We start from the raw sequence: 71,459 nt of genomic DNA, 5'->3' as shown, positions 1-71,459 counted from the left end.
GTCTGTACTTAAATGTGAAGAACTAAGAACAACATACAAAGCACTTACCCTGCAGGAAGCCAAGATGTGTCGGGGACTTGCCCCGGCGTTCCCATGCGTCCCTCTTGTCTCCTCAATCTATATCCAGAGGGAGTCGCGTCAGTTGATGATTTGTCTCAACTGTTTTTAAAAGCACAGCTAGGTAAAAAGTTGCACAGTTTGAGTTGGAGATCAGACACTCAACCTTACAGTTTTTTAAAAGCCTATTATATTAGTATAGATCGCATCTATCCTTCCTTTCCTGTATGATGTATCTGTGTATTGCCACTGATACATGTTTTGTCTTTGAACATTTCAGTTTTATGGCCATGATAAAAATGTGGATAGTAGTTTGCCCATCAAAACTGACAAAGATACACTGAGAAAATGATACAGGTAAGAATGATGCTAGTAACAAACCTTTAAAATGGAAGTCTATAATTTTAAAGGGTATTTAAAGAAATTGTATCAAACTATCAATGTACAGGTTTTCTCATATATTATTATTATACCCCGAGAGATCAGAAATATATATTCTTGCAAACAGGAACTGCTATTTGTTGATCAATATCAATAATATTCAGTAATAACCAGAATATGCTCTTATGCAGGACAATAACCAGAATAACACTAATCTGCACTAATTGAAAGATTGATTGGCATGGCTTTCCATTTGAGACTCAAATAGTCAAATATCAAAACCACAGGGAGCCTCAGGAAACTAATACACTCAACCTAAGAAGCTTAAAAGATCCTAAACATGGCTTAATTTGAATTACATTTAGCTGGCACATGCAAATTACAAGCGTGCATCAATTCAATTGATCAGTTACATATAAGAATAGACAAAGTTAATTTCCATAATATGGAAGTTATTCAGTAAGATTCAACGAAAAGATAAAAGGCAAATAATTACTCCCCTCCAAGTAGTGACTGCAGGCTGAGTTAGCATTTACTACTAGTATATCAGGAGACACCTGATTTTCACACTGTATGAAACATGGTTGCACATATCGATTCTAGTACAGATAACAGCGACACTTGCACATATCGAGGAAGACTGGTAATAAACTAGTACTAGCAGTAAAGTAGTAGTACTTCTTCCTTTGTTACTCGTTTGCTCAGAATATTTGCAGAGTTTGGAAAGGGTAGGGGCAAAAGAACCTAGACAACAGATTTGGGAAAGAAAAGGTGGAAGCGTATGCATACCAGTCTGACAGGAACTGCAGGGTCTTCAATAGAGAGCGTGAGTTCTTCGTTCCATTCCGGATTGGTACTCTTCTTCACCACCCGTGTCTTCAGTTTCTGTGGGTTGTTGAAAAAATAATCACGATTCTGCGCACGCATGTGTGAAAAAAAGGACAGACAACTTCATAGGGGAACGAACTCCAAACAGGGAAAATAAAATCCGAATAGCTGGAGTAGCGTATTAGTCGTCGTCTCTGCTGTAGACCGGGCGGGGATCGATTCGAACGAAGTTCGACAGATCTCTTGACGGACAAAATCCACCAGTAAATCAAGGCAAACTTCAATCACCTGTAGAAAAGAAAAGGAGGGGAGGAGAGGAGGAGGCACGGCGTCGCGGGGCGGGTCCGGCATCGCGTCGGTAGAGTCGGAGGCGGGGCGTCGCGTCGGGCGATGTCAGAGGCGGGCGTCGCTTCGCGTCGTGGGTTCAGGCGAGGCTCACCAAGCCTAGGATCTAGGGTTCTAGCTCGAGAAGATTTGGGATGAGGGAGTAGACCACTTGTGGTCTCTGTTTTCATTGTCAGGAAGAGGGCAAAATTGGTACAACACTTACGTAGAGATAGTCTTCTAACGCCGTTCCGCTACCTCAGTGGCAATGGAATGAACAAAATATCTGTATGAATGGCAATCAAAGGAACGAAGTCTATGTGTTGGACTACAATGGGAGTGAAGGGATTTAAAATTTAGAATGGATGGCAGTGAAGGGAACATATAATTTTCAATGGCAGTGAAGGGAGTGTTATATGTTTCAGTGGCAATGAAGGAATTTGCTCTAGTTCTAGTGCTAGTTACTGAAAGGTCAAAATTTTGTTCGTATAATAATTAAAAGTCAACACGGTTCAGATCACATGAAAATCGCACTGAGAAAATCCGTGGAAATTACGACCAAATTTAGGCCGCAGGAGTCAAAAAGCGTTGCCCCGGTCTTCAGTGGGAGAGGTGGTCCATGAGACTAATGTAGGGTGACCCTATTTAAAGTTAGTTCAATTAGTTGTGGTTGGCTACACAGTTAGCTAAGAACTAGTTGAATACCTGACAAAAAAATATCCGCCTACTTATTAGTCCTCCTATTTAGATGCACTAGAACTAATTTGAGTTAAAATTAGGCAGCTAACAATTAGCCCATGGTATCAAACATCCCTTAGGCCCGTTCGTTTACTCGAGAACATAACGACAAGTTTATTTATAGTAGCAATGATCAGCCGGATTATTTTTCTACCCTCAATTCACCCTAAGCTAACGAGGCCTTAAGTATTGCAAAGTGTCACTAAGAAAACAACCAATCTGGTACTGTATAAGTAAACAATCAGCAACTCATTTAATGAAACAAACAACCGCAGTGATGCTACTTTGCTACTAGCACTTAATGAATGTTCGATCGTTACCCCTTTTTAAAACTGAGCAGGTGGCTCATGTCCATGACCATAAGCAAACAAATTAAATGCTCATTTGCCTAACTAAATTATGTAGGGTTAGGGCAACATGAAAAGTGGTAGTTCATCTGCAGCACATGACACCAACCTTTGAGCTTTCAAGGCCAGCATCGGTGGTAGTGGTCCGCCTAGCAGAGGTAGCATACGGTGGTACCACATGCATGCAGTGGTACCACTGTACCAGCACTCAGTACCATCTCCCTCTCACGTACTAGTAGGGGAGTACTACTAGGGATGCGGTTAGATCGCCACCTAGACTAGTCGTCAGCTAACTATTTTTTTTTTACTAATCCTGTGTACTAATCCGGTGAATGGTGATGCATGCTGCTGGGTGGGTGGGAGGACGTCGCCATCGGAGCAGAAGTGTAAGAAGAAACCAGGCAGGCGACGGATGGATTAGTGGAGTCATCACGTCGCAATCAGTCCATCCATCCTCCCTAAAGAAATGAGGCAATCAAATCAAATCGAATCAACCCCATGCTCCTCCCAACCAACCAAGCCCATGTTTAGTTGGCCGAATTTTGAAATTTGGTCTACTGTAGCATTTCCGTTTTTATTTGACAATTGGTGTTCAATTATGGACCAATTAGGCTTAAAACGTTCGTCTCGCGATTTCAAACCAAACTGTGCAATTAGTTTTTTTCGTCTATATTTAATGCTCCATTCACGTATCGTAAAATTTGATGTAGCATTTTTGGAGAATTTGGGTTTGAACTAAACGCGGCCCAACCCAGCAGCGGGTATCTCACCGGCGCCACGGCTCGTGCGGCTCCGTTTCTCGTGTCGTGTCGCGCGCGCGGCCGAGGACGGGGAGATCACGTACTCGTGGCGTCCCAAAGGCAAAAGACCCCCGCGATGTCGCGAGCCGCGCAGGCGGGAGACGATATGGCCAGATGGGGACCGATAAATCGGCTCGGCTCGCCCCGTCGCTGTCGTGAAATCTCCTTCTCGCGCTCGCGTTGCGTAATTGCGTCTGCAACTTGCACGGAGGGAGGCCAATAAATTTTACTGTTGGGGGATGGGAACGGGAGTCTGTCGTTGCTGGGTGAAAAGGACTGGTGGGGTTGAAGGTCAGGTGGTGGACCACCGCATCCATCCGTCTCTCTCGTGGTCGTGGACATCTTCCCTCCCAGTATCTCCCACTACCACTCGTCCAACCTCCCCACCATTCCATGCTTTTCTTTTATATTCTACTAGGTACCATGTTCGTACGTTGCTATAGAATAACTAATAATTTATATTAAAAATATACGGATAGCACGATAAGATAACAATACTATTAAATTAAATACCAACGTTAAAGTAACATTTAATCCAAAAAGCAAAGTTTATGAATTTAACACGGTCACGGAGTGCGCGGCGTCGCAGGCTCACAAACTCTAGAGCTTCCAGAGATTGGGTCGAATCCAACCTCGAAACCCTGCATCTTTTCTTGGACAGGCTTCACTTTGGATGCGCCGGTAGCAATATCAACGATCTCCAGTCGATGGACCAAGTCGTATGGATCCCCATACAATGGCTCAGACATGTAGATTTTATTCTCCTTTTACTTGGATACACTTGTTCCACTGAAGCTTTCATTGAAATGTTTAGACACGAACAGTGTCTGATCACCGATGTCCCTCACCCTGGATCAATCCGGCGTACGGTCGTAGAGGTTACACTTGTAGATCGCGCTGCTGTAGGTGAAGCTCTGTATCTCGTGGAACGTGCTCACCATGGCACCCACAATGTGCAGCTCATCGTTTGATTCCAGGTAGCTGCGGTGGTAGAGCCCCGCAGGTGGCGACAGCGATGGCAGTAGCATCGCGGTTGGAGTAGCGCCGGCGGCGTTGCTACTGCAGACGGAGATTTCTCCAGTGCAGTCGATCGCCAAGAACTTGTCTTGGCAGTAGACGATGGACCCCATGGAGAACTCCAATTTGGTGTCGAGCAGCGTCCACGCGCTGTCGACTCCAACCCGGCAGAACGCGACCTCCGTGGAGCACCCAAGCATGGCCATGGCCACGCACTCACGACCGGCGACGTCAGGCGGCGCCGAGAGCACGATCTCACGGAAGAACACATTCTTCATGTTTTCTAGCTTGATGGCCCTGCCTGCGGCATTCACGTCCCCGTAGCCGTTGGTGGGATGGAGGACCCACCAACCGTGGACCCTAGACACGCGTTCCAATAAGGACACCGCCGCGACGTGTTCGCCTACTGGCGGGAGCTCAACGCGGGGGGCACGGGCACCGGCGATCGGCGAATGGATTCAGCAGCGTCACGGACGCCGCCTCGTCCATGAGCGCCAGCCACCCACACGAGGAGCCGCACGCCACCTTGCCGCGCACGTCGGGCAGCGTCTTAGACAAGACCTTCTTCTCTGGGACGTAGTAGAAGCCGACGTGGTCTGAGTCGGGGTCGAACGGGAGCAGCAGGAGCAGCCCGAAGGTCGCGAATGGGACGGCGGCGCGCCATGGGGAGCAAGCGGATCGGAAGGACGCCGCGTCGTGGCCTAACGCGAGACGCTGCCTAATGGACTCGAGAAGATCCTCTGGCAGGCCGGATCTCCAGTCAGAGAGAGGTAGGGACCTTCTCTTAGGATTGGAAGGCTGAACCATGGAAGACAGATGACATCAACTATGGTTCACGCAAGAAACAACAAGCGATGGCGATGGAACACGTGAGCGTGAAACCAAATGAAAGGAGGAAAAAGTTGTCCCTTTTTTTGCAAATGCAAAGAGGGGAAGTAATTAAATGTAAGCAAAATTTGGCAAGGTTCTTAGAAATACAAAGAGGTTCCTTTTGTCTTAATTATCTTTCCTTCTGTGTTAATTCTCTTTCCTTTTGCTCGTTGCCATGTATGCTGGTGCATGCAAACATGCGATGTGTATATGGATAGCACAATAATTTTCTACTTCCTATTTTGCCGTGATTCCTCTATCACATGACAGGCAATATTCAATCAAGGAGAATTGCACGATCAATCAGCAATTAAGATGTCGTGGGATCGCAGGCGTGGACGGACGGATGAACCAAAACAAATGTCGCACCAAAACAAATGTCGCACCAAAAAATGTCGCATCAAGCATTAGTGTATCAATGCCAACCATTGACTCATCCTCTAGAGTTTACAAATGTAAGCCATGGTGTCGGGTACCATAAAACGGGGTACCCCAAGCGTATACCAAAAGAATCACTTAAACCCCATCAAAAAAACAAAGCCAAAGGGTAAGCCATTTGTTAAACCCCGGCCTCGTCAGAGCCCACCGGCTCTCCGCCTCGCTCCTGGCCTCGCGCGGGAGGTCTCGGCGGCCTACCAAACCTCCGCCTCGCGCGAGGCCTTGCGCAGGGGGCCTCGACGGGGAACCGATTTTCCGTCTCGCCCGAGGCCCCGCGCGTAAAGCCTCGGACGAGATGCCGATTCTTCATCTCACTCAAAGTCAGCTCGGCAATGATCCGTCGCTTCTACCTCGACCGGGCTCCCCGACAGAGCGTCACATCCCTTTAATGCATCAACCACTCCCGCAATCTCAGCCGGACGACGGCTCGACACCGCAGAGTGGCCGACGGGACAAGGAGTCGCGTCGACGCCATACCGACTAGGACAGGGCGCAGCTAGGATTACCGGCCACTGTGTTCTGGTGCTGTGCCCACGATCAGCGCCTGCACTACACTGTGCCACGTAACCCCCGCCCCGGAGACAACGCGGCATGGGGTGTCTAGTCCGGGTCACCATAGCCTCGGAATCAGCGTACGAGATCAATTGTTCCCTCCAAGCCTCGGCAATCTACTTCAGAGGCTCGGCAACCCTAGGATTCACGTCTGCCGAGCCTCCCACGATGGTTCGGCCTTGGCACCAACTGAGCCTCGGCTTCTCGCACAGTCAACACACAGTGACCCGCACGCCGACCACCACGCCCGCTGCGAGGTAACCCTAGAGCTCCCGCGACGCACAGGATCGAATGTGACCGGCGCGTCGCACCAGTACTTCAAGGACGGGACCACTCCGTCGCCCACGCCGCCACAGTAATAGGCTACAGGGCTCGGACATGCCGCCTCCGTCCGCACGACGCCGTGTAGCTAGCAAATGTATCACCCTGATCCCCCCTTCAACTATAAAAGGGAGGGACCTGGGCCGTTTCTAGGGGGAGACGGACGATTAGGTCTAGGCCCACGCAACGAACTCACGCACAAACGCACAGATGAACGCTCGAACTTCCCCGCGGCCTGAGATCAACATCTCAAGCAATCTACGTCGCCCCATGTAGAGACCTGGGATTAGCTCCCTCTCTCGCCCTGCTTGTAACCCCCTACTACGAGCACTTCGGTGCAAGGAATACAAGATCGATCTCTCAAACTGGACGTAGGGTGCTTATTACCCGAACCAGTATAAACCTTGTGTCTCTTTGCATCACCATCCGGGATTGGGAACACACAGTACAAATTTACTAGTTGGTTGAGGGCCCGCCGGTCCGAAACACCGACACATGGCAATAAATTGCAACAATTCAGGGTAAGTTCAATGAGAAATCCCTCCTTTTCAAGGTTTAACTTCAGTGAGAAATCATCATTCTTTTTCTTGCCTGCCATGCGGCCGAGCCTAACCAAGCAGGGTGACGACGCAGTACTGGTTGACCGGCGGCGCACTCCTCCACCTCACCCCCCCCCCCGCACCCACCCCCCCGCGCAGCACGGGCGGGGTGACGGTGAGCGCCGCCGGGTGTCGCGTCGGCGCAGCGGGCCCCGATGGTGGACGCCTTCAGCTATGGCGGCGCATCCGCGCGCGCGAGCTCCACGGCGGAGTGGTTGTGATGCAGGAGGCTGGTTCCATGGCTGAGTTCCCCAACGTCGCTGACCTGAGTCCTACCAAGAAGACGCGTTCGATCGTGCAGCGACGAGCGACGATGGTCTTCCGTGTTTGTAGCGCATGCAAATCAGGATCAAGAATGTCATATTTGTGGCACGAGGGCGGTATGATCGAGCGTGAGACGTGGGTGATCACTTTGCTTGTTTGAGGCAATTAGGGTAAGACTTTCCGTGTTTGTAGCGCATGCAAATCAGGGTCAAGATTTTCCGTATTTGTAGCGCATGCAAATCAGGGTCAAGACTTTCCGTGTTTTCTTCGCACCAAAGGATGCAGCATGCGGAAGATGTCGTGGGATCGTAGGCGTGGGCAGACGGACGAACCAAAATAAATGTCGCACAAAAAATGTCCACGCTTTGTTCTTTTTAGTTGTAGGAGATATATTCTATTCTAGTATTTGTTTGTTTTTTCTACGCAAGTACCACAAAAAAATACAGTTCTAGCTCTATCCTTAGTCAACCCATCTGAAATTGTTTGATCAAATCTACTGAAACGATTATCGATATTTATATTACACCAAATAGATATGCTATAAAAATATATTCCACAACAAATCTTAGTTAAGAGTAAAATTCATCATCTTGATGTTATCTATAGGTGTCATATAGATTCCCAAAGTCTCCAAATGTATTTTAGGGTCTCTGACCCACATGTGAGTGGCAAATATTGACAAGAGTTTTTTTTGTCAGATTCATATAAGCACTGAGTCCGCATGCCACGTCAGCTACCGAGTCAGGTAAACGCCTGTTTAGACCTGGACGAGACCCGAACTAATTCCAGGGACCTACGGTGCATTTCACTCCTTATTTAATCTGCTACAAATATCGATGTTTATTTTTTATTTCCAAATCATAGTACAGACGCAACACTCTTACATACATGCACACCCACACCTACGAAAACGCATACACCATATCCCGATGAGCAGCTTCGAAAAACCGAGCCAACTTATAGACTTACTCATACAAACATACGCATACACCATACCGCTATAAGCACCTTTAAAAGACTGAACCGAGACTCATATGCGTCTCATTGCCGATGGATACATCACCTACTACTAAAAGAACGCCATTAAATCTAGAGAAATACAAAAACCTACGTCAAATCGAGAATTTGAACCTGAATAGACAAGTTGAATTACAAGAAACTTACTCTATCCGTCCCTAAAAACATGGAAATCTCATTTTTCATGGCCTGTTTAGTGAGGACGCCCTCGTTTGTCCTTCACCGCGCCACAGCAAGTGTCCGCCGAAACTTCGAGATGAAACATCTGACGACGGTGTGAACGCTCCTCTGGATTCTCCGCATCCGCTATTTTTATTCTGGGTGCGGAAGGCCGGAAGGCTGCCTTCCTGCCAGTGCTTGAGAGAATCACGGATGGATGGATGCATGGATAGATCGTGCGGTTGCATGCGGTTCTTTTTTTTATTATTGGTAGGTCCTACAAAAAAACAGATCCTCACCACATTTACATAAATTTTGAGACAACATTTAAATACCAGGATCACAACTTTTCTAGGACGGAGGTAGTAACTAGTTTGTAAATATTAATGATTTCCATATGAATTTGATATAAACTTAAAACGGTTGGATTCGGTACTATACTATGGCATTGTTCTTTTGTCTTATAATCCGTACTTTTTAGCTTGTTTTTTTAGCTGGAACGGTGTTTTTCTTCCATAACAAATCAATCGAAATAGTATTTCGACTTTTTTTTCAGCGAAGCGAACGGGGCCTGTACTATACTGGAACTGTCTTTTTTTCCCCTCAGGCGGAAGAGTATTTAACATTTGATGGTAGAGAAAGTTTACGGAACTGGCTTTCGGCGAAAGATAACAACAGCCCAGCGGTAGGTTTACGTTTCAAAGTCCTTGTACGACACGACCACTACTAGAGAACAGACTTTAGAACGATGTCCCAATTTGACATTAGCCTCGGCAATTTTTACCCCCGGGACTAAAGGTTCCTGCCCAACGGTCGTCCGCAGGGCAGGGATCTTTAGTCCCGGCTAGTATTACCAACCGGGACTAAATGTAAACCTTTAGTCCCGGTTGGTAATACCAGCCGGGACTAAAGCTTTTAGTCCCGGTTTGGGTAATGCCCCGGGAATAAAGATTAATCTCCAACCGGGACTAAAGCTTGAAACTGTAACAGGCAGTCTTTTGAGCCGGGACTAACAGCGTGCTGTCCCGGTTACATTTATTGTCGTGCTCTAAGCTCTAAAGCTCTAAGTTTTAGTGCTGGTTGCATTTATTGCCGTGCTTTACGAGCTGATGACCAGCATTGAACTCTTAGTCCCAGTGCTTTACTTGTACCTGCTTGCATTTACGAGCTGATGACCAGCACTGAACTTTTAGTCCCGGTGCTTTACTTGTACCTGTTTGCATTTACGAGCTTTAGTCCCGGCTTGCATTTACCTGCTTGTATTTACGAGCTTTAGTCTCGGCTTGCATTTACCTGCTTGCATTTTGTAACACACCGGTGTTATGCCAGCATTTAGGCACTGCAAATCATGCATATCATGCATCATCAAACATCCTAATCATACATGCCTAATCATGTAAATAATAACTGAAACCCTGCTTCGAAACATACGAAACATGCTCGTGAAACATGAATGTTGCATACACTTGTTTAGAGTTGTTTTTGCCCTGATTATGCTTGCTAGGTTAGTAAAACATGTTTGGCTATCATTGTAAATTATCTAGAATTATTTAGCATAATTTTTGGAGCAAAGTTTGTATTCAAATTATTGCCAAATTTTGCTTTAAAAATAATTCTCCAAAATTAGGGTTTTGAGTTAAAATTGACTTTAATTTTATAATTCAAAATCTATCAAGAATTGGACTTTGGTCATAAAATCAAAGTTGTAGAGAATTAAATTCTAAGCAACTTTCATTTTTAGGACATTTTCAAAAGATGTCATTTTCTTGCTCAAAATGATATTTGAAAACTGGTATTTTAAAATTTCTTAAAAATGGAAATTTAGAAAAATATTTTCTCCTTTTGCGGGCCGCCGCCTCCCTTCTCGGCCCACGGCCGAAGCCGGCCTGGCCTGTAGCAGCGCCCGCCTCCCGCGCGCCCCGCATTCGGCCCAGCCCAGCGCCGCGTCCGGCCTGCCCAGCGCTGCGCCGCGCCCGTTCCCGCGCGTCGCGTCCCGACCACGCCAGGGCGCGACCGCCGCGTGGCGGCCATGCGCCGTCGACGCTCGCCGCGCGGCAGCCACGGCCTGCGTCCGCTCCCATGCGCCCGCCTTCATCTGCCGAAGCCGCTGCGCTCGCCACTCCATTCTCCCGCGCTGCCTCGCTGCTCCGCCCGTACGCGCTCTGCTCTCTCGCCAGCGAGCGCCACCGCAGCCCCGCCGGTCGAATTCGCCGTCGGTGCTCCACCATGGCCAGCAATCAAGTGTACCCAGCTCCGCCTCGCTCTCCGGCACCTAGTACTCGCGGTTGTGACGCCTTTGAGCCAAGGTTGAGCCTTCTTCGCGCTTCGCCGCCGTCAGCCATGGCGCCGCCGTGCTCGGCCGCCGTGGAATGCATCCTTCTTCCCCTCCTCCACCCTTCCTAGTTGCCTGCTCGCATTCGCCACCTCCTTGCGAACCCCGTGCGCTCGCCCGCTTGCCTTGACCCGGCCGGCAACGACCGCCGGCCCGCTGGCAGAGCCGCGCCGCCGTGGCGTCTCGACGCCGACGAGGCGCGACCCCTTCGCCTCGGCCGAGCTAGGCCAAGTGGCCGTGGGCCGAAGCCCCGAGCCAGGCCGCCCTTCCCCTTCGCTCGGACTGCACAGGCCGAAAGTGGCCATGGGCCAGTTCGTTCCCACGGGCCGGCCCAGTAGTAATAGGAAGTTTTTATTTTCAGTTTTTCTTTTTATTATTTGGAAAGAGAAATGATTTGGAAAATGTTTGTATACTCAAATTTGCTCCAAATCTGTTGAAACAAATTTTTCTAGGTTCCTTGTCACCAGATCTACATGAGAAAAATATTGCATGTCATTTTTAAGATACTTTTCTGTAGAGCTTTATTTAATCCTTGATATTGCTGATAACTTAAAAAATGTGTAGAAAAACCTATAGGCTTCAGTAAAATATGATTTCCAAGTTTGTTAATCTTCTTATGTAATGTACTTCCTAGAAAAAATATGTGTCATGCATGTACTGTAGAAAAATTATGAGGTGTAGTTCAAGTGCCTTTGATGGCTGATTTTTGTTAATTTTGCTAGAGAGCAAAATTTGTATAAAATATGCATGTGATGATTTTTGTACAGTGATTATTTGCTGTGTAGAACATAGGAAAAATATTTCCTCTGTTCTTTGACATTTTTCACAGTACAAAGTATTTTCATGTTCATAATCATGCCTTAGCTTGTTATTTTTATGTAGGCTAATCCACTCATTCAAATACCATGAAAATCTGATGGTAGACTACTTAGGGTAGTACTGTGCTATGGTAATTTTCTAAGATTTTTTTAAGCAATAAAAATAGTTGTTGCTATTCAAACCTATTATTATTAATTAGGATTTAATCAAGTGTTGCTTTATATGTGATTAAGAAATTAGTGAAGCTTTGGTGTATCTTTGAAGCATTTAATAAGATGTGTTGACTTAGCATATTAATAGTAGAAGAGAATGCAGTACATGACATGTGCTTGTAGTATATGTTCTTGGATGATGTTGACTACCTTGCATTCAAGCATACCCATTGTATTCATCTCATCCGATGCATCGATGGCATAAGCACTTATGCACATTGCATCATTCAGGATCGCAAACCGAGAATCCAGTCGTCATACCCGAGGAGCCCAAGGAGCAGCTCGAGGTGCACCCGCAGGAAGTGCCCGAAGCCGACGAGGAGGACGTTGAGGAACTTCCGGAGTGCCCCGATCATCGCCCGAGCTCCTTCGAGAGAGGCAAGCCCCGGAGCATTTTCTCCCGGTTTGCAATTATTAATTAAATGCTTTACTTTAATTGATGCATTACGTTCAGGAGTTGTTTGCAACCGTTGCTGCATTATACCTTGTCTACCTTTGTTATACTATATCCTTATTACCCTGGTATCCGCAGTCGAGTCAATGCTTAGCTGGCTTAGACCGGTAGAAGTCGGGTGATTTCCTGTCACCTGCGAGCTATAGGTGGTTACCTGGATCTGCTTGGATAACTATGTAGTCATGGTATAACTAAGTGTTAAATGAAGTTGAGACCGGACGGAGACTTATAGAGTTTTGAGCTGTAGTGCTTTCCGTCTGTGTCGATTAAGGACCGACCGTTGTTGGGCCTCGAGTCATGTTGAACGCATGCCTTACATTTAGCTAGCCGGATAAAGTACCTTCCGACCGCGAAGCTGGGAGGTTATTCAGGCCGAGTAGATTGCCCGCAGCGCACTATGCCAGAGCAGGTGTGGTAGGACACGGGGGCGAGATGATAAGACCAAAGTGCAGTCGGTCGGCCCCCGAGTACATGTGGTTCCTGGCAAACTCGTGATACCTGGATAGTTGACTCAGTGATCAATACCTTACTTTAGCGGGTGAGTGAGGTTTGTGTAAAGAATAAATCACCAGCTGGTTAGGAATCGATTCGAATCGCCATCGCTCCTGGATAGTGAGCACTTGACTTGAGTGACTTCATCGTAGTAATGTTGATGGAACACTTGGACAGTTATAATGAATATAACATTATGGAAGTTGTTTAATGATCATTAGTTATCATTACCTGCTTAATCACATGTTTGCTCTAGTATAGGTGCAAATCTAGTCGACAGGTTATAAATAATTAACTTGGTAATAATGCTTTTAGAAAGGTTCTGGAAATGCTAAAAATGCTTCTTTTTGCAAATGAGTCAGCTACCCTACTATAAAGCCCTTCATAATCCTTGGTGTCACTTATTTTCGGTTATGTCGGGTAAGTCTAGCTAAGTATCTTCTCGTACTCAGGGTTTTATTCCCACTTGTTGTAGATGGGCAGATGTATTACGGCTACTGTATCAACTGCCTTTATCCTACGATGGGTGATGCTTAGGACCATGGGCATGGTCATTCCTTATGTCTCGTCTGATGCTTTTGTTGGAGATGATCATTAGCTGGCACTGTATTTGAACTCCGTGTGAGTGTGTGTGTGGTTTATATGATGCTGGAGTAATTACATGTTCTACGCATGTTTTACAAAGGTACCTCATGTGTGGGTCTTCCGTCTGTGGAGGCGATGCCGTCAATAGGGCGATGGTTCGGGTAGTTACTACCGTTGTACACGTATCTGGGGATTCATGTAGAGCGTGTAGATAAAAAAAATTTACTGCTTTTACGCATTCATTGGGAATTGGGCTGAAATGAATCTTCTGCAGGTACATAACAACGCTATCGTGTAGAACATATTAGCTACATATTTGAGAGATCGTTTGTATGCCACCGAATTCGTCGCTAGAAATTAATTATTTCATAAGTTTGTGAGAACGTATGGTACGTACATACATCATATTACTTGTGCCTTTCATTCATGTCATGCGTTCCTCCCCTTATAAATTGATTATCTCATTTTGATAAAAGTTGTATCACCTAAAATATGTTTCCATGGGGTAATAAAAGAACTTTTGCTACAGATGGCCCGCACGAAGCAAACCGCCCGTAAGTCCACCGGAGGAAGAGCACCTCGACGTCCGTTGGCCCTGAGGGAGCACCGCACCACGGACACCTTCTTGAGCGAGTTTGGCATGCCGACCTTGCTTTGGAGAGTGCTCCATGATGTGGGGTACCCAGAGGGTCAAGAGCCGGTGTACTCTTGGAATGAGAGCCAGTTAGCAGAGGATGGACTTGCAGTGGTAGAGATCACGATTCCTGCTCTCGGTGATGCTCTAGATTGGGATGGTTGGCACTTGGAGTTTGAGGGTCGCACTCCTGCTGAGGGTGCAGAGGGAGCAACTTTCCGTGTCATCAGGGATATCATGAGCAGATTTCCTAGTGAGCTTGCAGCAGCTCTAGCTGTCACTTTTCCTAGGGATGATCCTCGTGATGCTATTTGGGTTTAGCCTCAGGGAAGTGCCTTGGTCAGAGGTCCAGCTGAGGGACAGGCTAGCGACAATCAGGCTATGAGTGCTATGTTCGCCGCCATCAGAGCGTATGAGGGTCTTAAGAGTACCTATTGGACTTTGACTGGCTTACGTGGTTAGGATAAGCTCAAGGGGAGAAAGCAGAAGAAGAGACAGGCATGTGCTATAGCTAGTTTGCAGGAGCAGTTGGCTGATATGAACTTACAGCGAGACCAGGCGGTTGAGAGAGGTGATAGAGCTATGCAGCGGGTGCATACGTTGACTCAAGCCAATAACAATGCAGACCGCATGATTGGACAGTTGGTTTAGGAAAGGAATGAAGCCTGGGACGAGAGGGACCTTCTGCTGCAGAGGGTCGATGAGCTAGAGGAGTACAACGGCAACCTGCACGAGGAGTTTCACGCGCTCTACAATGGGGTTGGTCCATATGCTCCACCAGACGCCGCTGGCATGGACATCGACGACGACAACGAGGACGAGCCTATAGTTTCACCTAGGGGCGATGGTGACGTCTCCGATCCCAACGATGGCCCCGAGGAGTAGGCTAGTTGCCTTGCGCTAGTATCTAGGTCCTGTCGCTATGACCTTTCTTTTGTTGGCATGTAACCTAATGTGTTTTGCTTCGAACTTATGAGACTTGGCATGTGGTTGGAACTTGATTAAGAATGCGATATCTGAATGCATAAAAGTCCAGTGTATGTATGCTGGCAATTTGGTTGTATGGACGCAATGTTTGTTGTTGAAGTAATTTGATTAAGTGATGTTGTTTTAATTGGGATGTGATTGTTGTGCCTCTTTTTTATTGTATGAATTTATTCTCTCCAGTAAATTCAGTACGGCATAATTTTTCCTTCACTCGCAATTATTACAGCTTCACTCAATCATTACTTGTTGCTGAAATATACAGATGACAAACACTCGCCGTACCACGTATGAGGCCGCTAAGACCGGTGCTAACGGTGCGGGGACCGGTGGTGGTGGTGGAAACCACGGCAACAACAATGAGCCTCCCCATGAACCACATTTGCCACCTCCTCCCCCGTTTACCCCCGAGATGTTCCTCGCATAGTTGCTCGGGAGTCAGCGCAAAGCGGAACAATCCCAGAAGAACATGGAGGATTTTCTGCATACCATCGCCAACAACGTTCAGCGCGGTAACAATCAGGGTGGTGGCATTGGGGTGAACCAATATAGCAGCTTCAAAGATTTTATGGACACCAGGCCGCCAATATTCAAGGAAGCAACAGAGCCACTTGATGCTGAAGAATGGATCAACACTATGGAAGATAAATTCCGTGTGTTGAGGATGACTGAGGTATTGAAAACGGAGTATGCTGCACATCAGTTGCAAGGACCAACGGGAATGTGGTGGAAGCACCATCGCACCACCTTCCCACCAAATGCTTAGATTTCGTGGAGAGAGTTCGCTGAGGCCTTCCATGGAGTTTATATTCCATCTGGGCTGACCGAGATGAAGTTGGGAGAGTTTTTGGCATTGAATCAGGGCACCAAGACCGTGACGCAATATTTGCATGCCTTCAACAACTTGTGTCGTTATGCTCCCGACATGGTTGACATCGATGCTAAGAGAATAGCCAATTTCAAGAGGGGACTCAATCCAAAAATGATGAAGCATGTGGGTACCAACAACTGCGTCAGATTCAATGACTTCATCAACGACTGTCTGAAGCAGGAAAAGAACAACAACGCCAGCACCGCAGCCAAGACTCGCAAGAGAGCCCTAGAAGGTGGTCCGTCCCAAGCAAGAGCACCTGCGGGAGGTCGTCCTCCCTATCGTCCATCTGCACCTGGCGCTAGGTTCAGGCCACCACAGTAGAGAAGTCAGAATTTCCATGGACCCCAGAAGCCTTACAAAATGGCAGTACAGCCTAGCAAGGCAGCCGCAACTGCAGTACAAGGTAGTTCCAAGGGAGTTGTGGGATCTGCTGGGACAGTGAGGGGACCTTGCTACAATTGTGACCAACCCGGCCACTTCTCAAGATTCTGTCCTTATCCGCCCAATAAGAAGCAGACCTATAATGCTCGGGTACATAGTACGACTATGGATGAGGTTCCTGAGGGAGAGCCCGTCACTGCTGGTAAGTTTCCTATCAACCAAAACCCTGCAATTGTTCTCTTTGATTCTGGATCATCGCATTCTTTTATGAGTCAAGCATTTGCATAGAAACATGAACAACTATGCACAGAATTGGGTTATGGTTACCGTATAAGTTTAGCAGGGGCTGATGTTTTGACCAATCAGATGGTTCAAGGGGCAACCCTTGAATTAGGTAGCAGGAAGTTTCGAGTGAACTTGATAGTTATGCCTGGACAAGTTTTGGATGTCATTATAGGGATGAATTGGATGAAGGATTGGGGAGCAGTCATAGATATCGGAAGTCGAGTACTTACCCTTAAGGATCCCCTGGGTGAGGGTACTTTCCAAGTACCATTGCCTCAGAGAGCAGACCTTGTAAGTGTTACATGTGCTACTGAAGTTATTCCTATTCAGCAGATTCTGGTAGTGTGTGAGTTTCCGGATGTATTCCTGGATGAGCTACCTGGTCTTCCGCCAGATAGGGATATTGAGTTTGGAATTGAGTTAACCCCCGAAACAACTCTGATTTCAAGGCGACCCTATCGGATGCCTCCAAATGAATTAGTTGAGCTGAAGAAGCAACTAGAAGAGTTATCAAAAAAGGGGTTTATCCAGCCAAGCAAGTTTGAATGGGGATGTCCCGCCTTGTTTGTGAAGAAGAAGAAAGAGGGCACGTTGAGAATGTGCGTAGATTACAAGCCACTTAACGCTGTAACCATCAAGAATAAGTATCCCTTGCCTCATATTGATGTTCTGTTTGACCAGTTAGCCAAGGCTAAGGTGTTCTCAAAAATAGATTTGAGATCCGGTTATTATCAGATCAAGATTAGGCCACAAGATATACCGAAAACTGCATTTTCCACTAGATACGGGTTGTATGAGTATCTTGTCATGTCCTTTGGCTTGACAAATGCTCCTTCATACTTTATGTTTTTGATGAATACAGTTTTCATGCCAGAATTGGATAAGTTCGTGGTGGTGTTCATCGATGACATTCTGGTGTACTCCGAGAACGAGAAGGGTCATGAAGAGCATCTGAGAACTGTCTTGACTAGACTTAGAGATCATAAGCTGTATGCTAAGTTTAGCAAATGTGAATTCTTGTTGAAGAAAGTTCCTTTCCTTGGTCATATTATGTCAGAAAATGGAGTTTCAGTCGATCCAAGTAAGGTGCAAGAGGTTATGGATTGGAAAGCACCGACCATAGTTCCTGAGATTAGAAGTTTCTTAGGACTAGCCGGTCATTACCGTCGCTTTATACCAGACTTCTCAAAGATTGCCAAACCGATGACAAGTCTGCTACAGAAGGATCACAAGTTTGTGTGGATAGAGGAGTGTGAAGCAGCTTTCCACACTTTGCGGAAACTGTTGACCACTGCTCCTGTTCTAGCACAACCAGATATCGAGAAACCATTTGATGTGTTTTGCGACGCATCGAAAACTGGATTGGGCTGTGTTCTTATGCAAGAAAGGAGAGTCATTGCTTATGCCTCACGTCAATTGAGAAAGCATGAGGTCAACTATCCAACACATGATCTTGAACTTGCTGTAGTTGTGCATGCCCTAAAAATTTAGAGACATTATCTACTTGGTAATGTGTGCAACATTTTCACGGATCATAAGAGTCTCAAGTACATCTTCACCCAACCTGAGCTAAACATGAGACAGCGTAGATGGTTGGAATTGATCAAAGATTACAACTTGAATGTGCAATATCATCCTAGAAAAGCCAATGTAGTGGTAGATGCTTTGAGCAGAAAGTCACATTACTTGAATGTGCAGCCATTACTTGAAGATGGGTTTGATCTGATGCATCCTGCTGTGTTATATAGTATTCAGATTAGTTGCTCTTTGGAGAGTAAGATAATAGAAGGCCAGAAAATCGATAAGGGAATATTCCACATCAAAGAGAAAATAAAAGAAAAGCCATCTCAGTACTTTAAAGTGGATGAACAGGGCGTGTTGTGGTTTGACGACCGTCTTGTGGTTCCCAAGGATCGAGAGCTTAGGAATAAACTCATGGATGAAGCTCACCTTTCTAAGCTATCTATCCATCCGGGAAGTAGTAAGATGTATCAAGAACTAAGATCTCATTATTGGTGGACCAAAATGAAGAAAGAAATTACAGCATATGTTGCCAGATGTGACACATGTTGTAGAGTGAAAGCCATTCATATGAAACCTGCCGGTATGTTGCAACCATTGTCAGTCCCTAGTTGGAAGTGGGATGATATAAGTGTGGATTTTATCTTGGGTTTGCCCACTACTCAAAAGGGACATGATTCGATTTGGGTGATTGTGGATCGTCTTACTAAGACCGCTCATTTCCTACCTGTCAAGACAACTTATCGACCACCTCAATATGCCGAGAAGTATATCACAGAAATTGTGAGGTTGCATGGTATACCAAGGACTATAGTATCTGATAGAGGGTCATAGTCCATGGCTCACTTTTGGGAACATTTACACAAAGGCTTACGAACTAGTTTGATTCATAGTACCGCTTATCATCCTCAGACAGATGGTCAGACTGAACGAGTGAATACTGTTTTGGAGGATATGTTAAGAGCCTGTGTATTGTCTTCTAAGGGATCATGGGAGTCATGGTTACCATTAGCTGAGTTTTTTTATAATAATAGTTATCAAGAAAGCATCAAGATGACTCCATTCGAAGCTTTATATGGCAGAAAATGTAGAACACCATTGAATGGGGTCGAGCCTGGAGATAGAAGGTATTATGGCATTGACTTTGTAGAAGAAGCCGAGAAGAAAGTTCATATTATTCAGCAAAATATGAAGGCGGCCCAATCACGTCAGAAAAGTTATGCAGACAGAAGAAGGAGACCCCTTATGTTTGAAGTTGGTGACTATATTTATCTGAAGGTCATGCCAATGAAGAAGAAAAGGTTTGGAGTCCGAAGAAAGCTTACCGCGAGATTCGTAGGACCATACAAGATCTTGGAAAAAAGAGGTCCAGTAGCTTATAAGTTAGAGTTACCTGAGACAATGAGTACCGTCTTCCCAGTTTTCTATGTATCACATCTCAAGAAGTGTTTGCGTGTTCCGGAGGAAAGAATAGAACCTCGAGGCATCCAACTCAAATCAGATTTGGTGTACCGTGAACAACCGGTCCGTGTGTTAGACACTAAAGAACGTGCTACTCAGAATAGTGTGGTGAAAACATACAAGATACAGTGGAATCATCATGATGAGGGAGATGTAACTTGGGAAACGGAAGAATATCTACAAAAAGCTTATGAAGATTTTTATAACAAATGGTTCGTAACCCAAATCTCGGGACGAGATTTTTATAAGGGGGGAGGGCTGTAACACCCCGGTGTTATGCCAACATTTAGGCACTACAAATCATGCATATCATGCATCATCAAACATCCTAATCATACATGCCTAATCATGTAAATAATAACTGAAACCCTGCTTCGAAACATACGAAACATGCTCGTGAAACATGAATGTTGCATACACTTGTTTAGAGTTGTTTTTGCCCCGATTATGCTTGCTAGGTTAGTAAAACATGTTTGGCTATCATTGTAAATCATCTAGAATTATTTAGCACAATTTTTGGAGCAAAGTTTGTATTCAAATTATTGCCAAATTTTGCTTTAAAAATAATTCTCCAAAATTAGGGTTTTGAGTTAAAATTGACTTTAATTTTATAATTCAAAATCTATCAAGAAATGGACTTTGGTCATAAAAGCAAAGTTGTAGAGAATTAAATTCTAAGCAACTTTCATTTTTGGGATATTTTCAAAAGATGTCATTTTCTTGCTCAAAATGATATTTGAAAACTGGTATTTGAAAATTTCTTAAAAATGGAAATTTAGAAAAATGTTTTCTCCTTTCGTGGGCCGCCGCCTCCCTTCTCGGCCCACGGCCGAAGCTGGCCCGGCCTGCAGCAGCGCCCGCCTCCCGCGCGCCCCGCGTTCGGCCCAGCCCAGCGCCGCGTCTGGCCTGCCTAGCGCTGCGCCGCGCCCGTTCCCGCGCGTCGCATCCCGACCACGCCAGGGCGCGACCGCCGCGTGGCGGCCATGCGCCGTCGACGCTCGCCGCGCGGCAGCCACGGCCTGCGTCTGCTCCCACGTGCCCGCCTTCATCTGCCAAAGCCGCTGCGCTCGCCACTCCATTCTCCCGCGCTGCCTCGCTGCTTCGCCCGCACGCGCTCTGCTCTCTCGCCAGCGAGCGCCACCGCAGCCCCGCCGGTCGAATTCGCCGTCAGTGCTCCACCACGGCCAGCAATCAAGCGTACCTAGCTCCGCCTCGCTCTCCGGCACCTGGTGCTCGTGGTTGTGACGCCTTTGAGCCAAGGTAGAGCCTTCTTCGTGCTTCGCCACCGTCAGCCATGGCGCCGCCGTGGAATGCATCCTTCTTCCCCTCCTCCACCCTTCCTAGTTGCCTGCTCGCATTCGCCACCTCCTTGCGAACCCCGTGCGCTCGCCCGCTTGCCCTGACCCAGCCGGCAACGACCGCTGGCCTGCTGGAGAGCCGCGCCGCCGTGGCGTCTCGACGCCGGCGGGGCGCGACCCCTTCGCCTCGGCCGAGCTAGGCCAAGTGGCCGTGGGCCGAAGCCCCGGGCCAGGCCGCCATTCCCCTTCGCTCGGACTGCACAGGCCAAAAGTGGCCATGGGCCAATTGGTTCCCACGGGCCGGCCCAGTAGTAATAGGAAGTTTTTGTTTTCAGTTTTTCTTTTTATTATTTGGAAAGAGAAATGATTTGGAAAATGTTTGTATACTCAAATTTGCTCCAAATCTGTTGAAACAAATTTTTCTAGGTTCCTTGTCACCAGATCTACATGAGAAAAATATTGCATGTCATTTTTAAGATACTTTTCTGTAGAGCTTTGTTTAATCCTTGATATTGCTGATAACTTGAAAAATGTGTAGAAAAACCTATAGGCTTCAGAAAAATATGATTTCCAAGTTTGTTAATCTTCTTATGTAATGTACTTCCTAGGAAAAATATGTGTCATGCATGTACTATAGAAAAATTATGAGGTGTACTTCAAGTGCCTTTGATGGCTGATTTTTGTTAATTTTGCTAGAGAGCAAAATTTGTATAAAACATGCATGTGATGATTTTTGTACAATGATTATTTGCTGTGTAGAACATAGAAAAAATATTTCCTCTGTTGTTTGACATTTTTCACAGTACAAAGTATTTTCATGTTCATAATCATGCCATAGCTTGTTATTTTTGTGTAGGCTAATCCACTCATTCAAATACCATGAAAATCTGATGGTAGACTACTTAGGGTAGTACTGTGCTATGGTAATTTTCTAAGATTTTTCTAAGTAATAAAAATAGTTGTTGCTATTCAAACCTATTATTATTAATTAGGATTTAATCAAGTGTTGCTTTATGTGTGATTAAGAAATTAGTGAAGCTTTGGTGTATCTTTGAAGCATTTAATAAGATGTGTTGACTTAGCATATTAATAGTAGAAGAGAATGCAGTAGATGACATGTGCTTGTAGTATATGTTCTTGGATGATGTTGACTACCTTGCATTCAAGCATACCCATTGTATTCATCTCATCCGATGCATCGATGGCATAAGCACTTACGCACATTGCATCATACAGGATCACAAACCGAGAATTCAGTCGTCATACCCGAGGAGCCCGAGGAGCAGCTCGAGGTGCAGCCGCAGGAAGTGCCCAAAGCCGACGAGGAGGACGTTGAGGAACTTCCGGAGTGCCCCGATCACCGCCCGAGCTCCTTCAAAAGAGGCAAGCCCCGGAGTATTTTCTCTCGGTTTGCAATTATTAATTAAATGTTTTTACTTTAATTAATGCATTACGTTCGGGAGTTGTTTGCAACCGTTGCTGCATTATACCTTATCTACCTTTGTTATACTATATCCTTGTTACCCTAGTATCCGCAGTCGAGTCAATGCTTAGCTGCCTTAGACCGGTAGAAGTCAGGTGATTTCCTGTCACCTGCGAGCTATAGGTGGTTACCTGGATCTGCTTGGATAACTATGTAGTCATGGTATAACTAAGTATTAAATGAAGTTGAGACCGGACGGAGACTTACAGAGTTTTGAGCTGTAGTGCTTTCCGTCTGTGTCGATTAAGGACTGACCGTTGTTGGGCCTCGAGTCATGTTGAACGCATACCTTACATTTAGCTGGTCGGATAGAGTACCTTCCGACCGCGAAGCTGGGAGATTATTCGGGCCGAGTAGATTGCCCGCAGCGCACTGTGCCGGAGCAGGTGTGGTAGGACACGGGGGCGAGATGATAAGACCAAAGTGCAGTCGGTCGGCCCCCGGGTACATGTGGTTCCTGGCAAACTCGAGATACCTGGATAGTTGACTCGGTGATCAATACCTCACTTTAGCGGGTGAGTGAGGTTTGTGTAAGAAATAAATCACCAGCTGGTTAGGAATCGATTCGAATCGCCATTGCTCCTGGATAGTGAGCACTTGACTTGAGTGACTTCATCGTAGTAATGTTGATGGAACACTTGGACAGTTATAATGAATATGACATTATGGAAGTTGTTTAATGATCATTGGTTATCATTACCTGCTTAATCACATGTTTGCTCTAGTATAGGTGCAAATCTAGTCGACAGGTTATAAATAATTAACTTGGCAATAATGCTTTTAGAAAGGTTCTGGAAATGCTAAAAACGTTTCTTTTTGCAAATGAGTCAGCTACCCTACTATAAAGCCCTTCATAATCCTTGGTGACACTTATTTTCGGTTATGTCGGGTAAGTCTAGTTGAGTACCTTCTCGTACTCAGGGTTTTATTCTCACTTCTTGCAGATGGGCAGATGTATTACGGCTACTGTATCAACTGCCTTTATCCTGCGATGGGTGATGCTTAGGACCATGGGCATGGTCATTCCTTATGTCTCGTCTGATGTTTTTGTTGGAGATGATCATTAGCTGGCACTGTATTTGAACTCCATGTGAGTGTGTGTGTGGTTTTGAACAAATGGCTTCCGCTACTTTTATTCGAACTCGTTTTGTAATAACTATGTTTAAACTCTGATGTATCTGAGATGCGAACTTTTATGTAATATGTGATGGTGACCGCTAAACTTATTACGATCTTGGCTGGGATGTGAGTTGGTTTGAAATCCTTCGTGATTTCACAGACTATCGGGTTATACGGGCTTAAGTTTGTTAAATCGTCTGCTCTGGCGGATGATTTTCTTACTTAATTTCGTATAATTGATCGGTTCTGTTACACATTTATTGCTGACACTGAAAACGAAGACCTTTAGTCCCGGCTGGTCCGATGCAACTGAACACGACCAAATCAATTAGTCACGGCTGGTATTACGAGCCGGGACTAAAGGTATACCTTTAGTCTCGACTGGTATTATCAGCCGGGACTAAAGGTCTTTTAGTCCCGGGTGTTTACAGGAGCCTCGATGGGCCGGCCCAGTACGCAATATGCTGGAATTGCTGGCCAGTTCCACCTATTAGCACCACCTCGCTTGCTCAGAAGAGTGAAAGCTAACTTAAAAGCTCAGCTCTCGAACCAAGCAGCACAAACTTGAACAGGATTGTACCGCTGATCCTTGACTAAAGGTCCTTCGTACTATAGTTTATACAAAATGTTGAACATTATAAACGTACGTATATTCTAGCAGCGTAGAATGCGTATTCAAAAACCAAAATGAATCATCAATTAAAAATAGGAAAGAAAGGAAAATAGAAATAGAAACAAAAAAACCTGGTAGCACCATGAAAATAGAAAAAAAAAGAAAAATAGAAATAGAAACAAAAAAAAGGGGAAAAAACATTTAGTCCCGGTTGGGTTTACCAACCGGGACTAAAGGGTGCGGCCATGTTTGCTCGGCTGGGGGCCTTTAGTCTCGGTGTTTAACACCAACCGGGACTAAAGGTCTCTCTTTAGTCCTGGCTCGATGACCCGGGACTGAAGGTTCCACCTTTAGTTCCGGGATCGTTGTCCCAGTGTGGTAACCGGGACTAAAAGCCGTTACCGGCCCGAGACAATAAGTCCATCCTGCAGTAGTGGACGCAGCTCGGTTCGGTTGCAAGATTTGACGTTGCATCGTCAACTTTGTCGTTGCGACTTGCGACGCTGATAGAGCTATCACAATCACGTGTCTGATGAACAGTCATTGCGTTTCTTCCATCCAAAAGTTTTGGATGACTCGCTTTGTTATGTCGCCGGTTTGATTTGATGTGAGCAGACAAAACAAGGGAAGCCTAGTATATCCATGCATCCATGACCATAACGGAGGAAGAGGAGAAAGGCAACAAGGAACCTACAAGCGGATTGCGCAAACTAGCATGTTCAATTCAGGCTTTGGAACTTGCAGACAAGACGACAGCATAACGCATGACGCAATGCAAGTTTGCAACGTGTATGTTCAGGCTTTCTTTCAGCTGGGAGGATCACTGAGATCCATGGTTGATGGCGACCCCTCCTACGTCGTCTGAAAAAATCAGTACAAAAACACAGCTGTTCATGGAGCTCTCATCATCTTCAGGGTTGAAAGAACAATACCAAAAAAAAACACAGCAGGTCTGCAAATAAAAACTCAAATCAAAACAAAGTCATGTGTGTATATTTTAGACTACTGGATTAGAAAAAGCCAGTGCATTTCTTTCAACTTTGGTCCTTTGCGAGAGTGAGAGTTGCTGTCACCCCATGCATGTTCGTTGCCTCGTTTGGCATCTCAATTTTTTGGTCCCGGGGAATCCGCCTTTTTCTTCCCTTCCCTTCCCTTCCCTTTAAGCCCAAGACAAGAATCTCCCCGCTACAGGCCTTTTTCTAGCTTAGCTATATTCAAATTCGTCCAGAGATATCTGATCTCACGTCACCGTCTCACTCCATCTCATCTTTAAATAACATAACAATACAGTATCTTTATTGAAAGCGAACGGAAAAAAAAAGGCACAAAGATGCGCTTGGACCTGCTCTGAGGCCTTTTTCTAGGCCCATCTCACTTCCCCAAACCCCATGCAAGTAGCTGGGGTTGGCATTAGCTCAACCTTGTGCATGTCCACCTAAACAAAGCAAACTGCTCATGTCTTTGCACTTCTGTTCTTGTGCAACCATTCTGGACTTTGTCCACCCATCCCAAACTGTTCTTGTATCCCTAATAACTCATTCCTTCCCCGTTATCACTCTATCATGGCACGCGACTGTCTTGCTTTCAAGATGCATATTCAGAGGAGAGGTGTGCAGCTCGATACAAGATGCCCAGTTTGTCAACGGTTGGATGAGGATGGAGGACATTGCTTTCTTAAATGCAAGCTGGTGAAGCGATGTTGGTCTACTCTTTCCCTTGAACCGGTTCGCCAACAGCTGTTGTCAAAGCAATCGGCATGGGAAGTGGTGCCTGAAATATTATCACTGAAAGAAGAAGCCCGAACTAAAACAGTGTTATTCCTTTGGAAGTGGTGGACTGAGAGAAACAAAATTAACAAAGGGGAGAAGGGTCAGGGTGTGGATGACGTTGCTGCAGATGTACTTAACTTGCTGACCGATCTGAGCAAGTCGGAGAGGAAGGAGCCGATCAGGCAGACAGCTGGGAATGCTAGATGGAAAGCTCCACCGCCGGGCCAGCTCATGATCAATTCGGTCCAGGAGATGATGCAAGGAAGTTGGGGCTTTACTGTCCGTGACTATGAAGGCGAAGTGGTGCTTGCAGGGGCCAGTCGCCTGGGATCAATCCCGGATGCGATCACAGCTGAAGCAGCCGCGTGCTACAGATCATGGCATTTCACGAGTGCAGGTGGAGATGGACTCGACAATTCTTCAAAAAGCTCATGTCTCACCATCCATGGATCTCGCAGCATGCAGAATGTTGATAAGGGACACTCGTGATTTGTTGAATGAGCATTTTGTATGCAGTAGTGTCATTTCTATTCCTAGAGCTTGTAATGGAATAGCACATAATTTAGCTAAGCTCGCTATGTGTTGGGACCCGGGTGGTCGCCACGTGTGGGCCCTCCCAGAATTTGTAAAGACCTTGATTGCTCGCAATGTTGTCGAGCTTATGGTTCCAATAACAGGGCCATAGAGCCAGGGATTGCATAGAAAAAAAAAAGAGTAGTGTAGTACATGTAGGCCTTTTTTAGGCCCACTTCAGCTCCCCAAGCCCATGTGAGCCAATTAGCCCAACCTGCAGCATCTCCACCTAAACAAAAGAGACTGCGCTTGCCTTCGCACCTAAACTGTCCTTGTTCAATCACACCGGACTTCCGTACATGCTAATTCATTCCTCCCTCTGTTTCACATACAAGCCTACTATGTTCTACTGAGCAAGACACAGGTTTCAGCAACAAAATTATAAGGTGACACTGACAGGACTACAAGTGTAGATAATAATACAGACTGACAGACACTGCCTCTGGTAACAGTCCTACACTACATACATCCTCCTTTCCGGGAGCTCCAACATATAAAGGCTATAAAGGCTAAAGGCGAAGAGGTTCAGATTGAGGGGCATGGTGGCGCTTGGGCATAATTCAGGCACAATCCAACTGGTCACGGTTTCTCCATTCGGATCTGAAGCCACCCAAACAGCAGCCATGGACATGTTGGACCACGTGAGCACATCTAGCAACAGCCAATGTTTACTCGCACTTGATGGAGCGGCAGTTTACTCGCACTTGATGGAGCGGTAGATGTGCCGCACGAAGAAGAGCGATGCGCGGAAACCGACGGTGCCCAGCATGAGGAAGAAGCCGTAGCAGACGCAGGTCATGTAGCCGAAGAAGAAGGATGTCTGCATGAAGCCTGACATGTCGGACCGCGCATGGTAGTAGTAGATGCAGTAGAAGAAGATGAATATGCCCGTGGAGCCTCCACACAGGACAGATCTGCAAGCAGACATTTTTACAGGTTTGTAATTGTATTCCATGTGGAAGATAAAACTGCAAGACAGAGAATGAAAACATAAACCTACAAAACTAGAGAACAGACATCTAACAAGTTTATCCAGATATGGTTCCCTAATGCACACATAAATTCTGACTTCTCTGCTGCAGACCACGATTCAAAAAATGTATATGTTCATTCATATCATTCATTATAATCCACATCTTGAGTGTCCTATATCCATCAGCCTTATTTTAGCACCAAACTTTATCCAAGCATCAGTTGATACAAAACAACAGCAGATGATACATAACTCAAAGTTGTTGCTGAAATATAACTTCTTAAGTGCTATAGAAGTAAGTTTATTCTAATTTCTCATTGGATGCCCGAGTGTTTATTGTTAGATGTATAGGAGGTATATGTGTTTTCCCTCTACTTGGAGGGCTTCTTTTCATATGACACCTCATGCAACACACTTATCCTTTGCATATGTACATTGTGTATACTAGCCCTCTTGGGCCTTGCAATACAGGGTGTTGGCCTCATTCTACTTCTAACATGGTATCAAGCTAGGTTTCCATCCTTACCTTCGGCTGCTGAGCAACGCCGGCGATTTCTGCCCAACCCCGCCGGCCTCCGCATCCCACCCTCGCGCTGCTCCGCCCCGGCCATCCGACCGCATCGCGCAGCCGTCGCGAACCCGCGCCGCACGCTCGCGCGCCCCTGCGCGCCGGCCCGCCGACCGCTCGCGCGGCCCTGCGCGCAACCGCGCCGCCCACTGGCGCGCCATCGCGCGCCGGCCCGCCGCCGCTCGCGCGGTCCTGCACGCCACCACGCCGCCCTCCCGCGCCACCGCACCGCCCTCTGCGCCCGCTCCCTCCCGAGCGGCCCTTTGTTTTCCATATGGAGGTCCACATGGATGGGCAGCTGCTGTGGGGCTACCTCACGGGTGAGCGGATCTGTCCTCCCCGTCCTCTTCTTCCCACGCCGCCCACATACCCGCTAGATACTGATGATGATGCCAAGAATGCTTTACTTGAGGCATTTGAGGCTGAGATGGAGAGCTACCAGTCTGATCTCGGTGTCTATGAGACTTGGCTACGCGAGGAAAAATCTGCTAAGGCTATCTTACTTGCGAGCATGGAGGTCGATCTCTCGTTATCCCTTAGAGGTCTTGCCACTTCACACCTTATGTGGGCTCACCTCCGTCGCAGTTACGAGATTCGTAACGAAGCGATGTACCTTGCTGTTGTTGAGGAGGCTCAGTCGCTTCGTCAGCTTGACTCCACAGTTGAGGACTTCCACCGTCAGATGACAGCTGTCTGGCATCGCCTGGACAGTTTGGGCGCTGAGTTCTGCGGTGGTGGTACTTGCCGGTGCTGTGACCGTCACCGGGACCAGAGAGACATTCTTCGCCTTCACGAGTTTCTCTCTCGGCTTCGTCCCGAGTTCGAGACTGTTCGAGCACAGTTGCTGACTCGTCGTCCGCGCCCATCGCTCTCAGAGGCGATGCCTGAGTTACGAGCTGAGGAGACACGTCTTCGAGCTGGGGGTGTGACTCGTGTTCCGCCGCAGCCCTCCGTCCTAGCAGCCACACCTCCCCAGGTCTCTCCGCCTCCGTCTCAGCCCTCTCCTGTGGTGACGGGGGCACCTTCTGGTATTCAGTGTGGCTACTGCAAGATCTATGGTCATGAGGAGAAGGATTGTCGCAAGAAGCAGCGCGACCGATCAGGGCGTTGTGGCAGACGCTCTTTTCAGGGCTCTGGTGGTTCCTCTACTTCACAGAGCACTCGTTCCGTGTCTGCAGCGGAGCAGGAGGTTCTTGCCCTGTTTCGTCGCCTCACTACTGCAGCTCAGGCCTCCGGTCACGGGACTACAGCTCAGGCTTCTAGTTCCGCTCCTCCTCCGTCAGGTATATCATCCCCATGGTTCCTCGACTCTGGTGCCTCTTTTCATATGACACCTCATGCAACACACTTATCCTCTCTATCTTCCCCCGATCCACCTATTTCTGTTCGCACCGCAGATGGCACTTCTCTTCCTGTTGCTGGGAGAGGTGTTCTTTCGACCTCTTCGTTTAATATTCCTACTGTTTCGCATGTTCCCAAACTCACTATGCAACTCTTGTCTGCGGGTCAAATCACTGATCATGGCTGTCGCATAATCCTTGAGTCTGATTCTTGTTGTGTTCAGGATCTCCGTACGGGCCTCTTGGTGGGAAATGGGCCTAGGTGTCGGGACTCCCAACGCCTCTGGGAGCTTGATTGGTTGCGTCTTCCTTCACCCGTTTTGGCTCCCACATCACCCAGTTCTTCAACATCCGTGTCAGCTGCTTCGTCTACCACTTCTTTTGCGCAGTGGCATCGTCGTCTTGGCCACCTCTCTGGTTCTAGATTGTCCACCCTTGTTGGTAATGGTGTTTTAGGTCCTGTTTCTGGTGACACTACTCTTCATTGTACGGGTTGTAAACTTGGCAAACAGTTGCAACTCCCCTACCCTTCTAGTGCGTCTAAGTCCCAGAAACCTTTTGATCTTGTTCACTCTGATGTATGGGGTCCTGCACCTTTTGTTTCAAAAGGGGGTCAATCATATTATGTTATTTTCATTGATGACTATTCGAGATTTACCTGGATTTATTTGATGTCTTCACGTGGTCAATTTCTTTCTATTTACCAGCAATTTGCCACCATGATCCGTACCCAGTTTAACTCTCTCATTCGAGTTTTTCGTGCGGATTCTGCTGGTGAGTACATCTCCACTGCTCATCGTTCCTACCTTGCTGAGCAGGGTACGCTTGCCCAATTTTCATGTCCTGGTGCTCATGCTCAAAATGGTGTTGCTGAGCGCAAGCATCGCCACACTCTTGAGACTGCTCGTGCTCTCTTGATCTCTTCTATGCTTGCTCCTCATTTTTGGGCTGAGGCGGTTTCTACAGCTGTTTTTCTTATAAATCGCCAACCCTCTACTTGTCTTCGGGGTTGCACTCCCTATGAGCGTCTTTTCGGCACCCCTCCTTCCTATAGCCATCTTCGTTGTTTTGGGTGTGTCTGTTACGTCCTACTTCCACCTCGTGAGCGCACAAAACTCACTGCTCAGTCTGTTGAGTGTGTTTTTCTTGGGTACAGTACGGAACATAAGGGTTATCGCTGCTATGACCCTGTTGCTCGTCGGATGAGGATTTCTCGGGATGTCACCTTCGATGAATCCCGGCCTTACTATCCTCGTTCCCCTTCCGGTTCTTCTAGTACCACTGAGTCCCTCTCATTCCTCACTTTACCTGACTGGTACCTTCCGCTGTAGTCTCCATCCTCTTCGCCCCCTCAGGTATCTTTTACTCCGCCTCCACCACCACCACCTACTTCTCCACCTTCACCACCTCCTCCTACCTCTCCACCACTAGTCTCTCCTCCACTATCATCATTGCGTCCTTCCCGTGAGATCACTCACTACTACACTCGTCGTCCGCGCCCGGCGCCACCACTTGACTCTTCTCCGTCCGTCCTTGGACCTCCTCCTGAGTTTCCTCCTCGTTATTCTCTTCGTGATCGCAGCACCCTTCGTCGTCCCGATCGCCTTGGCTTCACTGCTGCCGTCTTGGCTGAGCCCGCGACCTATCGGGAAGCTGCCGTTCACCAGGAGTGGCAACATGCTATGGCTGAGGAGATTGCTGCCCTAGAACGTACTAGCACCTGGGATCTTGTTCCTTTGCCACCTCACGTCACCCCTATCACTTGCAAGTGGGTGTACAAGGTAAAGACCCGCTCGGATGGCTCTCTTGAGCGCTACAAGGCTCGTCTTGTGGCGCGCGGCTTCCAACAGGAGCAAGGTCGTGACTATGAGACCTTCGCTCCTGTCGCGCACATGACTACTGTTCGCACTCTTCTTGCAGTTGCTTCTGTTCGTCAGTGGTCGATATCCCAGTTGGATGTCAAGAATGCCTTCCTCAATGGCGAGCTGCGAGAGGAAGTCTATATGCAGCCACCTCCAGGATACTCTGTTCCTGATGGCCTGGTTTGTCGGTTGCGCCGTTCTCTCTACGGCCTCAAGCAAGCTCCTCGAGCCTGGTTTGAGCGTTTCTCCTCTGTTGTCATCGATGCTGGTTTTACGCCAAGTGATCACGATCCTGCTCTTTTTGTTCACACTTCCCCTCGTGGTCGCACCCTTCTTCTTCTCTATGTCGATGACATGATCATCACGGGCGATGATTCCCAGTACATTGATTTTGTGAAGCAGCGTCTCGGTGAGACATTCCTTATGTCTGATTTGGGTCCCCTTCGTTACTTCCTTGGTCTTGAGGTCACCTCCACATCTGATGGTATTTTTCTCTCTCAGGAGAAGTACACTCAGGACATTCTTTCCCGTGCTGCTCTCACTGATCACCGCACTGTTGATACTCCTATGGAGCTTGGTGTTCACCTACGACCCACTGATGGTGTACCACTTGCTGATCCTACTCGCTATCGTCAGCTTGTTGGGAGTCTTGTCTACCTTGGGATCACTCGTCCTGACATTTCTCACTCTGTGCATATCTTGAGTCAGTTTGTCTCAGCTCCTACCCAGCTCCACTATGCTCACCTCCTTCGTGTTCTGCGATACCTTCGTGGAACTATCTCTCGGCGCCTTTTCTTCTCTCGTTCTAGTTCTCTTCAGCTTCAGGCGTATTCTGATGCGACCTGGGCGAGTGATCATTATGATCGCTACTCTCTCTCTGCCTATTGTGTTTTCCTTGGCTCCTCCTTGATTGCCTGGAAAACCAAGAAGCAGACTGCAGTTTCCCGCTCGAGTGCTGAGGCTGAGCTGCGTGCTATGGCGACTGTGACTGCGGAGGTGACATGGCTACGATGGCTTCTTGAGGATTTTGGTGTTCCTGCCACTGCACCCACTCCTCTCTCTTCTGACAGCACCGGTGCGATCAGTATTGCTCGAGACCCAGTCAAGCATGAGCTCACCAAACACATTGGCGTTGATGCTTCCTACATGAGATCGCAGGTGCATGATCTGGTTGTGACGCTCCACCATGTGCCTTCAGAGGTTCAGTTAGCTGATTTCTTCACCAAGGCACAGACCCGGGCTCATCATAGATTTCTACTCTCCAAACTCAGTGTTGTAGATCCACCATGAGTTTGAGGGGGGGTGTTAGATGTATAGGAGGTATATGTGTTTTCCCTCTACTTGGAGGGCTTCTTTTCATATGACACCTCATGCAACACACTTATCCTTTGCATATGTACATTGTGTATACTAGCCCTCTTGGGCCTTTCAATACAGGGTGTTGGCCTCATTCTACTTCTAACATTTATTAAGTTCCAGTACTTTCAGTAATATCATAAATGCATTTTCTATAAACATTTCCCAAGGAAGCTCTGATCTAGCAATCCATGTACTAAAATAGTTGCTACAAACCAGACCTTGTGCTTCTCATTTCTAGTTTTGATGGATGGCATTTTCAAAGACAATAAAAAGGTAACCACAGACAAGAACAAAAATGAGGGATAAAGCATAAAGATGAGTTGATATTCCAAACACTGACCTCCACCACCACTCATGATCCTCAACAGCAAGCTGGAAGTACGTAAGTGCCACTGTGACAAAGGCTGTGACAATGATGAGGATAATGAACACAATAAAGAGGATGCTGTAGATAGTGTATATCTTATGCCCCCAGATACTGGCAAATATATAGTACAGCTCAATGTAAATTGCGCTGAAAGGGAGGAACCCTGCCATTGTCATCTGAGGAATGGTGCTTCGGTACCATGGAAGCTGAGGGATTTCCCTCGGGTACTTGGTTGTGCGGCAGGGGGATTGGAATTCTGTATTACTATTTTTCCCGGCTATACCACCCAACACAAGGAGAGGAGAGGTTACAAGTGCCCAGATGAGGATAATAACAATGATAGTGCCGAAAGGCAAAGCTGCTGTAGCACTGTACGCTATTGCAACTGTATTTAGGAAACAGAATGTCAAGAAGAGAGGTCCACAGAATAAGCAGCCAGTCAATATTAGATTCCTAACCTGAAACACATAGACATGATGTGTAAACATACAGCAGCAAAGGATTGAAGAAAGATGATCATTAAAGCATGGCTTACCCAGTTTGTTCCCTCCAGTTGCAGATAGAAAGAAGTGGCTGTGTATCCAGCAATACCGGATGTAAGAGCATAGATGACAACAAGGGCAGTAAAAAGAGCTCCCCGGTTGTATGGATAAAAGACACCAACAAGAGCGAGGAGGAAGATGAAAATCGCACTGTGAAACAAGAATCATTTATAACGGATAGGATCCTTTCAGAGCTTGACTAATAAGATAATCTAAACTGACAGAGGTCTTACAGGGCAAGAAGCTGAGTTCCAGATCCAATAAGTGCTGCAAAAACGGACTTCTGTTTGGGGAAACGGAAGACATCACCATGAATATACTTCCATCCAGTCTCCTCTTGGTCTTCAAGGGACTCATCTTCATGAGAATACCTTCAATGAAAATTAATGAATTAATAATGCATCTAGTAAACTGCAAGCTAGGTGACTAGAATGGAGCCCAGTAGCTAATATCTTACTTGATGAAATCGTTCTTGAGAACACGCATCAAGATTGTAGCCAGGAAACCAGTCAGGAGGAGTACAGTAACACACGAGTTAATTATGGAAAACCAATGGATCTCTAGATGTTGTGGCATAGAGGAAGACTTGGAGTACTTATCCATTCTTTTCTCAAAAGGAATATCTGTCTTTTTCCATGTCACTGAATAAGAGAACTCTATTGGCACTTCCTTGTCCTCTGTGATATCCACAGCCACATTTGGATCAGTCTGTACATTGATTTCTATGACACGGTTATCATTGTACATGATGTAAAAGTGGATGTGCTTAAACAGTAGGTACTTCGCATCTCCTTGATCCTTGTCCTTGTTCAGTTTACCAAGGAATCCCCATAATGGCAAATCATCGTAGTACATCTGGAAGTAGTAATCCTTGGCAACTGCATCCCGGAGGTTGGCAACTTGCTCTTTTGACAATACTTTCTTGCAGAGAACCTTGGAATTCCTGTCTTCCTTGAAGTCCAACTCATATGGGGCATCAACCAACCGGTCACCATTTAGAACCTCGCCAAGAGCTTCCTTTTTGTCCTTTGGATGTTCTATTACAAGCCAGCATTTAACAGAAAGAAGCAATAAATGGTCAGAACCAGTCAAAGAGATCGCTAAAGCAAACAACAGCAGAAAAGGTTGGGATTTGTATACCTGGTGCACAAAAGGGTAGATCATAGTACCGGTACGTCTCACTGCAACACACGACAACTCATGATCAAACAAAAGCAAAACAGTGATAACAAGAGGCTCAATAGAGACATCGCATGTTTATTCCCTTGTAGATTCTGTTTTTTAAGCATTAACAAAAATATGAAAATGCCATAGCTCACATGGCATAATTGCCCATATAACCTATCCTCGATCGAGATATCCATACTGCTTATTTCTAGCTAGTGTATGTGGAACCACAAAGACACTGTAACAGCAACCAAGAGCATCTGTAAAGCAATTCCTCTAGCCATATATTGAGTTTCTTGGTAACAAAAAACACCGCCAACAGCACCCCAAAATTGTTCTCCAATTATGGCCATACCACATCCTGCAATCCTCGCTAGCTAGAGGTGGAGAGTCGACTCCACTCTGAATCCGGAGTCGTGAAAACCTTCCCACACAGGCAAGGAGCACAGCATTCCTTCCCTGCGCACGCAAATCCTTTTCCCGCGAGGTCTGCCTATTGCCACATTCCCCTTCCCCACATGCCACCGTTTCTGCAGATATGCCATGTTGGCGTACTCCATGAAACAATTCTGCAGCCCATGGCCTGGGGAGAACCCAATCGTGGCACCGGCAGGTCAATCCACATCCCCAGATGCTTGGCAATGGTGAATCCTTTTCGTTCCAGTCAGCAGGTGGGGGAGACAGACTCCAGCTAGGGCAAGGGCTGTCGGCCCATGCATTGGCTGAAAGATGATGATCCGCTCAGTAGTTTTTGTTTTGTTTGATTCTGCAACCGGCTAGGGTGAAGCTCTGTCTTGTGTCCGAGTTATGGATAGGATCATCTTTTGGGAGAACAGAATCTGAAGTACTTGCTTAAAAAAATCAGCACATATAATTCTCCCATTTAGGCCAGCGGCCAGCCCCTCATGTGGATCTAACATAGATTTTCCCCCGGGTTACATCTCAGGTGTTAAACTGTTTTGTTTGAAAAGTAAATTGTTTTCTCTAGAAGTCAAAGACCGAAAATTGCCTGGGAAAAGCAAACTCTTGTGCTCGATGCAATAGCGGGGAAACTATAAAAAATAAATAAGTGATAGTAGCTCAGTTGGTAGAGTCTTCACTTTGTGAGACCATGAGCAGTACTACTAGCTAGTACTTGCATATGTGATTTAGCTGTTATTTTCTGTTCACTTGCAGCCTCTATTCAGTATTCACTTTGTTAGACCATAAGCGATACTACTAGTTTAGCTGCTCTTTCTTTTATGTTTTTTTCCGTTCATTCTGTAATGAAGGGCGGGCCTGGTGCAAGTGGTAGAGTCTTACCGCCTGTGACCGGAAGGTCCCGGGTTCGAGTCGCGGTCTTCTCGCATTGCACAGGCGAGGGTAAGGCTTGCCACTGACACCCTTCCCCAGACCCCGCACAGAGCGGGAGCTCTCTGCACTGGGTACGCCCTTTAGAGAGGCTCTGTAATGTTTTTGCAGGACATATACATGGAGGGTGATATTTCACAACCTTGATTAGAGATGGTACTGATGCTGTTGGTTTGAGTGCTCAGATTAGCCAATCTGAGGAGCAAATACCAGCACAAGAAAGGATTAAACTTGATAAGTCTGAATTTGAGTTCAAGAGGATGTTGGACGAAGAGAGAATTATGAATCGACATTAGTACCATGTCCATCACTCAGCAGGAATACTACAAAAGCCTCTAGGATGGTATTCTTGCTCGACGCCTCAATAGCTAGAGCCTAGAGCTCATCTGCCTACAATTGTGCCTGACATTATTCCATAATTTCTAAGACAGTGTAATACATATGTACTGATATGCTTATACAATTGCTTCACATTGTTCTTTTATGGAATCTCATTTGTGCTTGATCTACTCTTACACACAATTGGTGCTTGCAAATTGTGATATGTTCTTATACACATTTGTGAATTGTGATCTGAGCTATGTGTCAAATGTGTACAGAAAAGAATCTGTTATTATGTGTCAACAGAGAATATGTACACACTTGTGATCTGTGCTTCTGTGTCAATATGTTTTTATACAACCTTGTGAATTAGTGATTTTCTATTCAGCTGACCTGATTGTTGAAGGTTCCGCAAACATAAGTCATCTTTGTGTGCCATGCTGATCCTGATTGTTAAAGTATGCAGTCTGTGCTCATCCCATTTTTTTCGGATGGATTGTGGAAGTATGCAGTCTGTACTCAGTTCATTTTTTCAGTTATGCAAGATTGAGGGAACATTCTTTGTGCCATGCCATGACATTCAGCACGGTACAAGTATGGAGTTATCAAGATTATTATCAAGCATTCAAGCTAAATATGTAGCTCTGCAAACACTTAGTAATACATGACTCCATTCCTATAATTGAAGAATACCACTATAACAGTCTCGGAATGCAGATTCATAACTTTTATACTAAGCCCTATAATTGAGTAGTACATGACCTACGATACACTTAGTAATATTTAAGCTGCTGCGTCCAAACTATTTTTTTTAAGAGAAACTGTGGAGCAAAGCTCCCCAGCACCAAACAATATATTAAAAAATGAATAGAAGTTACAGGGTTGTTAGCTCGGAGCTAACAGAAGGACAAACCGTACAAGGAGGAAAAGAAGCTACCAAATTACAGAGATGCTAGCCATTGAATAATTACATGATGGTGACTGGGGTTAAAGCGACATAACTGCATCCAAACTGTTAGTGATCCCATTGTAATGTAACCACCAACATAAACAGCAAGCTTATTAAAACTCGCATTGTAAGGATAACTGAAACCATAGTACAACATAATGCTGATTCCATATCTAAAGTTTGAGCATTGCAAGTGTGTGCTGTACCTTGGATTGTGGAAAGGCCCGACCTTGTTGGCGTAGAGCGGAACATGATCCCCTTCCTTGTACTTGTGATCAGAGCCATCAGCTCTGGCACCCAGTGCACAAGCCAAAACCACAACAGCAAGAACAGCAGCTGCCCCAGCGCTCGCCATCTCCGCAAGCACCTGTACAAGAGCACCGACAGAACTAAAGTCAGAGAGATCTTGACCGCACCAGAGAACGGCCTGCACATGCAACGCGCAAAGGCGAGATCCTTGCGAGCGAAAGGGAAAAGAGGACATGCAGACTCGACCCCACCAGCCCCTAAGATCCTTACCAAGATCCAAACTTTCCACCCGAATGAAGCTCAGGCGTCAAAATGACGAGACCCCGTCGGGAGATTTCAGCGGGAATGCGTCCCAACGGCGCCGCTCCCGCGCCGCTGCGGGGGCGGCTGATTTGGTGCGAACCCGTCGACTGGGGCGGCGGATTTGGGTGGGAACCGTCGATTGGGGCGGGGCTCTTGGGAGGCAACGGCCGGGGATCTGCTGGACAGGGCAGCTCGTGGAGGTTTTGGGAGGAAGAGCCGGAGAGGGGAGATGGATTGAAAGTTCAATTTTTTTTATGGTTTGTCTGGTCAAACAGCTTGGGAATGGAGAAATCTCTTGGATCTATGGAAGAAGATGAAAAGATAAAAGAGCCGGACGTGTTTCTTCCGCAGCTTGGTTGCGTTCAGCACAGCGGGGCAACTCGCGATTTCTAAATTCCGCAGCTTGGTTGCGTTCAGCACAGCGGGGCGGCGGGGGCGCCCGTTTGCCCGGTCGCCTGTTACTGCCGTTCGATATTGCTACTGTGCGGCGTCGGTCCGGACCGACGCCGCACGACGCGACCGACTGCGCCTCTCTGCTCGTCCGCGTCCTCCTCCCACTCCTCTGCTCGACCGACCGCGTCTTGCTCTGCTCGCCCGCTCCTACTCCCACTCCTCCACTCTTCTACTGCTGACACGCAGCACTCGTGCGCTGCCGCCCCTCCCGCCCTCCACGATCTGCATGCCATCGGAGAGGAGGGCGACGGCGGTGGCTTTCAACGAGCCTCCCCTCCCCTCCTCCCCCTTCCTCCCTCCCTCCCACGACCTCCATGCCATCGGAGAGGAGGACGTTGGTGGCGGCTTGCGACGAGCCGCCCCTTCCTTCCTCTCTCCGCGACCTCCATGCCACCAGAGAGGAGGAGGACGGCGGCAGCTTCCGGTGAAGTAGGTGGATCTGAGCCCTCCTCCTCCACCTCCTCCTTCTCTGGATCTGGATCTCAGGGACGCCGCGGTGGCTAGGGTTTCGACGAGCTCTTTTGCAGTAGTCTTGTTTTGCTGTTGCAACAAGTATTATTCATTTGTTGCATTACTCTTTTTTTTTCTAATGTTGCATCTCGCATTGCGCTTTATTTCTGTTATTGCAGTATCGTTGTTTTGCTGTTGCAACAAGTATTTTTTCTTTGTTGCATTAGTTTTTTTCTGATGTTGTATCTCACATTGTGTTTCATTTCTTGTTGTTGCGGTAGCTTTGTTTTACTGTTGCAACATATAATTTTTCTTTGTTGCATTAAATTTTTTTTATGCCGATTTCTTGCATTTGCGCTTTTGTTCTGTTTTTGTTGCAACGGCCTTGTTACGGTGTTGCAACAAGTAATTTTTTTATTGCATTAGTTTCTTTTTTCTAATGTTGCATCTCGTATTGCAAGTAGCTTTGTTCTGTTGTTGCAGTCGCTTTGCTTTGATGTAGATTTGTTGTAGTAGATTTGTTTTGATGTTGCATCTCGCATTGCTTTTTGTTTGATGTTGCAAACAAGTAATACTTTCTGTTGGGAGCGCGATGAGGATGCGGCGCACCTAGCGTGGGCGCGGCGGGGGGATGGGCGGCGCGACGGGATGGCGGGGGGACGGGCGACGCGATGGGATGGCAGCGCCTACGGACGGAACGAGTCTACTGTTCCATGGGGCGGCGGGCGTTAGGTGCTCTGTTGTTTTGGTCGGGGATCGAAACGAGTCTACTGTTCTGGGGGCGGCAGGGGCGTGGTGTCGTGTGTGGGGGCGGGACACTTGGACGGGGCCGGAGGTGTGTCTAGACGCACCCCTAAATCCGGGCGTCCGAGCGCTAGGAGCGTGCATAACGCCAAACCGTCTTTTTTTAACTATTGAAAGGTTTCCACTGACCAGTGCTCTAGGCATATCGTCATAGACCAAATTGGTTACAAATTCGGGGACCTAGTCCATCAACACATCAAAACCATAGTGCACAACACTCAACCCCATAAGCAGCAAGGCTACCATCCACTTTGGTGCAAGATCTCAAGCAAGACCGGATCTCACACGATCAGAAGACTCATAATTTCCTTTGTACGGCGAAAGATGCAACCTTCCGCACTCCTTACCCACTGAGTCAGACCTCGGAGCCTTCTCTAAATTTGTTGCATCAGTCTCAAGAGTAATTCAGGTCATTCCCAAGTGTGCCACCCTTTGAAGACTTTCCAACGCTGCAAAGTGCTTCAGCATGTATGGGGCTTGTAAGCCGCTTAAGATGTCCACATCCCCCTCTAAGAACTCACCATTGTTGTTGTGAGCAACAAAGCCCCATCCATCAGACCCGTTGTAGCACGGTAGGCAGCATAACTGTTAGTTAGCTAGCAACATGACTTAAGTATCTTCACACTAGATATGTTTGGTATCCAACATCCATAGGTTTCATTTTTTATGAAAGGGACAAGGTCAAGATGTATTGGCTGCGACATGTACAATTTTTTGAAAAAATGCTCAATGCATTATTTTGGCAATTTGGGCAGTGATCGATAGCATTTGTTATAGCAAAATGAAAATTTTAGATAGCTTCAGAGCTGGCCACTTATTGGCCAAGAACTTGAAAATTCAAGTTATTTACCCCCTTGGTCACTCTAATTTAATTAGCAAATGTGATCCAAATTTCTTCATACTTGGCAAAGGTGATATAGAACAGATATATGTTCCATTTTTGTGTGACAAGGCCAGGTTCTATTATCTGCGACATATGTAATTTCAAAACTGTTCAAAACATTGTTTTTGACAAAATTGCATTAGTGACAGTTAAGACTTTTTGATACTCACCGGCATTTTCTCTTTCCTTAGCAATCCACATGTAACATGTGTATTTCTAGTAACCTCAATCCTAGGAACCCGCGCAATTGTAGCATGGATGTTGGTCTATTTAGATTTCGCTGATTGTACTGCTAACCAAGAGCATCTTCAAGAGTACCTAATATTTTCTTCCTAAAACATGAAGTTTTACGACTCCTAAAAAAGTATTGGAAGAAATAAAGAAAACCATCTCTAAGCTTATAATCTACTCCTAAAATATAGAAGACAATTTTACATCAGGAATCATATACTATTTCTAAATTATACTAACCACTTTTATATTTTCTCTTTTGTACATTTGCATAAGGAACCATTTCCTACTCTTTATTCTTTTCACGCCCTTTCACTTTAGATTGGCCGACAAACACGCGCAGGAGAGAGAAGATACGCGTGACTCGGAAGCGCGTAACTTTACGCGGAATAGGGTGACTTTTTCCAAGTTAAAAAGATTAGGAGGATGGATTAATAGTTGTTCGACAAGGATTTTTTCTCATCTTGCTAAAAACTAAGGATTAGGAATGGATTTAGGGAACTCCTGGAGATGCTCTAAGATATGTTAGGCCAGACAGCTAAAGCAGTAGTGTCGGTGCAGAAAGTGACAAACTAGTGAATATTTGTAGTTTTGTTGTACGTTGTGATCGGAGGTGGCCTAGCACTCAATGACACAGGATTTATACTGGTTCGGGCAATGTGCCCTACGTCCAGTCGGGTCGGTCGGTGACTTTATTCCTGAGCCCAGGTGCTCGAAGTTTGCAGTGGGGTTACAAACGAGGAGAAAGATGGGGTGTGCAAGAGGAGGTCCGGTCGGCTCCGGTCGGAAGGGCCGAGAGTGACAGGAACTTCGCTATGAGCTAAGTGTTCAAGCGGGTGATTGAGGTCCGAACCTAACGGTTTTGTGGTTGTGAGCTATCGATCTAAGGAACTCTCGCTTACTGAAATCGGTCCCCTTGTTGGAGGAAGCGCACCCCCTTTTATAGATGAAGGGGATGGCTTTACAAGTGAGAGGGTGAGGGTACGTATGCTGCCGAGCCTTGTTGCCCACGCCTACCAAGCCTTGTTGCCCCACACCAGCGGGTACAAGATAGTGGTAGGCGCCTACAACACTGTTGATGTTACTGTAGAATATCAGATGCATGTGGGAGGTCGTGCTGCTTTATTCAGGGATGGTGGACATCGGTACCTGCAAAAACTGTTTGATGCCTAAAGGCATGTGAGGAGACTCGCTATGTTCATCCGGTACGGTAAATCCTAGCGCTCATACCGCTATCGATGCCCAGAGGCACGTGGAGGGCCTTACCGTATGGGAGTTTTAGCGGCCCCTACAATACTGTAGAGGAAGATGTTGGCGCCTACAATACTGTTTATGTGAGGTGGCTGCAGAGTACTGTTCCGTACAGGGTATGGTCCCTGGTACAGTGGTTTTGACTTGTGAGCCTTGCCTTGCCTTTCTCCGCACGTCTTCTGGTTCCTACCAAGTGGGCGTCCCCGGTCGGATGGCTCCAGTCGGCTCTGAGTGCACCGGTCGGAGAAGAGCGGTGAGCAGGGTTCCTACGAGCCCCGGTCGGAGGGACACGGGGTCGGAGTCGGAAGTAGCGCTTTGGGCCAGGCCTTCAGATCGGAGAGGGCGTCCGGAGGCGGCTAGAGGCCGAAGCGAGTGCTCCGATCGGAGTGGTGGGTCCAAGGGGTCGACGAACGGGCGCCGCTCCTTTTAGTCCAGACCTTTAAGTCGGCGACTAGGCCGTCCTTCCGGCTTGTTGTATTTAGACTCTTGGGCCAAGCCTTAGCGCGGAAACCGGTCCCTGAGGGACTCCGGGTTTATGAACCCAACAAGCAGTCTGTGAAATTTTGGAAGGCATGACAATAATATCTGCACCGCCCTCCTTTGAACAAATGAACAGGACATGCAAAGCCAAGAAATAGTAATATTTGGGATTGTTGGAATTACAGTAATTCTGATTTGGCTATAAATTATTAGTTCGTAATTATTTCATAAAAACTCCTGAAATGGTTAAATCAATAGATTAACATATGCAAGCAACAAATATAATAGATGAACTACAGATAATGTGAAAAAAATGACTACATATGCAAGCAACATATGCAGCAGAGACGGCGTTGGCGATCTGCAGGGACGAAGGTACTCACGGAAGCTTCCCTCTCTCCCCGTCTCCTTCATCTGACAGGGCTATAGGATAGGGTGTACTGCAACTACGTTGATCCAGTCCACACACGGACAATACAGAGGGCATCGATAATAGAGGCCCGGACAGACGAGCGCATAATCGTATTTGCGCCGGAATGGAGTTTCTATGATTTTTTTGGAGGATATAAAGACACATTGTTTACCAAACCTTGCTTGGTTATGACAAAAGACCGGTCAGATTAATGGGGGCATTGTTTGCGTATTTAGAGTTACTGTACATTACCTCCATTCTCATATGTATATGTATGATGGCATATACTCACTCCGTTCCTAAATAACTGTCGTCGTTGATGTGCGTGCCGCAAGTTTGACTTAATTTTTAGAAAATATATGCAATATTTGTATCTTCAAATAAATTTATTAAAAAACTTGATTAAAAAAATCTTTCTAATAATATTAAGAGGTATATGCATCGTAGGCCCTTGAACTTGTCTCGTTGTGCCACTTAGGTCCACAAACTCTCTAATCGTACTTCTGCCACCCTAATGTTGTTTAAGTATGCCACCTAGGTCCATAACTCATCGGATCAAGGTTTTTATTGACATGGCGGGAACCAGCGGCGGATCCAAAGGGGGGCTGGGGGGCTCCAGCCTCCCCTAATTTCTTGATTTCAAGCCTAATCACTGTAGCAAAAGCTTGATTTCACCGTTAAATCTTCATGCAAATCAACATCTCCATTGTTTTAGCCCCCCTTATCCCGCATCGTGCATCCGTCACTGGCGGGAACAGAGCGCACGTGAACCGCGCGTGAGCCTGGTTTGGGCGGCCACACAAACCGAGGCTTGCCGGGAACGTGAGGGAGGGCTGTTTTCGTGGAGCCTGGCTTGCGCTAGCGACCACGATGAGTCCACTCACCCTCTCGCTACGCCACTGGCTCCTCCCATGCCGGCCGCCGCACCCGCATCCTGCCATTCTCGAGCCGGCCGTCCGTGGAGCTCGTCCGTTTGTCCGTTCGTGGAGCTCGTACGTTCGTTCGTCCGTGGTGGCTGGGAACTCATCCATCCGTGGCTGCAGCTCACCTGCTCGAAGATGGTGGCTTGGAGCTTGTCCGTCCGTGGCTGGAGCTCACCTGCTTGAAGATCTACCTCGCGCTCGAGCTCGTCCGTGGCTGGGAGCTCTTCTCCCGCTTCCCGTGCGCTGCGCGCGGACGATGAAGGGGCCGGCGCGGCCAGCGCCACCACGCGCGCGTCGGTTGCGTCCTTAGGCAAGCACGCGCGGCGGCGGCGGCGGCTTCAGCCTCGACGCCGGCAGTGGGCGAGCGCACAACTGCGGTGGTGGCCACAGGTGAGCGCGCGACTACGACACGGTCTAGAAAACCGAATGTTTCTCCTCGCGTGGCAGTGCCATGAACTTGCGTCACAGCCCGATGCAGCTGTTGGCGTGCATGGTGCAGACCCTGCTCATGTTCCGACTCGGATCATAGAGGCCGCCGAAGAGCTCGGTGCTGAGGAACCTGATCTAGACGCCGAGCTTGTGCAGCCTCAGGTGGCGCTCCCTCGCCGCGTACCAGAACCTGTACAACTCGGTCTCGGCCGTCTCCGTGTTGGACCGCACGTACGCGAGCGCGGCGGCGGCGGCGGCCTCGAGTGAGCGCGTGGAGGCGACGACCTCGGGCAAGCGCGGCGACGGTGGCCTCGAGCAAGCATGAGGCGGCGTCTGCGGGCGAGCACACAGCAGCGAGGCCGGGTGGCCGTGGGCGAGTGCGCGGCAAGCGGTGAGCGGGGCTGCCGGTTGGAGCAGGGGAAGTGGCGTTGTCTCCGGCGTGTCGGCGCTAGAGGATGCGCTAGTGGTGTCCATCGGCGAGGGGCTAGAGGAGTTTCTAGCTGGTGGAGGACGACGAGCAAGGCCAGCAACGTGCTGCTGGACGCGTCCTTCCGTGCGCGGCTGGGCGACTTCGGCCTGGCCCGAGTGCTCGACGACGACCGCTAGGCCTTCACCGACCTGCACGTCGCCGGCACGTGCGGCTTCATCGCGCCCGCGTACTCCGTCGGCCACAGGGCGTCGCGGGAGACGGACGTGTTCGCGTTCGGTGCGCTCGTGCTGGAGGTGGTCACGGGGCAGCTTGCGCTCCGCGCCGGCGACCCTCGGTGCCCGCTGCTGTCGGACTGGGTGTGGCAGATGCACGGCCGCGGCGCGCTGCTCAGCGCCGTGGACCAGAGCCTCGGTGCCGACGAGTTCGACCACGACGAGGCCGGACGCCTGCTGCTGCTCGCGCTGGCGTGCAGCAGTCCCAACCCGGGTGACCGGCCCATCATGCCGTAGGTGCTGTAGGTCCTGATCAAGGCCACGCCGCCGCCCGAGGTGCCACTGTTCAAGCCCCGGTTCGTGTGGCCGCCCAAACCAGGCTCACGCGTGGCTCACGTGCGCTCTGTCCCCGCCACGTCGGCAAAAACCTTGATCCGATGAGTTATGGACCTAAGTGGCATACTTAAACAACATTAGGGTACCAGAAGTACGATTAGAGAGTTTGTAGACCTAAGTGGCACCACGAGACAAGTTCAAGGGCCTACAATGCATATACCTCTAATATTAATTATGTATCATAAATATTAATATTTTTAATATATATTTAGTCAAAGTTGTTTCTCGGGAAGTGAAAACGATAGATATTTAGGGACAGATGGAGTATAAGTTAAGTGCAATTTTCGACTAATGGGTGACAGACAAGGAAGATCGGGAAGAGTTATATTACATGACTATGAATCTAACCAGTGCGGTGGCAAGCTCGAGTTTAGCATTAAGCTCAATGGGTTAATTAGGACTCAAAGGGTTTAGATTTTGAGAGCACTCCTCCTACATAAATACCGACAGTAGGTATTATGTTAGTGAGATGTCATGAATGGCATATTAAGTCAAGTTCAGAGCGTGACATAAAGTGGTTAAAAGTAGACCGGGCCGTGACAGCAAGGGATAGGAGTTGAACAGCGTGAAAAGACAATTACACCACCACCAATCATTTTAGAAGACATGTAGCAGAAGATAGCGCGTACCTAGCAATAGCAAATTACTTGATCACTTTCACACTCTCACCTTGCATATATTATATTGTATCAGCAAACTACATACTTAATCTGTCTTCATTACATATCTTTGTTGACCTTTTCTTCTCCCCTGGGCTACACTAAACCAAACACTCTGTAACTGTCTGGCTCTGGCATTATAGGTTGTGATGTGATTGGAAGTGCTTCTGCAGCATTATTCGTCCTGTTCTACGGCACTATTTTAACAGTACTTTTCAACAAATAAATAGTATTTTTCTCTCACTATATTTTAGGATAATCCAAATTTCAGTGAAATTGTTGCTTGCTGCAGCCACGCCTCTCAGCGGCTACTGTAAGAGTCAAATAACCTCTGTAAAGCTGCCGTAGTCAAGCAGAACAAAGGAAAATATAGTTTAAGAGCAGGACAAAGTAAACAAGCAAGCTATACTCCTTCGGTCCATAAATATCTGTTGAATTCGTTTTTTAATAAACAACTTTGACTAAATAAATATTAAAAAATATTAATATTTATTGTACATAATTAGTATCATTGGAAAGATCTTTGAATCTACATTTTTTAATAAATTTATCTAGAGATATAAATGTTGCACGTATTTTTTATAAATCGAGTTAAACTTGCGGCACAGACACCCACAATGATAATTATTTAGGGACGGAGGGAGTATTTAACAACACTATTTGTTTCCTCGTAGTCTGACCGGCTGTCTTTGCTCATGTGGTTATCCTATTATACGTGAGCATGATTTCTCTCCATGAAAGAAACGAAACCTCTTCATCATAAGTCATGGCTAGGCAAGTGACGAGCATCAGGAGATCGATGGGGACTGATGGTGTCCAATATATAAATGTTGCTCCGTCGAGAAGAACTGAACAGTGAGCGACACTTGTGTTGAGCTGGAATGTGATGGATTCGTCTCGCTGCTAGACATTACAACGGCACAGTTTTTTAGCAGTTGTTTGGTGGCTACTGTAATTATAGCATGTCATACTTTTTAGTATTATTATGTCCCACACGTTATAGGCTCATTTTTCCTAAGCTTTGCTATAAATATGACTTTAATTTTGCTCGTCACGCTTTATGTGAGCGGTGACATCCATATAGGTGGGGATAATGTCTAGGATACATACACACATTTCATTAGATGCATAATCATTTTCCATGACTACTCCATAAAAGCAAGGAATTTATGTCTAGGTTGTAATAAGACTACCACAAGCAACAATTAATTTCTACTATTTATGCTATTATATGTGACCTTGAATTTCATATATCAAACGTCCAAGACAACCCTACGTATCTCAAGTCTGTGTACGTAACAGTAATAATTGATATACGGCCTATTAGTTTTCTGCAAATCTGGTTGGAGCATTGTTGACGGCAGTTAAACCGTCGATATAACATGCATAGGGGTATAAATATAATCACCAACGAAGGTCTAGGGGTTTAAACTAATAAGTTCCATGAGTTTTTGTGAATCTGTATCTTCTGTAGTGTGTCGGTGTTTCGAACAAACACCGGCTAGTAAATTTATAATTGATGCGCGTTAGGCCCGGATGGTGCGCTAAAAAACACAAGGTTTATACTGGTTCGGACTGAATGTCCCTACGTCCAGTCTGTTGCTGCTTGTATTATTAGCACCGAAAAAAGGTTCGTAGCAGGGGTACAAACGATCGAGAGAGGGACTGGTCCCAAGTCTCTGATGGAATGATCAAAAAGGTTGCCAAGAGCTTAGTCGCTGCTCAGCTATGTATGAAGTGTCGTGTGTGTTCAACTTATCCGTCAAGAGTCGGTCTCCTTTGTTGGAGGAAGCACACCCCCTTTTATAGATGAAGAGGACGGCTTTACAAGTGAGAGGGAAAGGGTGCGTATGCTACCGAGCATTGTTGTCCACGTCTACCGAGCCTTGTTGCCCACACCGGCGGGTACCAGATAATGGTAGGCGCCTACAACACTGTCGATGTCACTGTAGAATGTCAGGGTGGCTGTAGAGTACTGCTCCGCGCAGGGTATGGTCTCTGGTACAATAGTTTTGACTTGCGAGCCTTGCCTTGCCTTTCTCCGCACGTCTTCCGGTTCCTACGAGCCCCGGTCGAAGGGACGCTGGGTCGGAGTCAGAAGTAGCGCCTTGGGCAAGGCCTTCCAATCGGAGAGGGCGTCCGGAGGCCGAAGCGAGTGCTCCGATCAGAGTGGTGGGCCCAAGGGGTCGTCGAGCGGGCGCCGCTCCTTTTGGACCATGGCGTGGTGACCGTACATCTGTCACTATAGAGGGCACGAGTCTCTTCCTGGACCGTAGTGGTTGTCGTATGTCTATGTCAGGTTCCGTGTCTGAGGGCTGAAGGCGGCGCCTACAATACTGTTCGGACTCTGCAATGTCGGAATGGTCTAAAGCGCCCATCCCGTCGTACCCTGGTGGTACTTTTCCTGCCGCGGCACAGGGCATGGTCCTTGGTGCCGTGTTTGACTCAAATGTCATATCGTACCCTGTGCTCATCCTTATGAAGGAGCAGGGTGTACTTGTAGGGCGAGGCGGAGTCTGCCCTCGGCCGTCGAGTGAGGCGGAGGTGGCCCTTGGTCGACGGACAAGGTGGAGCAGCCCTCGGGGGTTGGGCGAGGCGGAGCCAGTCTTCCGTCGTTCGGGCAAGAAGCATAGTAGCGTTCTTGTCTGACCGGAAGCATCAACGTTCGATGGTTATTAGTTCCACCTTATTGGGTACCCCGGTATTAGGTCCCCGACAGCAGCCCCCGAGCCCCTAGGTGATTCGAGCAGAATCGCCCGGGGGGTATTTTGATTTGCCAGACGGTGCGCGCGAGCGCACCCGATGGGTGTAGCCCCCGAGCCCCCAGGTGATTTGGGCAGAATCGCCCGGGGGGTGCTTCGGACCCTTCGCGGGTAAGGTTATGAGGTTTGGTTTCGTCAACCGGTAAGCTTTAAGGGAACCCTGGTGTCCTGTTCGTGGGGATTTTTTCTAGGGTCAGCCTGGCTGGGGCTCAACTTCGGATCGAGGCCCTATTGACGCTCGTGTACCTAGGTCCCGGTTGCTTATGGGCCCATCCTCTGTTGGGCCGATCCCTGGACGTTCCAGGCCTAGGTGGGCCAGAGAAAAAGCATTCTAACCCATATCCCCTCTGTGGGAAAGGAGTCCGGTCCGCTTGGGAAGGCGAACCGTCCAGCACAGTTTTGGTGGGAAATGATAGGGATCATGGGCTCATATCTCACGAGGTGACGCAGCGATACGCGTGGTAGGCTTGAGGATCGAGGTGGACGGTTATTCTTCTCGCATCCATCGCCCCTATATAACCATGAGGTTCACCCCCAGGGTTCCGTATTCTGCCTCCTCACCTTTGCGTCTGACTCTTCCATCGTCAATCGCCTTAGCCTCCTACATTTGTACTACCGCCGTTGTCAGCCTTGCATCCGCGTCATAGCCACCGTCAAGCTCGCGCCCACGTCGCAGCCGTCGTCGAGCTCGCGCCCACCTTTTTTCCGACGCCTCAATGGAGCTATGGGGCAGATCCAGCATTACCCCTCGGCGTTTGGAGGGCCTCATCCGCCATGGCCTCATCCGCCCATAGGCCGCTGCTAAGGGGTGGCTGCTGCCTAGTGATGAGGACGAGTTGTCGTCGCCCAAAGGGTATGTCATGTCCTTTGCTATCTTCCATGAGCGGGGATTCGCCGTACCTATGCATAGATTTCTTCGGGGGCTATTGGATTACTACCAGGTGGAGTTGCAGCATCTTACTCCTAATGGGGTCCAACATAAGGCGGCATTTGTTGCCCTGTGTGAAGGTTTCCTAGGGATCGATCCCCACTTCGATTTGTGGCGGCACTTCTTCACCGTCAGCCTGTCGAAGAGGCGGGTTAGGGGGGAAGGAGGTGAGTGTGCCGATGGGATGTGCTAGCATTCATCTACGCCATACCCGAGCGAGTGGCTACCCGTTGATGCATCTATCAACCTCCAACAAGGGGTAGCATTCATAGTGGTTTTACATCAGGGATGACGTGAATGCCCCCCTGCCGAAGTATTCAGGGCGCCTCATCGAAGAGGCCCTGGAGTCATGGAAGTGGGGCGTTCTGACTAAGGAGAAGAAGCACATCACCGACCTCCTTGCTCTAAAGGACCGGGGCGTGAAGGGGTCAGGGATCATTGGCACCTACCATGCGAGGAGGGTGGCACTGCTGATGGCGCGCGTGCTTCCCCTGCACCGGATGGTGCCTAGAGTGTCGTTTGAAGGGACGGTGCTTATCGATGAAGCGCTTCCTCCCTCCGAGGTGGCGCAACGCATCAAGGAGGTGATGGAGCCTTCGAAGGACTCCACCGGCGTCATCCTCGATCATGTGTATCTGGTGCCGGGGCATCCCCAATGCGGTCAGAACCGGGGTTTTTTGACTTCGTAAGCTTTCTTTCCCCGCGCTCCTCTTTTCCCTTGAATTTCTGATCCCCTGGTGCTAACTTTGGGATGGCAGGACCAGCCGAGAAGACTTTCCTTCAAGGAGAGTCTAGCCTTGGTGCTGAAGGACCGGGTCCTGGCGGCGGCAAATCGCACCACGGCCGAGTGGGACAAGAGGACAAGGGAACTTAAGAAGAAGGAGATGATACGGAAGCAGCAGGCACGGGATCGAGGAGAGGAGGTAAGCAGTGATGACGACGACGACGATGACGACGATGATGATGATGATGATGAGGTAGCTGCTGACGTGGATTGGGATGTCCTGGTGGACGAGGACACGCTGACAAGTGCCCACCCATCCATGTAGGGGCCCTTCCCATTCCACGTGGAGAGAAGCGAGTCTGTGAGGTCGGCCGAGATGGGCTAAACCTCTAGCCTATCCTCGGGGCCGGCGGGAGCCGGAGAGTTCGCCGCTTCATGCGGGGTGCCGGCGGAGGATCAGTGGGTGGGAGGAGGCGAACCCGCCACTGCCCCCGAGGTGCTAATGGAGGGAGGCGGCTATGTTGCCGTGCCCCATGAGATGATGGAGCCGTGTGGTGCTGCCACCCTGCCCGAGGCGTTGACGGAGAGGGGCGGCTATGTTGCCGCGCCCTCGGAGATAAGGGAGATGAGCTCTCCTACCCAGGAGCAGGGGGCAGGCTCGAAGCGGGCCCACCCAGATGAGTCGGGGGGGTCTGGGGGTTTGTCCCCAAAATGTTCTCACCGCCCAAAGGTGCCAGAGTAAGCCACTGATGCCCCTATTTTTCCTCCTTTTTATTTTCTCGCTTTGACCTTACGCCCTTCACCTTCGTGTAGATTCTTATGGGCAGGCCATTCTCTAGGGCTAGCACCCAACAAGAGCCTTGCCCTCCAGGCAGGATGGACCGCGCTGCCCGACGTCACCCCTATTTCGGGCAGGAGTGGCGCTGACGCTGTGGCCTCGTTGGCCGATCGGGCGGCGCTCGTGCCCTCGGTGGTTGCCGAGCAGGCGGCATCTTTCATGGTGGGCGCGACCCCACCAGCCGGGAGTTTGGTATCATTAGTGGATGTGGTCGTGACCGCGCCTAGCCAAGAGCCGTCAGACATAGCCATGGTGGTGTCTAAGGGGCCGGCACAGTCCATGCCTCCAGTGGCTCAAACGACGGTGTTCGGTGCAGGCTAGACGGAGAGGGATGTAGCCGAATGATCCCCAACCCCGATGAGCTAGGCGCATCTGGATGCAGTCGTGATGGCGTCTGTGGGAGCAGCACAGTCCATGCCACCGGAGACCCAAGCGGTGGTGCCCGTGACCGCGGCAAGCCCGGCGGGGCCGGACGTCGCCATGGCAGTGCCTGAGGGACTGGCGCAATCCGCACCACCGGCGGCCTAGGCCACGGCGCCCGAGGTGGGCCTGATGGAGGAGGACATGGCCAAAGGGTCCTCGGGCATTGTGACGGTGGTGGGGAGGACTAGAAGGGAGCCGCCTTTGGCCCTGTTGTCGAGAGGCAGCCGCTCCCCCACGTAGGGCGAGCCGCCGCTCCAGTGGATGGCCGCTCAGGCCCCAACGTTGGTTCTTTTTTCGCTTGACGATGCTGTCGAGAGCTTAGAGCGGGAAAATCTTGACATTGGGTTCTCAGCTGTGATGGGTGCCTTGAGGGAGGCCAGTGGTGCCTTGCGCGAAATCCTCGTTCCTTCTAGCTGGGTATCTACTTGATCTTCTCCCTTGTTTTCTTCTTTCTTCACGCATTTCTATGTTTTCGTATTTTTGATACCGGTCTTCTTTTCAGTGTATTGTTGCTCATAGCCAGAACAAGTCCTGGTTCCTTCGTGAGCAAAAGGCGGAATGGGACTGCCTTACCGAGGAGGCCCGACTGCGAGGAGATGTGGGAGCACAGCTGGCTGCCGCCCAGCAGTGGGAGGCTGAGGCGTGTCAGGACGCGGAGGAGATCCATGGGATGTTCAAGGACTTGTCGACGAGGGTGAAGCTGGATGGGGAGGAGGCCACCAGGATCCAAAAGGAGCGGGACGAGCTACTCCAGAAGGACGCCATGGCCAGTGAGTAGGCCATAGAGCTCCTAGCAGAGCTGGAGACAGAGCGGGACCTCAAGCTAAAGGCTGAGGAGAGGTCCGCGGTGTTGCAGCAGATGGTGGACCGGGACGCCAAGGTGATCTCCCGGTTGCACAAGGAGCGGGACGAACCACGCCGGACCGAGGAAAGACTTCGTTCGGAGCGCGGCATAGCCCGTGAGGATCGTGACCGGACCATCCGAGAGTGCGACGAGGAGCGTCGGGTGGTCGAGTCCCTCCGAGCGGATCTTGGAGCCACGGTGAACCAAAGGTTGGACACCGAGGACGTCGCTGCTAGGCTGGACAAGGAGCTTACTGAAGTGCGAGGGATCCTTCAGACCGAGAGTGACGAGCATGACCTTTTGCAAGCCGTTGTCGGGGAGGTCATCGATGCCCTGAGGGTGGCGCAGCCGATGGAAACCAGCTCGCTCGCGGCTCATGCCACGGGTATCACGGCGTGGGTGGGCCAACTTGAGGAGGATGCCTTTCACGCTAGGATCACCCAAGCCTTCGCTGTCGCCCATTCCCATTATGATCGGGAGATCAACCTGGAGGTAATGAGCCAAGGCTTCACGCCTGTCTATGAAGATGCTGAGCTAGACGAGATGGAGAAGGCGGTGACTCCCCTTGCGCGGGACCTGGCGAATAGGCTAAAAGAATCGGTTCTCCCTCCACGGAAGTAGTTAGTTGAATAAGTTTGATAAACACTTATCTGTAATATGTGAACAAGTGTCGGTACTTTTGTGTCCAAAAATGGATTCGTGGCTTTTGTTTCGCAATTTGGTTTCATTTGTTTGGTCTTACCTTCTTCCCTTTTTGCGATGAAAAGAGATTGATCCTTCCTTTTGTTAAGACCGTAGGGGAAATTTTGATTATGCTGGTGAGCAAAATTACCGTAGCTGTCTAGGCATAGGCCTTTTGCGGTCTTACCAATCTGTTCCCCCGAACTTTGCCGCCAGTCTTGGTGCGAGGAAGAGGTCTGTTGTAAAGACTTTTTCGAAAAAGGAAAGGAGGTACCCGTACCTTTATCAGCCCTTGAGTGAGATCCGATCCCTTGTGGTTGCTGGGGTCGGATGTTACTGGAGACCGGAGCGAGGGAAGCGAACTTACATTTTGTATTCGCACGTTCCCCTTACTTGGCGATCGCTGCGTGATCGTACGTTCAGTCTCATTGATGGTCCAGACTTCCCTGAGCCCCCACGCGTGGTGGGGATTCAGTCAAGGGCCGGTTCATTTTGTGACTATCGCCCCATCAGCGGTTTTTGGCAACTGGAGGGGTGAAGGCGACATCACTTGCCTCGATGGCCTGAGTGACGTGCTTTATGAGCTCGCTAACGGGGATGTTTAGATGAAATCTGATCCCATTGCTTTGCGACAGAGTCGGCAAAGCCCTCGGGTGGCATTTCGTTGCTCCTTGCCCTGCCTTCCAATAGATTCCCCCTCAATGGGGTTTAAATGGGCTCGGCGAGGGGCTGGATTAAACTAGAAGGTTGAGATGACCCTATCCGCGTCAACATGGGTTGGGCAAAGGCCGTCGAGGCTCATCTGTGTTTTCTCCCCTAGCACTTGTTCGACGCAGGGTGGCTTCGGACCCTTTGCGGGTCAGCCTTCGAACCTTGGTCTCTCAATCCAGCTCGAGCCCTCGAGCCCTTTAGGGTCTGATAGGGGCCGCCCGTGTTTTCGCACATTACCCCATCCTTAGTTTCCACAATCAGAGGGGCTGAGTCGACGACACTTACCTCAATGGCTCAAGTGTCGTGCTCAATGAGCTCGCTATCGGGTATGTTCGTGTGAAATCCAGGCCCATCATTCGTTGACGGGATTAGTAGAGCCCTCATGTGGCATTTCACTACTTCTTAACCCGCCTCCTAGTAGATGCCCGAGCCGTTCGATAGGCTTAGGTGGCCCGTTGGCCTCTCCTCGATGGAGATTCTGTTGGTTTGGTTCGAGGTTAGAATCGAATGAGAAAGGTCGACGCGTCCATGTCCGCTTCTGAGCAGGGTCGGGCAAGGCCACTGGGGCTCGTCTCTATTTTTCTCCCCTGGCTCTGTTTGACGCAAGGCGACCTTGAGCCATTCGCGGGCTAGCCTTTGAACCTTGGTCAGTCACCGCTCATATTGAATGAGGCGGCTGCCACTTCATGACACGATAGGAAGCGTTGAGATGCAGAGATTTGCATATGCAATGCTTGGATGTATGGTTTTAATGTGTCACTAAATTAAAACAAAAGTGGGGTTTGGTAACGTTACCTTGGTGATATGAACGATGGGAAGCTCCAACCAGATGTGTCCGTGCAGGGTTTGGGCCCGATATTTGCGACGAGATCGGCGTCACCTGCATAAGAGTCGCTGTTTTTTGCTTTTTATGTCTCGGTGGTGATTCGAGCCGCCCGATTGATTTTAGTCGACCTGGTAGCTTCTCCCTGAAGGAGGTTCTACATGGAGACCCCTCCAGACCCTTCTCAGGAAGGTGGGAGCCAAGGCTTGCAGTGCGGGGAACTATGAGTTCGATTCATGCTGGTGAACAAAGAACATTGTAGCCATCAAGGCATAGGGTCTAGCGGTTCACCTAGTTGTGTTCAAAGTTTTATACCCACACACCATGCTTTTGGGTTTTAAATGTATGAGGGGTCGGGCGCAGAGAGCGATAGACACCCTCGGTAGCCCCTGAGCAATGTCCGTGCCTTTGCCGTTGCTGGGGTCGGAGGCTCGGTAAAGAAATTAACACTCAAAGTAAGTAAACATAGGTGCTTATCTTTCAATGGTCGTTCGTTCATTGTTTTGCCTAGGCTGCTCGATTGACCTAGGTGGCCCGTTGGGCTCCCCCTAGAGGGGGGTTCCATTGTTAGGTCGTTCCACGGTCCTTCCTGGGGAAGCGGAGAGTTGCCTGCATGCGAGCGTGCCCCAGTTCTCGTGCTCCGGGTGCATTTGTGGCGGGCCACGCTCAGGCGATGTTCCACCTGACTAGGCGATGTCTTGTCGACCAGAGCACGTCCCTCTGGCTCCGTCGCGTCCCCTTGGATTTCTGTCAGCATTGATGTCAGCCTTGAATAGGGGAAGGCAGAGAGTTTTTCGTCCCAACCTTTCGCCTTTCCTTAGCTGCTGAGCCCCTTCTTTAAATAGGGGGGAAGAGGAATTCTCATCCCACCTCCTTGCCAGCCTCTGAGCTGCCACCTCCTCTCCTTCCTTTCCACTGAATGCATCGGTTCCTATGTAAGAGAGGGTAATGCCAGGGAGAGAAAAAACTCATAGATCCGCTCATGAATCTAGAGCGTGATGTCGAGCTGGAGGTCATCCAACGTAGATGAGATGGTGCGATCTGCCCTTGCTATGGAGGGACCAACACTGCCGAAGGAGGAGGGGAACTGGAGGGTGCCGAGCGTCATCGACTTTGCCGTCGTTCATTGCGGCCTTCCTTCGGTGGGAGGCACCTCCTGCCCCGACACCATTGTCAGGGTTGTGGCTGATGATGATGGCATAGTCCCTAGACACCCCGACGAAGGCGCCGCTGTTAGGGTTGCGGCTAATGACGATGGCGTAGTCCTTGGATGCCCCAACGGAGGCACTGTTGTCGGGGTTGTGGCTGATGACGATGGCGTAGTCCCTAGGCGCCCCAGCGGAGGGGCACCACAGTCGTCGGCGTGGTGCTCGACGTTGCAGATGACAGCGCCTTTGAGGATCCCACAAAGCGGTAGGACATCGCCGATGGAGAGCGTGGTGCGGTGGCCGCAGTAGACGAACTGGCCCGTGTACATGGCCGGACGTTGCTGATGGAGAGCATGGTGTGGTGGCCGCAGTAGTACTCATAGCAAAGCTAGGTAGAGACTGTAATTGAATAAGTATGTGGGGGAGCCCCTGAGTGAACAGTCCTTTGAATTTAAGAGTACATTAGTCTTTTTCGTGATGAAATCACTTTGTAAGTGGCGAATTTGTGCAAAGAATGAACAAATTTTCATCTTTTGTTACAACAAACAGTTTTTTAGCTTCCTCTTTTTGTAGAAGAGGTTTTGGTGCTCTCCGACCCTTCCCATGGCTCAAGTTGCAAAAAACTAGGAGTGTGGGTGAATTAATTCTAATTACGCTGGTGAGCAAGGAGGTCATAGCCGATGGGGCGTGGGTTTTTCGCAGTCCTACCAGTTGTACTCAGAATTTGCTCCAAAAATCCTAGTCCTTAGGACTTGTTACGGGAAGAGAGGAAAACTTAGAGAATGTTTGCAAAGGTAACACAGGAAGTGTTTGCAAGATAAACGTATTTGTATCATTTGTATCGGCCCCCGAGTGATGTCTTCCCCCTTGCAATTTGCAGGGATCGGATGTCACTAAAGATCGGAGATTTGTAAAGACAAGAACTGATAAGAAGAAGTATGCGTTTATTTAAGGGTAAAAACGATGTAGCTGCTCGATGTTCCAGGCGTTGGAGAAGACCTCGCCATTGATGGTTTTCAACTTATAGGCGCCTGGGCGGAGTACTTCCGCGATGATGTACGACCCCTCCCAGGGTGGGGAGAGATTGTGGCGGTCCTTGTTGCTCTGCATGAGGCAGAGGACAAGGTCCCCGACGTTGAAGGCTCGGTCCGCACCCATCGGCCGTGGTACCGTTGCAACGCCTGCTGGTACTTGGCCGAACGGAGGAGGGTGATGTTGCGGGCTTTGTCTAGCTGGTCCATGGCGTCTTGGTGGGATGCCTCGGCCCCCTATTTGTCGTATGCTCTAATTCTTGGTGCTCCATAGTCAAGGTCCATTGGGAGAATGGCCTCGGAACTATAGACCATGAAGAAAGGTGTGTAGCTCGTGGCCGGCTGGGAGTTGTCCTTAGGCTCTAGAGCACCGCCGAGAGCTCGACGACCCAGCGCGCGCTGAACTTGTTCAACCGGTTGAAGATCCTGGGCTTGAGGCCCTATAGGAGCATGCCATTTGCGTGCTCGACCTACCCGTTCGTCTAGGGGTGCGTGACGGCCACCCAATTGATCCGGATGTGTTGTTCGTCGCAGAATCAAATGAATTTCCTACCGGTGAATTGCGTGCCATTGTCTGTGATGATGGAGTTTGGTACTCCAAAACAATGGATGATGTCGAGGAAGAATAGTACAGCTTTCTCGAATTTGATCGTGGAGATCGGTCGAGCTTCGATCCATTTCGTAAACTTGTCTATGGTGACAAGCAGGTGGGTGAAGCCCCCAGGCGCCTTTTTGAGTGGCCCAACTAGGTCAAGCCCCCAGACCGCGAAGGGCCACGTGATGGGGATCATCTAGAGTGCCTAGGCCAGGAGGTGAGTTTGCCAAGCGTAATACTGACACCCTTCATAGGTGCGAATGATTTGCTCGGCATCGGTTACTGCAGTGGGCTAGTAGAAGCCCTGTCGGAATGCGTTTCCAACCAAGGTCCTTGGTGCGGCATGGTGACCGCAGACCCCACCTTAGATGTCACTCAGCAAAAGTCTTCCCTATTCATCAGGGATGTAGAGCTACAGGATCTCGGTGTGGCTCCGTCTGTAGAGTTCGCCCTCTACAAGGACGAAGGACTTGCGTGACGTGTGAGCCATCGAGCTTCTGTCCCGTCCGTTGGCAGTGTGTCGCGGAGGAGGTAGTCGAGGTAGGGCGTTCTCTAGTCGTTCGAAGGGTCGGGCTCTGCAGCTAGGTGAAAGGTCCTTGTGTGGTTTTGGTAATTGAGTGACAACCTAGGTGGACTAATTATGTTTATGTGAGATACACAGGTGATTAGTCCACATGTACATATGTGTGGGCAACATATTCCATGAAGGTGAAAATGTCTTGGAGATGTTGCAAAGCTCACACATGTGATGATGAAGGAGCTCATTGCACATGAGACATGACATTGAGTCATGTGATCAAGGTGGAGAAGATCAAGACAAGACTTGGCTTGATGGACCGGTTGCAAGCGTGAAGGGCAAGTCGGAGGCTTTGGAGCGATGGACCGCGTGGCGGTGAAGCTTAAGCAAGACTTGGCACCGATGGATGAAGGCAATGGTGAAAAGCAAGTGATGTCAAGATTGATGAACCAATATGATCATGTGATGATATGAAGTGGATCATATCATTGTTGATCATGATGGTGCATGTGTTGCATCAACATTGGAGGAGATGGAATGGAATGCGCAAGGCAAAGGTATAACTTAGGGCATTTCATTTCACCGGTCATAGGTGTGTAGAGAAGTTGATGACCGGGTTTAGGATAGATGGCCGTACTATCAAGAGGGGCAAACTTGTTTGCATATCGGTCATCTAGTGCCACTCGAGTGATCTAACTTTGCATCGTCGCTAGGATCGAGTGGCGTGGCAAGTTGAGTGGCTAACACCCTTTGGGAAATGATTGTGAAAATGCTAACACACATACACATGGTGGTGTACACTTGGTGGTGTTGGCACATTTGATCAAGGGTGGTGAAGTTTAGGTGCCAGGGTAAGAAACTCCACCGGCGAAGTGTCCGCCCGTAGAGTGCGGATAGTCCGACGGTGCCATCGGCACCCTAGACAGAATAAAAATTATAGCGTGGCAACAAAAATCTATTGCCACACTATCGCTCGTTGTATTTACCACCTCTCGCTATGAAGATGAATATGGCAAGTGCTCGTATTGCCACGCCAATGAATGTTGCGATAACGTCCTATTGCAATGCTTGGCAACGTTGCAAGAAAAGCTAACTCTTGCAACACCAAACTAGCAATGGTTGCAAGTTCTTATTGCAACGTGACTTTTTGCAACCATTGCCAACAAACACGATTTCGTGGTATGAACTACCTTTTGCAACAAAATTGGGCCTATTGCAACGTTATCTCGTCGTTGCGCAAGGGTTAGAAGTTTATAGTGTCATCTAAGTGCCACTCGAGTGATCTAACTTTGCATCATTGCTAGGATTGAGTGGCATGGCAAGTTGAGTGGCTAATCCTTTAAAAAATGATTATGAAAATGCTAACACACATACACATGGTGGTGTACACTTAGTGGTGTTGGCACATTTACAAAGGAGATGAAATTGGAGTTGATGTGGATCAACTCGACGATGGAACGGAGGTGAGAAGGGTTTGAAACTCCATCGGTGGAGTGTCCGCTCGTAGAGTGCAGATAGTCCAACGGTGCCACCAGCGTACTAGACAGAAAAAATAGGGTCTCATAGAGTGCACCGGACGTTGGTCATGCAGTAACCGGACGCTAGGGTTCTGTGTCCGGTCAATGGCGATAGATAGCGTGCAGGCGTCGGTCATCGACCGGACGCTGGTGCTGGAAGTGACCAGATGATGACTGTGTGTGTCCGATCAGTGTGATGTGTGGTGACGTAGGCAGAGTAGAAAGGCCAGAGAGTGACCAGACACTGGTGCTGTGTCCGATCACGATCGACCGGACACGTCCGATCATGTCTGGTACCTTACTGGAAACGACCAGACGCTGGGGTTGCTGTGTCTGGTCAGTTCAAGCTACTGCGTCCGGTTGGCAGATGACCATTGAGATCGGGCGAACAGTATTTGAAGCAGGGGACACATGACGTGCATCGCACGACTAGACGCTGGGGTCCAGCGTCCGGTCGTCCCGACTTTTGCCCAGTGAAGGGGTAACAGCTCTATTTGTTCATGGGGTTATAAATAGAAGTCATGGTCGGCCTTGGGCCAGCAGCTGAGCACACTAGAGCCTTGGTGGCTTGTGTAGTAGTGCTTGGGAGCCCCCCATCTCACATATACTTGATAGTGATCATTCGATTGTGTGAGAGAGCGATTCAAGTGCGATTGCATCGTGAGTTTGCATTGAGTGGCACTAGGTGATCGAGTTGCAAGCCGGTGGTGCTTGTTACTCTTGTAGGTTGCCACCTCCTAGATGGCTTGGTGGTGGTCTCAGTTGAAGCCCGCAAGAAGCTTGTGCGGTGCTCCGGAGAAGAGCTTTGTGAGGGGCATTGTGCTCGCCCCACGGGAGCCGCAAAGAGCAACTCTAGTTGAGCGTGTCATTGAGCTACCCTCACTTTTGGGGTAGGTTCTTGCGGTGCTCGACGTGTAGGCTTGGCGGGTGATGCCAATTAGTCGCCGAACCACCAAGTGAGCGGTCGACACAACGGGGACTAGCGTGTTGGCAAACACGTGAACCTCGGGAGAAAAATCACCGTGTCAACCTTGTTCTTCCCGTTGGTTTGCAATCCCCTTTCACAAGCTTGTATTTATATTTCATATAAATTGTACTTGTGTAGTTGCTCTTGTAATTAGTTAGCTTGTGTAGCTTACTAGTTACCTTCTTGCTTGTGTAACATAGAAGTAGCTCCCTTGCGTGGCTAATTTGGTTTGTGTAACCTTGTTAGTCACATTACTTTGTTTGTGTAGCTAAATAATTGCGCTCTCTAATTTGGCATTGGTTGCCTTGTTATTGAGCATTGCTAGTGAGCTTAGGTGGCTTTGTGCTTTTGCTTACTAGCTTGTGTAGGAGCTCCCTTGTTGCTTGAAGTACTAGTGTCACAGGTTTGTATGACCTTGCTTCTAGAATTGGTTAGGTGAGCTCTAGCTAGCCCGACACCTTTATTGCTTAATTAGTATCTTTGGAAGGTGCTAGAGAACATAAATAAAGGGGTGTAGTCTTGGCTAGACCGATAGTTTTAATTCCGCACTTATTTTGGTAAGCTGACATGATTAATTTTAGAAAGGACTATTCACCCCCCCTCTAGTCCGCCATCTCGACCCTACACCAGGTCCTCTTCAAGCTCCATGACCTCAGGGTCGGACGGAGCAGTCGGCGGATCAGCCCTCGAGGCCGAATCAGACGGGCCATCCTCGGCCCATTCCGACCCTTCGTAGCGCACCAAGGGTTTGTGTTGGTCGCTAGCGAAGACACCCATTGGCACCGGCTATCGACCGGATGCCGCCTTCACGAGTGCGTCGGCCACCTCGTTGAGGCACCTCGGGACATGATTAAGTTTGAGGCCGTCGATCTTGTCGTCCAGCCATCGGACTTCTTGGCAGTACATAGCCATCTTGGCGTCGTGGCAGCTGGACTCCTTCATGACTTGGTTAACGACCAGCTAAGAGTCACCCCGAATGTCGAGGTGTTGGATGCCTAGCTCGATGGTGATGCGTAGACCATTGACGAGCGCCTCATATTCGGCCACATTATTTGATGAGGGAAAATGGAGCCGAACCATGTACCTCATGCGGACCTCAAGGGGTGATACGAAGACCAACCCTATGTCAACGCCCTTCTTCATCAGTGACCCGTCGAAGTACATCATCCAGCACTCTTGATCGACAACCGCCGGTGGCATCTGGACCTCGGTCCACTCCGCGATGAAGTCGGCCAGCACCTGGGACTTGATCGCCATTCGGGGGGCATACCCGATGCCTTGATCCATTAGCTCGAGTGCCCACTTTGTGGTTCTTCCTATGGCTTCCTGGTTATGGATGACCTCGTCAAGGGGGAACGACATCACTACTGTCACAGGGTGTGACTCGAAGTAATGGCGTAGCTTTCTTTTGGTGATGAGGACAGCGTATAGGAGCTTCTGGATTTGGGAGTAGCGGGTTTTGGAGTCGGATAGTACCTCGCTGATGAAGTACACTGGGCGCTGTACCTTGAGGGTGTGCCCCTCTTCTTCCTATTCTACTACCAGGGCGGTGCTAACCACTTGCGTGGTGGCCGCTATGTATAGCAGGAGGGATTCTCCATCGCTTAGAGGAACTAGGACCGAGGGTTTTGTTAGAAGGAGATTGACCATGTCAAGCACCTCCTAGGCCTCGACTGTCCACTCGAAGCGGTCGGCTTTCTTTAGGAGTCGATAAAGGGGGAGTCCTCATTCGCTGAGGCGTGAGATGAATCGGCTGAGGGCGGCGAGGCACCCTACGACACATTGAACCCCCTTTATGTTCTAGATTGGACCTCCTTGTGATGGCTGAGATTTTCTCTGGGTTGGCTTCGATGCCATGCTCGGAGACGATGAAGCCAAGCAGCATGCCCCTCGGGACCCCGAAAACACATTTCTCAGGATTGAGTTTGATGCAATTTGCCCGGAGTTTCACAAAGGTTTGCGTAAGATTGGCGACAGGGTGGTCAACCTGTTTGGACTTAACTACGATGTCATAGACGCAGGCCACAATAGTCCACCCGATGAGGTCCCCAAAGCAATTAAGCATACAACATAGGTAGGTGGCCCCAGCGTTCTTCAGACCGAACAGCATTGAGATGTAGCAGAATGATCCAAAGGGGGTGATAAAAGACGTCGCGAGTTGGTCGGACTCTTTCATCATGATTTGGTGGTAGCCGGAGTACGTGTCGAGGAAGCTGAGGGTTTCGCACCCTGAGGTAGAGTCGACTATTTGATCTATGCATGATAAAGGAAACGGGTCCTTTGGGCACGCCTTGTTGAGACCTGTGTAGTCGACACACATCCTCCATTTCCCACTCTTTTTTCATACAAGAACAGGATTTGCTAACCACTCTGGGTGGTGTACTTCCCTGATGAATCCAGCGGCAAGCAGTTTTGCTATCTCCTCACCGATGGCCCTGCGCTTTTCCTCATCGAAGCGGCACAGGCATTGCTTCACCGGCTTGGAGCCTGGGTGGATTTTCAAGGTGTGCTCAGCGACCTCCCTCGGGATGCCTGGCATATCCAAGGGTTTCCACGCAAAGATGCCTTTGTTGTCGTGGAGGAAGTCGACGAGCGCGCTTTCCTATTCGGAGGAGAGCGCGGTACCTATGCGTACCGTTTTACCCTCGGAGCTGCTAGGGTCTATGAGGACCTCTTTGGAGCCCTTTGCCGATTCAAACGACCCAGTCGATTTCTTTGCGTCGGGCGCTTCTTCGATGACCTCCTCCCTGAGGGCGGCGAGTTCCCTAGAGGCGACAATTGCTGTGGCGTGGCCGCAGCACTCGACTTCGCACTCGTAGGCCTGTTGGAAGGAGGTGCCGATAGTGATGACCCCGTGTGGGCCGAGCATCTTCAGCTTGAGGTATGTGTAGTTGGGGACGGCCATGAACTTTGCGTAGCATGGTCGTCCCAAGATGGCATGGAAAGTTCCAGGGAACCCTACCACATCAAAGGTGAGGGTCTTAGTCCTATAATTGGACTGATCCCCAAAGGTAACGGGCAGATCGATCTGTCCGAGTGGCGTGGCCTGCTTTCTAGGGATGACGCCGTGGAAAGGTGCTTGGACTGGGCGGAGACGCATTCAGTCGACGCCCATCACATCGAGCGTCTTCGCATACATGATGTTGAGGCCGCTGCCTCCGTCCATTAGAACTTTGGTGAGGTGCTTTGGGCCAACAATCGGGTTGACGACAAGCGGATACCTTCCCGGATGCGGGATGGTGTTCGGATGGTCGGTCCGATCGAAGGTTATGGCGGACTCCGACCACCGGAGGAAGAGGGGGTGGTCGGTTGGGCCGTGTAGACTTGGAGGCGTGCGACCTTTTGACAACGTTTGGAGTCATAGGCCGTTGATCCTCCGAAGATCATGAGGCAGCCGTCCGGCGTTGGAAAGCCGTCCTCCTTCTCCTCAGCGTCATCGGCGGCGGGGCAGGTTCCTTCCCCTGCTCCCCCTTGTTGGCGCTTCCGTCCAAGAACTTGCGCATGAGGTCGCAGTCCTTGAGCAGATGCTTTACGAGGAAGGCGTGGTTCAGGCATGGCCCCTTGAGCATTTTCTCAAAGTGGTTCGGAGCGCCCTCCGTGGGCTTCCGACCACCCTTACGGTCAGCAGTAGCCACGAGTGGGTCCTCATGCCATTGCTTCTTGTTTTTCCTTTTGGTGAAACGATTGGAGGTGCCTTCACCGGCACCCTCGTCCCGCCTTGCCTTATTGTTGGAACGGTCGAAGATTGCTCTGACCGCCTCCTCTCCTGAGGTGTGGCTGGTGGCGATGTCCAGGAGCTCCTTGGTGGTCCGTGGACCCTTGCGTCCCAGCTTGTGAACCAAAGACTCGCAGGTTGTCCCGGACAAGAAGGCTCCTATCACGTCGGCGTTAGCGACGTTTGGGAGCTCGTTGCACTGTCGGGAGAAGTGCCGGATATACCCGCGGAGGGTTTCGTCGGCCTTCTAGCGACAGTTCTTGAGGTCCCAGGGGTTCCCAGGACGTTTGTACATGCCCTGGAAGTTCCCCACAAATATCTCCCTTAGGTCCGCCCAACCCTAGATGGCATCGGACGGAAGGTGCTCCAACCACGCTTGTGCCGAATCAGCAAGGAATAGTGGAAGGTTGCGGATAATGAAGTCGTCATTATCTGCACCACCGGCTTGATAGGCAAGCCGATAGTCTTCAAGCCAAAGTCCAAGGTTTGTTTCCCCGGAGTACTTAGGGATGTTGGTAGGTGGTCGATACCTTGGTGGGAACACAGCGTTGAGGATGTGACGGCCGAAGGCCTATCCTCGCTGCCGTCGTAGCGTCCGCCGCATCGAGGATGATAGCCATGGTGGGCCCCTTCCCTCAGGTCACCAACTGGTCCTTGGTCGACGTTCGGTCTCATTGATGGTTCGGCCTTCCCCGAGCCCCCACGCGTGGTGGGGATTCAGTCAAGGGCTGGCTCGTTTTGTGACTATCGCCCCATCAGCGGTTTTTCACAACTAGAGGGGTTAAGGCGACGTCACTTGCCTCGATGGCTCGAGTGACGTGCTTTATGAGCTCGCTAACGGGGATGTTCGGACATAATCTGCTCCCATTGCTTTGCGATAGAGTCGGCAAAGCCCTCGGGTGGCATTCCGTTGCTCCTTGCCCCGCCTTCCAACAGATTCCCCCTCAATGGGGTTTCTATGGGCTCGGCGAGGGGCTAGATTGAACTAGAAGGTTGAGCTGACCCTATCCGCGTCAACGTGGGTTGGGCAAAGGCTGTCGAGGCTCATCTACGTTTTCTCCCCTAGCTCTTGTTCGACACAGGGCGGCTCTGGACCCTTCGCGGGTCAGCCTTCGAACCTCGGTCTCTCGATCCGGCTCGGGCCCCCGAGCCCTTTAGGGTCTGATAGGGGTTGGCCATGTTTTCGCGCGTTACCCCGTCCTCGGTTTCCGTAATCAGAGGGGCTGAGTCGACGACACTTGCCTCGATGGCTCAAGTGCCGCGCTCAATGAGCTTGCTATCGGGTATGTTCGTGTAAAATCCGGGTCCATCATTCGCTTGACGGGATCGGTAGAGCCCTCATGTGGCATTTCACTACTTCTTAACCCGCCTCTCCATAGATGCTCGAGCCGTTTGATAGGCTTAGGTGGCCCGTTGGCCTCTCCTCGAGGAGATTCTGTGGGTTTGGCTCGGGGTTAGAATCAAACGAGAAAGGTTGAGGTGTCCCTGTCCGCTTCTGAGCGGGGTCGGGCAAGGCCACTGGGGCTCGTCTCTGTTTTTCTCCCCTGGCTCTGTTTGACGCAAGGCGGCCTCGAGCCCTTCGCGGGCCGGCCTTCGAACCTCGGTCAGTCGCCGCTCATATTGAATAAGGCGGCTGCCACTTCGTGACGCGACACGAAGCGTTGAGATACAAAGATTTACATATGCAATGCTTGGATGTATGGTTTTAATGTGTCACTAAATTGGAACCAAAGTGGGGTTTGGTAACGTTACCTTGCGACGCCAACTGTCGGTGTTTCGAACAAACACCGGCTAGTAAATTTATAATTGATGCGCGTTAGGCCCGGATGGTGCGTTAAAGGACACAAGGTTTATACTGGTTTGGGCTGAATGTCCCTACGTCTAGTCTGTTGCTGCTTGTGTTATTAGCACCGAAAAAAGGTTCGTAGCAGGGGGTACAAATGATCGAGAGAGGGACTGGTCCCAAGTCTCTGATGGAATGATCAAAAAGGTTGCCAAGAGCTTAGTCGCTGCTCAGTTGTGTATGAAGTGTCGTGTGTGTTCAACTTATCCATCAAGAGTTGGTCTCCTTTGTTGGAGGAAGCACACCCCCTTTTATAGATGAAGGGGACGACTTTACAAGTGAGAGGGAAAGGGTGCGTATGCTACCGAGCCTTGTTGTCCATGTCTACGGAGCCTTGTTGCCCACACCGGCGGGTACCAGATAATGGTAGGTGCCTATAACACTGTCGATGTCACTGTAGAATGTCAGGATGGCTGCAGAGTACTGCTCCGCGTAGGGTATGGTCTCTGGTACAGTGGTTTTGACTTGCGAGCCTTGCCTTGCCTTTCTCCGCATGTCTTCTAGTTTCTACGAGCCCCGGTCGAAGGGACGCGGGGTCAGAGTTAGAAGTAGCGCCTTGGGCAAGGCCTTTCGATCGGAGAGGGCGTCCGGAGGCCGAAGTGAGTGCTCCGATCAGAGTGGTGGGCCTAAGGGGTCATCGAGCGGGTGCCGCTCCTTTCAGACCATGGCGTGGTGACCGTACATCCATCACTGTAGAGGGCGCGAGTCTCTTCCTGGACCGTAGTGGTTGTCGTATGTCTATGTTAGGTTCCGTGTCTGAGGGCTGAAGGCGGTGCCTACAATACTGTTCAGACTCTACAATGCCGGAATGGTCTAAAGTGCCCATCCCGTCGTACCCTGGCGGTACTTTTCCTGCCGCGGCGCAGGGCATGGTCCTTGGTGCCGCGTTTCACTCGAATGTCATGTCGTACCCTGTGCTCATCCTTATGAAGGAGCAGGGTGTACTTGTAGGGCGAGGCGGAGTCTGCCCTCGGCCATCGAGCGAGGCGGAGATGGCCCTTGGTCGTCGGGTGAGGCGGAGCCAGCCCTCGAGGGTCGGGCGAGGCAGAGCCAGCCCTCGGGGGTCGGGCGAGGCGGAGCCAGTCTTCCGTCGTTCGGGCAAGAAGCGTAGTAGCGTTCTTGTCTAACCGGAAGCGTCAACATTCGATGATTATTAGTTCCACCTCATTGGGTACCCCGGTATTAGGTCCCCGACATAGGGTTTATCTAGAAAACCATCAAGGTGGACCTACACGTCGAAATTAATCGCGCTTATCCGCAGCGAAACGGACACCGAAAGGCTCTAGAAGACTCGAGAGGACTCCACACCGAGGCGGAGCCCGAGTGGCTGCCAGGTGGGGCCTATAGGCCGCCCGCCCCCTAGGCCCACATGTTAGTCCCTCCTTCGAATGTTGGTTCTCCACCGCCTCCTAGGTTGTATCTACGCCGTCCTTTAAGTCGGTTTGATCCAAGGGCTCACGATGGACACTCCGGCCTATATATATCAGCCCCTGCCACCCACCTGAGGAGATTGAGAAGTCATTTGAGAAGACAGAAACCCTAATCATCCTCAGAGCTCCATCAATTCTAGGGCATAGCTAGTTAGGCTAGGTCTAGAGGGAGGCAAGTAGGCTTCACTTGGATTTCCGATCGTGTCAAGACCGTAGTTTGGTATAATCTTTGTACCCTCTCTTTTGTATCTCCATTACTTTTATATGCTTGCTACAATTATTTTGACAATGTTAATATTCATCTCATTTATGTTCTTCATTATAATGTTCATTGTCTACTTTGATTATATGCTTAGTATAGTTGGATTATCATCATGTTCATGCATAAGTTCGTATAGCGCTCACTCTAAGGATCCATAGGTGGGTGGTCGACATTGTGTAAGTGTGGTGCTTATACGTTGTTTATCTACGAATTCACCCTATATTCTAGGTCATGTGGTAGATCACGGATGTGACACTCCCGTTGATTTCTTTGTAGTCCACTCCCCGAATATAGGTATGCACGTAGGATGCGGTTATGAAGAAAGACAAGCTCTGTTCTTAATCTTCCTTAGTAATATCCCTTATGTGTAGATATGACGATGGTCTTAACAATGACTACTAGGTATAATTGCACTAATCAATGTATGCTTTGACTTGTAATTAAGAATGACTTAGGAATTATTCATCTAATATTCTACTTGATCATGCTAATGTCATAGAAAGGACTACTATGAGTGATTTATCATTACCATTGATCAATACTTATCATATATATATCTTATCCTATGACTTACCCCTGTTATGAGTAGAATATTGGTTATGGTTTACTTCTCCATCAATAGTATAAGTTATTAATACATGTCCATGCTAGACCTTCTCTGTGATAAAAATATAAATAACGATACCTGAAATACTCTCAGGTGAAGTGCTACAATGGTATATTATCTGTGCCCTTACAGATCCTTTTCATTCATATATTTATATTTTCTTTCTTGTCACATAAAATGATAAAGAACTGCTTAGTATTATTCTAGTAATAATACTATGTAGTACCAACAAGCATCTCTGACATCATCACTAGGAATGACAACCTAGTAAAGTAATATTAGGAGATATAGATTTATAATAGGTGGCTACTAAAACAAGTGACAAGTTAATAGATACCCAGAAGCATCTATGGGATGTTTTTCAAAGCTTTATTTTACTACAAGTTTACACAGTCGACCTACTGCCGACAATACACCAGTAGACAAACTACTTTTACTCCCGGTTCGCAACCCCCTTTAGTCCCGGTTTTGGAACCGGGAGCACGAATCCGGGACTAAAGGGCCCCTCCTTTAGTCCCGGTTTCGCGCCCGGGACTAAAGTTCCACCTTTAGTCCCGGTTGGTAATACCAACCGGGGCTAAAGAGGCCTCCCGGCCTGACCACGTAAACCGGTCCTTTAGTCCCGGTTGATAATACCAACCGGGACTAAAGATTTTTTTTCTTTTTTTGTTTCTATTTCTATTTTCACGCTGCTACTAGGTTTTTTTGTTTGTATTTCTATTTTCCTTTTTTTTTCTATTTTCACGCTGCTACCGAACTAAAGGTTTTCTTTTTTTTTGTTTCTATTTCTATTTTCTTTTTTTTCTTTTTTTAATTGATGATTCGTTTTGGTTTTTGAATACGCATTCTACGCTGCTAGTATATACGTACATTTATAATGTTCAACATTTTGTATAAACTATAGTACGAAGGACCTTTAGTTAAGGATCAGCGGTACAATCCTATAGAGCAGATCCTGTTCAAGTTCGTGCTGCATGGTTCGAGAGCTGAGCTTTTAAGTTAGCTTTCACTCTTCTGAGCAAGCGAGGTGGTGCTAATAGGTGGGACTGGCCAGCAATTCCAACATATTGCGTACTGGGCCGGCCCATCGAAGCTCCTATAAACACCCGGGACTAAAAGACCTTTAGTCCCGGCTGATAATACCAACCGGGACTAAAAGTATATCTTTAGTCCCGGCTCGTAATACCAGCTGGGACTAATTGATTTTCTACGTACGTAGCAGCTAGCTAGCAGAGAGTTTTGGTCCCGGCTAATGTACTGACACGTACTGACACGTACTAGCTAGCTAATGTAGCAGCTACTGACACGTACTGACATGTACTAGCTAGCTAATGTAGCAGCTACTGCTGGATACTGACTTGAATACGTAAAAGTTTCTGAAAGAAAACATGAACTGTCCAATGCTTCTGCTGGATACTGACTTGAATGAGATTCCATCTACCCTGCGTATAATTATGAGATCATAGAGGCAGCAGCAGGCTACGTAACCTTTAGTCCCGGTGGTTGACAGCAACCGGGACTAAAGGTCCCTTCTAGTCTCGGATGGAGCCTCCAGCCGGGAGTAGACTTTTACTCCCGGTTGGAGGGACCAACCGGGAGTAAAAGTTAACCTTTAGTCCCGGTTGGTAGCTCCAACTGGGACTAAAGGTCCCCTGTAGCAAAAGCCTGCCGAGTAGCCATTGGACAGGGACCTTTAGTTCCGGTTGAAGCTACAAACCGGGACTAAAGGTCTCTTTAGTCCCGGGCGCGAGAAATACCGGGACTAAAGCCAAATTTCAAGACAGGATCAAAGGTCGTTTCTCTACTAGTGATAGTAATGTATAATACTAGCTCAAAAATTGTCAATGGTAGGAATACCGTATATAACGACCCATCTCAACTCCTTTTCCTATATACAAGTTGTACGGCGGTTAGAACACAAAAACATACTTGGACTTGTTCTACTACACCAGAGATATACTAGTATTATTATTCAGTTGTTTCTTATATTCATGTACACATGTTTTTCAACCCTTGTGTTACTAAACACGCTCTAAACAAATTTGCACAAACGGAGTCCTAAAAGTCCGGCCGGAGATTGATCATGCCACACAGGTGACAGCCTTCTAGGTTCTAACAAAGAGGGAGAGGGCGTCAACTAGCATATAGTACTATAAATAATAAGGAGAAGAGAGAAGAGAGGTGTCGTGATCCCAAAGTCCCCAACGCTCCAGCTTGCAAAGGAGACAAAGCAGCGAAAGATCGAGCATGTCTGCTTGCTCGTTTTCTGTACGGGCAGGAACGTGCAGAGATCCTAATCGTGCCTCCCTCAACTTGCTAGGCTTTTTTCTTGCTCCGATCCCTCTTGCTACCTCCACTCCCTTTGTCTACCCACTACTTGCAATGTCATCTACCGATGTAATCTCGATAATGTATACCACAATTCGAATTCTATCATTTGTAGCGATGAAGAATGGGTAATTTATAATTATTCATGGCTATGCTAATGATGGCTAGTCTTCCTCTCGAAACAATGACCTACTCTTCTAGTAAGAGCTTGTTTGACGCGAGTACTTGTAGATCTGGCTCCTCCTAAACCAGCACGGTAGAGCATTGTTCACATGAGTTATCTTTCTCTGTCTTCATGAAATGAATGTGGAGTCAGAAGAAGCCACGATTTATAGCTCCTGATCTGGTACAGTAGTGAGGAGCCCGAGCCCAAAAGAGCCCGGCCAAATGGGCCCTAAAACCTTTTCTGTTTTTCATTATGGTGTTAGGGTTTCCCGGTGGCAGTGAAAAGCAAACCTTAAGATGTCATGGAAGCAAACCATATTGAATCAAACTACTAGAGTATTTGATGCATGAACAGGTAGAGAAGAATTGACTCTTGTTAACGATTCGATGCAAGCACATTATTGCTAACTAAGTTTTGTCCATAGGAGTACTAAAGACATCATTGCACTTATCTTACCTATTTAGGGCTGGTTTTGATACACATGGCTAGTTATTAGTTAAGGCTAAAATTTTGTCCAAGTTAGTTATGGTTGGCTAGCTAGTTGGCTAACAACTAGTTGAAGACTTGGTTAAAAAATTAGCCCACCTGTTAATCCTCTCTTTTGATGCACTAGGGCTAATTTTGCTAGCTAACTA

The 71,459-nt window shown here is 48.7% G+C and overlaps 2 protein-coding genes across 3 annotated transcripts; one reads left to right on the top strand and one right to left on the bottom strand.

Moving 5' to 3' along the window:
* Positions 1-26,783: 26,783 nt before the first annotated feature.
* On the bottom strand, positions 26,784-38,344 carry LOC136476463 (transmembrane 9 superfamily member 2-like). 2 transcript variants are annotated; one of them, XM_066474309.1, is made up of 8 exons: positions 37,919-38,344; positions 37,606-37,766; positions 34,753-34,793; positions 34,070-34,649; positions 33,846-33,983; positions 33,606-33,762; positions 33,044-33,528; positions 26,784-27,515 (listed from the first exon to the last, which is right to left on the bottom strand). In XM_066474309.1, exons 2-8 carry the CDS (start codon positions 37,752-37,754, stop codon positions 27,296-27,298), a joined length of 1,770 nt encoding a protein of 589 aa, XP_066330406.1. In that variant the 5' UTR covers positions 37,755-37,766; positions 37,919-38,344; the 3' UTR covers positions 26,784-27,295. The 2 variants fall into 2 exon arrangements, with proteins under 2 accessions (XP_066330406.1, XP_066330407.1); XM_066474310.1 differs by lacking the exons at positions 37,606-37,766; positions 37,919-38,344 and adding an exon at positions 36,943-36,948 and having other exon boundaries at positions 26,788-27,515; positions 34,753-34,795.
* A 5,920-nt stretch (positions 38,345-44,264) lies between these two features.
* Positions 44,265-45,206, top strand: LOC136469138 (L-type lectin-domain containing receptor kinase VIII.2-like). The gene is made up of 2 exons (XM_066467453.1): positions 44,265-44,459; positions 44,874-45,206. The coding sequence occupies exons 1-2, from the start codon at positions 44,265-44,267 to the stop codon at positions 45,204-45,206; spliced, it is 528 nt and encodes a 175-aa protein (XP_066323550.1).
* Positions 45,207-71,459: the final 26,253 nt, after the last annotated feature.

The sequence above is a fragment of the Miscanthus floridulus genome, chromosome 8 (genome assembly GCF_019320115.1).
Source record: "Miscanthus floridulus cultivar M001 chromosome 8, ASM1932011v1, whole genome shotgun sequence".
Taxonomy (NCBI): domain Eukaryota; kingdom Viridiplantae; phylum Streptophyta; class Magnoliopsida; order Poales; family Poaceae; genus Miscanthus; species Miscanthus floridulus.
Note: the sequence above shows the minus strand (reverse complement) of the source record. Positions and strands in the feature narration are given on the sequence as shown.

Excerpts from the sequence above, each read along its gene's own strand:
- LOC136476463 (XM_066474309.1), bottom strand. The coding sequence starts at position 37,754 with ATGGCGAGCGCTGGGGCAGCTGCTGTTCTTGCTGTTGTGGTTTTGGCT. Across the intron at positions 34,650-34,752 it reads TCTACCCTTTTGTGCACCAG|AACATCCAAAGGACAAAAAG; the intron begins GTATACAAATCC and ends GGCTTGTAATAG. Across the intron at positions 33,529-33,605 it reads AACTGGAGGGAACAAACTGG|GTTAGGAATCTAATATTGAC; the intron begins GTAAGCCATGCT and ends TATGTGTTTCAG.
- LOC136469138 (XM_066467453.1), top strand. The coding sequence starts at position 44,265 with ATGTTTCTCCTCGCGTGGCAGTGCCATGAACTTGCGTCACAGCCCGAT. Across the intron at positions 44,460-44,873 it reads CTCGCCGCGTACCAGAACCT|GCCTTCACCGACCTGCACGT; the intron begins GTACAACTCGGT and ends GACGACCGCTAG.